This window comes from Fundulus heteroclitus, unplaced genomic scaffold (assembly GCF_011125445.2).
Source record: "Fundulus heteroclitus isolate FHET01 unplaced genomic scaffold, MU-UCD_Fhet_4.1 scaffold_43, whole genome shotgun sequence".
Taxonomy (NCBI): Eukaryota; Metazoa; Chordata; class Actinopteri; order Cyprinodontiformes; family Fundulidae; genus Fundulus; species Fundulus heteroclitus.
Window position 1 is genome coordinate 3060739 of NW_023396846.1, and position 50713 is coordinate 3111451.

At 44.2% G+C, this 50713-nt stretch overlaps 1 protein-coding gene and 3 long non-coding RNA genes across 4 annotated transcripts in view; 2 read left to right on the top strand and 2 right to left on the bottom strand.

The window, feature by feature from the left end:
• Nucleotides 1-604: 604 nt before the first annotated feature.
• On the top strand, nt 605-19911 carry LOC118560416 (NACHT, LRR and PYD domains-containing protein 3-like; the record flags this gene model as incomplete). The annotated part of the gene is made up of 10 exons (XM_036131402.1): nt 605-693; nt 4156-4281; nt 8183-8261; nt 8421-8649; nt 8793-10578; nt 10822-10995; nt 12269-12442; nt 14610-14783; nt 19226-19272; nt 19421-19911. Coding segments are annotated over exons 1-10 (3369 nt in total), but the record flags the coding sequence as incomplete, so codon positions are not given.
• Nucleotides 19912-24786: 4875 nt separating this feature from the next.
• On the bottom strand, nt 24787-26377 carry LOC118560454. The gene is made up of 4 exons (XR_004929343.1): nt 26200-26377; nt 26054-26116; nt 25893-25985; nt 24787-25347 (listed from the first exon to the last, which is right to left on the bottom strand). It is a non-coding gene; the product is annotated as an uncharacterized LOC118560454 (long non-coding RNA).
• Nucleotides 26378-28525: 2148 nt separating this feature from the next.
• LOC118560457 lies at nt 28526-31495 on the bottom strand. The gene is made up of 4 exons (XR_004929352.1): nt 31441-31495; nt 29692-29796; nt 28698-28810; nt 28526-28623 (listed from the first exon to the last, which is right to left on the bottom strand). It is a non-coding gene; the product is annotated as an uncharacterized LOC118560457 (long non-coding RNA).
• A 17925-nt stretch (nt 31496-49420) lies between these two features.
• Nucleotides 49421-50713, top strand: part of LOC118560468 — a 3444-nt gene continuing 2151 nt past the window's right edge. The window contains exon 1 of the long non-coding RNA XR_004929372.1: nt 49421-49746. This is a non-coding gene — a long non-coding RNA (uncharacterized LOC118560468). The remainder of the gene's footprint in view (nt 49747-50713) is intronic.

Here is a 50713-nt window from a genome sequence, read left to right on the forward strand (position 1 = left end):
ACAGGATTATTAGATTATTGATGAACTGGAACCAAACAACATGATGAACAGCTGATGTTTCTTTGTTTTCTTCACTCAACAAACTGCTTCATGCTTTATTTCCTGGAATCAAACTCTTGTCTCCCGTTAAAGTCGGACACAACAGCTTCTTGCTGCTTCCTGTGAGTCCTTTCAAAATAAAATGACATCAGTGTTAAAATGTGTTTGATTCAGTCAGATTATTAAATAGTTCAGCTTTGATGCAGCAGATAATCCACTTGTAGAGTTTGATGATTGTGAAATAAAATAGTTGCTGATGTTCAGTCAGAGTGAATCAGTGTCAGTGGATGAAATGTTGCTCCATGGCTCCATCTAGTGGACTGATAGTAGAAGTACAGCAGCTGATGGCAGCTTCCTCTGCCTCTCACTGCTGTCTGACTGCATTCAACTGACACTGATATGAAGCAGAGAAGAAGAGCCAATCAGAGGAGGAGCAGCTGATCTTTTTCCAGCACTAATGATGTAAAGGATGATCAGAGTTGATGTGCAGATGAATGATTTGTGTTTCCTCTGCAGGTGAAGGTAGAAAGTGTGTGTGAGCTGATGTGGATGTGAATTCAGCAGCATGGATCAGTGTGAGGACAGAGAGGAGGGAGTCCCTCCCTCTAAAACCACTCTGTGTGGGGAAGCTGAGAGCCAGAGCCACGCTCAGAGGTGAGATCAGCATCTCTAAGTGTCCAGAGCCCTTTTCACACAGCGTTCTCACTATATCAGGCCAGAAGAGACCAAGTGGTCCTGAAGCTGCTGCTGTTCCTCTTTGCTGCTTCATCCAGACTGAACAGAGCAGCTCAGCATGGTACCAGTGGGTTCTGACAAACAGCAAGTCAGTGTTGCACAACCAGCTGAGTGACACCAGCCTGTTGCTTAGAGCTCTGGGTTCCAGCAGGACACATCTGGAAAAACTCACCAACTTCCAGAACATTTCCTGGATCTTGATGACCAACATGTGTTCAACATTATTCATCCTAGAAAGAAGGACGGCTGATCAGACATTTATGGAACAATCTTTACATTTATTTTCTGTCTGAATACAACCCAGATTAACAGAACCAGCTGGTCCCTCTATGTAGATATTAAAATACGTTTTGTTTTGACAGGATTCCTAAAACACAGACAGAAACACATCAACCAGAACCAGAACCCAGCTGTGTGTCCTTTAACAGCGACAGATCAATTGATCGTCTCATTCAATTCAAATCTTCAGGACCTCCGTCCTCAGAGAGGTGAGCTGTATCTAACTGCTGTAACTGTGGAAACTGAGTCAGTCTGAAATGTTTTATTCCAACATGTGTTTAACGTGAGCTCAGCTCTTTTTCCCACATTTCTATGTTCATATGTGAAGCGGTGTGTGTTGGATGTTCTCCAGAACCACAGCAGTGAAAGTGGAAAGAATGGATGTTGTTGGAGGCGTCCTGGATGCTGCTACATCATGTTTAACAGCTCTGATCTGTTTGCTTTTGGGCCTCATTGATTAGTCGCCATAATTAAACACTTTTCTCTGCTTAAAGTCAAAGATTTAGTTTGGACTGGAGCTCACTCTGATTGGTTCTGTTCCATGTTAATGAGCTAACTGGACTCTTTAGTCCCTCTCCCATATTCATAGTGATTAAATCAAATCCAGCTGTTCTGTAGAACCCTGTTCTATTCCTATGCACCCGTAAAATTCCTAGAACCTAAAGCTTCTTCATTATGATACAAATATCTTATGATTGTTTTTCTTCATATTGAAGTTAATGGTATTTAAATTATTTTTATGGAGTTTTGAAAAATTAACAGTTTATTTCACTTGGAGTTCAGTAGATTTTCTTGACAATGAACCTTTCCCAGAAAACTTAATTATTGAACTTTTCCCTAAAATAACTGATAAATGATTAATTTAAACATAAAGAAAAATACACACTAATAAGACAATCCACAACATCTTAACTGGCTCCCCCAAAGTTCCAACAATTCCTAACAAAATATACCCAAATTAAATTAGACACTGCTCCTGAACCCTTTGGAGAAGAGGCAAAAGTTTGGTGTCTCTGTAGAGATAACACTTTGTAGTTTTAAACAAAGAAGTCCAGTGTGGTTTTCTGGTAACCAGTTTTTAGTTATTGTAGGTGGAACACACATAAATTGTCCGTTGTTTTGCTCTAGTTTTCTTGTTTCTGGTGAAAATGTACGTCTAACACTTAAAAGCTGGCTTTTACACACAATAATTCACAGAGAGTGCAGTAATCTAATGATCTTTACACATGCTGTTGCTATGGAGCTTTAAATGTCCTGCCCCACAAGTGATACATCCATGATGGTAATTTCACTGGTTATAATCTCCACATGTGGCAATGATCGTCTAAACTGACTGGTCTGAGTAACGTACATCAATCCAGGAGGAAGGAGGGTTTTAGAAATGAGCAGTGGTGACTAACATTAGCTCTGGAGAAACTGTGGATCAACACAGTTAGTCAACAGATGTGTCAATCAAAGGAGGAGGGCCTAGACGACCATCTTGGACCAAGAGTTTTTAAAATAGAAGTCTACGGTAGGAACTGCACGACTTTGAAGTCAAAATTACGTTCTGATGGGGCCCTGGTGACCAGTTTCCAGTTCCCTGCACAGATTTTATGTAAAAATCTCTAAACGGGACATAAATAAAGGAGGCGTGCTGACCAGCACAGCTCCACAGGGTCCAGAGCTTTCAGCATCTCAGGATGATTCAGATTTCTCTTAATTTGCCGTTTGCAGTTTAAAAAATCAACATTGGAATAGAGATGCAAGTAGCTGAAGTGCACAATTTGACATTTACACCAACAGAGGTATGGAAACCATAGCTACCCAATCTAACACGACGGGAGGAGCACATAAACATTTTAAACAAATACTAAAACCCTAATAAATAAAATAAAACAAAGGGCCACGAGTGATTTTATAATTCATGATAGAGTCTGTATGTTTCAAATCATCATATCTTTGGGAAAGAAGCTTTTATTGTGGCGCAATGTTCCACATTTAGTCGCTCCATAGCTTCTCCCAGAAGGAAGAAGTTCAAACAGGTCTCTGGCAGGATGCAAAGGGTCCTTAATGATGATAAAGCCTGAGAGCTGACAGGATGATCCACTCCTGTTACTATGACAACAGGGAGCTTTTTAACTCCTTCACTGACCTCAGAGAAAGTGATGGACTCACCTTCCTCCAAGGACTCAGACTCTTCCTCCTCCATGGAAGACATGGTGACCAGACTGAGGAGATCCTTGGAGCGCTCCTTCCACCACCCAACAAAATCCTAAGTCCAGGTTTGCAGTCCCTCCCAAACCAGACCCAGCTGGGGATGGACTGTCCTGTCCTTTTTGGATCCATCAGTTTACAGAACGTCTTCAAGGCAAACTGAATGTCCACTAGTTTTTCCACAGCCACCAGAATCCTCTCTGGGTAACCCTAGAGGAGCAGAAAGTCCAGCCCCTCTGCAGGAGTTTGTTTTCAGAACCCAAGCTGTCCATGGAGGTGAGTCCAAACATCTAGCTGGTACCAGTTAACCTCCTACACCAGCTCTGGTTCCTGACCCACCAGTGAGATGAACCTCCTGGTCTCTAGATCCAGATTATGATCCCAGGAATTATAACACCCATCTCCTCATCCTTACCTATAACCCAACTCCTATAGAACCCGACCTCCCTGCAGATGGTGACCCACATGGAGGGGGTTCTGTAGCTTCTTGGACCTGGGTCCATCCAAGCTCAAGGAGTCAGGGCTAGACCAATAGATGCACACTTCTTAACCCCTCCTGACCCCCACCCTGCAGGTCTGGCTCCAGGGAGGTGTCAGATCGCTCTTTGTCTGATCCTCTCCTGAGGTCAACATGCCATGGAGACCCGACCAGCCCAGAACACCATGGTACCAGGATCTCAGGAACCAACAGAACAGCTCTTTCTGCTCTGGAAACAAGGCTGGACTTTATTCAGGAGGATCAATGATCAGGAACATGATGGAGGATTGGATCGGTTGTGATGGGAACCATTTAGAAAATCAAGTTTATAAACCATCTGGTTCTGTTGTGTCTCACAGCTCTTTATTTTTTTCAGTCGTATTTAAAAATAAAATAAAACTCTCTTAAACTATTTTTTTTTCTGACAGGATTCCTAAGACACTGACACATAAACATCAACCAGAACCAGAACCCAGCTGTGTGTCCTTTAAGAGCGACAGGTCAAAGGGTCGTTTTATTGACTTCAAATCTTCAGGACCTGAATCCTCAGAGAGGTGAGCTGTATCTAACTGCTGTAACTGTGGAAACTGAGTCAGTCTGAAATGTTTTTATTCCAAAATGTGTTTAACGTGAGCTCAGCTCTTTTTCTATACCATTTTCATACCATTTCTATGTTCATATGCAGGGGCGTAGGAAGGCTTTAAAATGTGTGTGTGGGGGGGGGGGGGGGCAAATAAGATTTTTGGGTCCATAGGCAAGGAAAAGTGAAATGCACCCCTATTTAACATGTTTAATGAGCATGCTGATTAAAGAAGCAATCAGTATATCTACATCTATATCAGCACCGTAGGCCTAAGAGTAATTTTTTCGAGGCACATCATTATCTTCACAACATTTAGGAGGCATTTACCAAACAAAGAACTTCAATAGACCGTCGCTTCATCTTCATTAATTCTATGAAAATTAATTCATATTTAAGAAATTAATAATTCAAATTAATACATGGTCCAATTCTAACTCTACTTCAAGGGGAAGTAACCAAACCTCAACTAGGGTATAACTATGCCCTCTATTGAGCCCTCATGCTTGCTCAGTATGAGGGATTGCAGCAAAGCCATGTACAATGCAGATGACTCTTCCTGTGGCTCTACGCTTCCCCAGGAGTGAATGCTGCTTGTCGGGACTTTGATGCAATCAACTGGTTTCCTTATATAGGACATTTTTGACCAATCTGTATAATCTGACCCAATCTGTATAATATGATTGAACTTGACTTTGTAAAGTGCCTTGAGATGACATGTTTCATGATTTGGCGCTATATAAATAAAATTGAATTGAATTGAAAGGAACTGGGTTCAAAAAGTACATGGACAGGTGGGTTCAATTAATTTTATAAAATAAAATTGTTTTAAATCATAATACTAAAATATATCATAATGCAGAATATACAATATCCATAATTTTGATATATAACTAAATTTTGGATGATAAGGAAAAACAACAGATATTGACAGATTAAATTAGGTATTATATAAAAGACAAAGAAAAATGTTTAAATATACAATTGTTACATACTGTTCAATAAATGATGAGCTTTTTTAATTAAGAGTAATTTTCATTTGAAGGTCCTTTTATGGGGACAGCCATCTTGGTGAAGAACAGTACTGCCTCCTCCTAATTTGTGATGTCACTGTGCGGGATCGGCTGTAGAGCAAGTCCCGATGCCCTATCTGTCCCCTTGTAAATAAATATCTGTTTTCTTGCCAAATAGTTTTTTTAACCTCTTAAACAAAGATAGACATAGTATTAAGCATTTAAATTTAAATTAATACTAATTTTACATTTTAGAGACATAAAAAGACAACAAATAAGCGTCAAAGTACGGTTATCTTTAGAAACAATGTCTTCAAAATGGTGATCTGCACCGCCTAATCTACCTTCAGCAGTTATCATCAGTTATTGCAGCCGTAAACTGCAGAAAATACGGGCAGAGCGGCTCCTTCTGAGTTTACTCTCTGCTCCTAACTAACAAAAAGTCTCGCTCTCATGTCATCTTGAAGACATTCTTCTTCCAAATGTTGGCTACAGACGACATGTTTTCTCTCTGGCCAGAAGCACGATGGCCAATCCTCCCTCTTCATGGTGGTAATGCAGTAAAACAGCCCATGGTGGATGATGAATGGGAAAGGTGAAATAACTAATGTTTTTCCACTTTTACCCGATGTATTGTTACATTCAACTGCCATGCACGTGAGCATTGTTGCTTCAACAATAGCTCTCGTGAATTTCAATGGTGAAGTCCTCTGGAAATCCGAAATAATTGTTGTTGATCACAGCTGTGTACAACAGCTCCTACAGCTGCTAATGCGCTGCGCACTGCCCTCGAATCTCTGCGATTCTATGTCACAGGATGTGATGTCAGGTGGCCATTACTGCCCATGTTTGGGCAGTAATTACCGCCCCCATACACAGTGATCCAGATTATTTTTTTTATTATTGATTAAAGCTAAATTCATTAAATAACCACAAACATATTAGCTATAGGTATAGCTAATGATCCCCTGATTTTTCCTTGTTGACCGGACTTCCCCTTTAAAGTTACTAATATTGATTTCAGAGTAAAATGGTTTTGACATAACAAATTGTGCACTTATTGATAATAAAAATAATATAACTTACTTACTTACTCAAGGTTATCCTAGGTCTTGGTTTAAATCTTGTCTTCTTTGTCTTAATGGTTTTAAAGGAAGTGACTATAGCGCATGAGTCAAGAGGTCATTAAGTGGACAGACTCAAAAAAGTTGGAGACCGAGAAGATGCCCACACATGTTACTTATTAACTAGGTCCCAGTAAACAGTACATAGTCATACAAGATGTAAACAATTAACACATACTAAGAGTACTGAAGCTTAACCGATATTAAACAAAATAATAATAATGAATTTGAACATTAAAAAGATAATGAAAAACCAGTAGACTTCAAGTAATTAAAAATTGAATTAAGAGAAAACAAATTGATTAATAAGAATTGAATTCAATGACAGTAACAGTTAATTAGGTAGCCAAATACTTCTTGTTGATATTGATAGCTTTCTTATTGTTGTATTTATCAAAATAATTAAAAAAAGTTGAAATTAAATTTTATCTCAAAAGTGGGGGGGCAAAACATACCTTTTGCCCCCCCTGTCCAAAAAGTGAGGGGCACTTGCCCCCCTTATTCCTACGCCACTGATATGTGAAGCGGTGTGTGTTGGATGTTCTCCAGAACCACAGCAGTGAAAGTGGAAAGAATGGATGTTGTTGGAGGCGTCCTGGATGCTGCTACATCATGTTTAACAGCTCTGATCTGTTTGCTTTTGGGCCTCATTGATTAGTCGCCATCATTAAACACTTTTCTCTGCTTAAAGTCAAACATTTAGTTTGGACTGGAGCTCACTCTGATTGGTTCTGTTCCATGTTAATGAGCTAACTGGACTGTTTAGTCCCTCTCCCATATTCATAGTGATTGAATCAAATCCAACATGGAACCAACTGGACTTTCTTTCTTTGTTCCTGAACCGTTTTGTCATCGTATCTGAAAGTCTTCCTCAGTTTTAGTGACTGAAGAGTTTCAGTTCTTCTCAGCTGGAGCTGGAACAATCACTGGGATCAGAACCAGAGACTTGGTGTTGTTCCCTCACAGGAGTTTAGAGCTGCAGCTGTTCTTCAGCTCTTAAATATCTCAATGGATTTATTACATTTCAGTTGAGCTTCAAACAAGTTAGCAGAACTGCAGCAACTCATTAAAATGGGTCCAGAAATGCTCTGGTCTAAATGCTTCTCTAGATTTTTCTTCAACAGCTTTATTGTTACTTTCCAATTTAGTGGATCAGCAGGAACATTAAACATCTCTAACTACCTGGATCCTCTGGTTCTCTGCTCACATCCAGATGTCCTTCATGGACCTTTACCTTCTGATTGTCTCTGTGTGGACAGATATAATATGAGCTCACTGGCTTCCAGGGACCTACAGGATCCATTTTAAAATACTCACCATCACATCCAGGACAGAACCTTACATGGACACACAGCCACATATCTCAGACCTCCTCCAGGTCCACACCACCTCAGATCTAGTCATCAGAACCTGCTGGATGTCCCACACACTGTCCTGAAGACCTGTGTGGACAGAACCTTCACCTCCACTGTCTCCAAGCTCTGGGTCACTGTCCCCACCAGCGTCAGATCTGCTGACAGTGTGGACAGTTTGAAGTCCCAGTTCAAGACCCACTTTTTAAAATGTCTACTCGGTCGTTCTGGTCTTCATCCCTTTATTTCTTCTTCCTCTTTTTAACTTATTTGTACCGTGTTCATCAAATGAACACGGTACAAATATTTACATTTTCATGATTTAATCTTTGAAAACTGCTGGATGAATATTTCCTTCCTTCCTAATTGTTCTGGTTCCTCCACAGAGTGGACCAGCAGAACTCAGAGGTTCCCAGAGGTCCGTCTGCCCGGCAGCATCAAACCCACCTGGACTCCATATTTATGGTCTGTACATGTACAACAACTACTTTTTCATCGGTTCTGTTCAGTCGTCTCCATGCTGGACTTTGTGGACCAGTGGACCGTCAGTCTGTCCAACATGGTTCTGATGTTTGGATCCATGATCTCAGTCTGATGTGTCCTTCATATATTATTCTGTTCCAGCTGCTGGAGGACAACATTGTCACTTTTGTGAAGAAGGAGCTGAAGAAGATCCAGAAGGTTCTGAGTCCAGATGACCCAGACTGCTCAGAGAGTCAGAGAGATGATGACGAGGTGTTGGAAGGTAAGGATGAAGAGCAGAGGAAGAGCAGCAGAGAAGCACTGATGAAGATCACTCTGAACTTCCTGAGGAGGATGAAGCAGGAGGAGCTGGCTGACCGTCTGCAGAGCAGTAAGAGGATTTCTACAAAGATTTAACCTGATGGATAAATCACACATTTACTGATGTCTGAAGAGATGGAATCACATTTATTCACATCATCTTCAGAAGATAATTTGGTTTCCTTCCTGATTTCACTTTTTCTGTTAATTTAGAACATCTTGCTGCAGTTCAACATCAACTTAAATCTGGTCTGAAGGAGAAGTTCCAGTGTGTGTTTGAGGGGATCGCTAAAGCAGGAAGTCCAACCCTTCTGAACCAGATCTACACAGAGCTCTACATCACAGAGGGAGGGACTGGAGAGGTCAATGATGAACATGAGGTCAGACAGATTGAAACAGCATCCAGGAAACCACACAGACCAGAAACAACCATCAGACAAGAAGACATCTTTAAAGTCCCACCTGGAAGAGAACAACCAATCAGGACAGTGATGACAAAGGGAGTGGCTGGCATTGGGAAAACAGTCTTAACCCAGAAGTTCACTCTGGACTGGGCTGAAGGCAAAGACCACCAGAACATCCACTTCATATTTCCATTCACCTTCAGAGAGCTGAATGTGCTGAAAGAGAGAAAGTTCAGCTTGGTGGACCTTGTTCATCACTTCTTTACTAAAACCAAAGGAATCTGCAGCTTTGAACACTTCCAGGTTCTGTTCATCTTTGATGGTCTGGATGAGAGTCGACTTCCTCTGGACTTCCAGAACCAGGAGATCCTGACTGATGCTACAGAGTCCACCTCAGTGGATGTTCTGCTGACAAACCTCATCAGGGGGAAACTGCTTCCCTCTGCTCACCTCTGGATAACCACACGACCTGCAGCAGCCAATCAGATCCCTCCTGAGTGTGTTGGCATGGTGACAGAGGTCAGAGGGTTCACTGACCCACAGAAGGAGGAGTACTTCAGAAAGAGATTCAGAGATGAGGAGCAGGCCAGGAGGATCATCTCCCACATGAAGACATCAAGAAGCCTCCACATCATGTGCCACATCCCAGTCTTCTGCTGGATCACTGCTACGGTTCTGGAGGACGTGTTGGAGACCAGAGAGGGAGGAGAGCTGCCCAGCACCCTGACTGACATGTACATCCACTTCCTGGTGGTTCAGACCAAAGTGAAGAAGGTCAAGTATGATGGAGGAGCTGAAACAGATCCACACTGGAGTCCAGAGAGCAGGAAGATGATTGAGTCTCTGGGAAAACTGGCTTTTGATCAGCTGCAGAAAGGAAACCTGATCTTCTATGAATCAGACCTGACAGAGTGTGGCATCGATATCAGAGCAGCCTCAGTGTACTCAGGAGTGTTCACACAGATCTTTAGAGAGGAGAGAGGGCTGTACCAGAACAAGGTGTTCTGCTTCGTCCATCTGAGTCTTCAGGAGTTTTTGGCTGCTCTTTATGTTCATCTGACCTTTATCAACTCTGGTGTCAACCTGATGGAAGAAACACAAACATCTATGTGGTCTTCATTTTTTAAACCTAAACTAAAGTCTCTTCACCAGAGAGCTGTTGATCAGGCCTTGCAGAGTCCAAATGGACACCTGGACTTGTTCCTCCGGTTCCTCCTGGGACTTTCACTGCAGACCAATCAGAGACTCCTACAAGGTCTGCTGACACAGACAGGAAGTAGCTTACAGACCAATCAGGAAACAGTTAAGTACATCAAGAAGAAGATCAGTGAGAATGTGTCTGCAGAGAAAAGCATCAATCTGTTCCACTGTCTGAATGAACTGAAGGATCGTTCTCTAGTGGAGGAGATCCAACAGTCTCTGAGTTCAGGAAGTCTCTCCACAGATGAACTGTCTCCTGCTCAGTGGTCAGCTCTGGGTTTCATCTTAGTGTCATCAGCAGAAGATCTGGATGTGTTTGACCTGAAGAAATTCTCTGCTTCAGAGGAGGTTCTTCTGAGGCTGCTGCCAGTGGTTAAAGCCTCCAACAAAGCTCTGTAAGGACACAGATTGTTGCTGCTTTTATTTCTGATAGTGAGAAATCTGCTAATGAGGTAAATATTGATTCATGTTGCTTCAGTTTATTTATAATGAACCAGTTAACAACTAAAGACAACATAAAGACGTGTAAAATCAGACAGATCCATCAATCTTTAAAGGAGAACATTGGTGACTGTAAAGAAATCAACAATATTTCTGATGAATTGTTTAATAGCAGATTTTTCTCCCTGTCTCCTCAGACTGAGTGGCTGTAACCTCTCAAAGAGAAGCTGTGAAGCTCTGTCCTCAGTTCTCAGCTCCCAGTCCTCCAGTCTCAGAGAACTGGACCTGAGTAACAACAACCTGCAGGATTCAGGAGTGAAGCTTCTCTCTGCTGGACTGGAGAGTCCAAACTGCAGACTGGAAACTCTCAGGTACAAAGTTCTCCATCCTGTTGAAGCCAGATTTTACAATATTTACAGTTTCTGTCCTGAAATATTTACACACATATTATATCTCTAATGTACATAACACTACTGTATATTGTACTGTATATATTTTTGATTATCTGACATTTTGATATTAGTGCACTGGTTGGACACTGGCTTTAATCTCGTTTTACATGTGTGGAACATGATGTACAATGACAATAATAGAGATTTTGATTCTGTTACATTATTCATCTACAGACAACTATATGTTACCTCAATGCAGAGAAGCTGAAAAGAACCCCCTGACCCCCTGCCAGCAATGGGACCCACTGGTTACCCAGCCATTTAACAGTATCCCTGAATTATTTATGTGTTTAAAATAAAATAATTAATACTTACAATTAAAAATTAACAAGAAAATGTAACACAATGCATCATCAATTCTGCTCCCCTTTCCATTTACTAAAATGGACTATTCTGTCTGAGCACATAAAAGATCCCAGAATGCAGTGCGCTTATTGAGCAGCAGGAGAGATGAGAACAGAGAAAGATGAAGCAGAGCTATCAAAGCAGAGCTGGAAGCAGAAAAAGTGAGAGAAAAGAAAAAGCTGTTATTCTACCGAAATGGTCTGAAGCCCTGGATGTTTTCTAAACAGCCCTGGATCTCATGAAATAAGACATTTAGATGATTGTTAAAAACATGCATTAAGCCACAACAGACATCTGGATTAAATATTTAGTGTAAAACAATCCGATTAGATTTTATTGTATTCCATATAGTCACTACCTGCTCCACCATAATCTGACAATTAGTCAAAAGAAAAGACAGAAAAGATTATTTGTGCACTGGCAACACCACGACTGCTCAATTACTCCCACAACCAGGACCCAGTGTTTTTGAAGATGAAGTTGCTTTTTTTGGCTTGACTTTCTTTTTGAGTCAAACCATTTTCCTACAATAAAGCAGAACATGAGTGTTGGATAGTTTTTCCTTCCCATGTCCCAGTTTCCTGGTCATCACGTCCACCAGAGTTGATTCATGACATATTCACACAGTTTCTCTGATTCTCCTCGCTTTTTCTCCATCTCAGCATCCTAAATTCACATAAAGGTGGTTAATTTATGATGAACCAGTTCACAACAAAAGGCAACATAAGAACGTGTAAAATCAGACAGATCCATCAATCTTTCCAAGGAGAACATTGGTGACTGTAAAGAAATCAACAATATTTCTCATGAATTGTTTAATAGCAGATTTTTCTCCCTGTCTCCTCAGACTGAGTGGCTGTAACCTCTCAGAGAGAAGCTGTGAAGCTCTGTCCTCAGTTCTCAGCTCCCAGTCCTCCAGTCTCAGAGAACTGGACCTGAGTAACAACAACCTGCAGGATTCAGGAGTGAAGCTTCTCTCTGCTGGACTGGAGAGTCCAAACTGCAGACTGGAAACTCTCAGGTACAAAGTTCTCCATCCTGTTAAAACCAGATTTCTGTTTATTACCTGCTAAAAACATGATGGAAATGTTAGTTTATTTACATTATTCATGATGCAATTTTGACACTACAATATTTACAGTTTCTGTCCTGAAATATTTACACACACATATATATATCTATATTGTATATATATATCTATATCGTATATTTGCAATGTACATAACACTACTGTATATTGCATATATTTTTGACTATCTAACATTTTGATATGAGTGCACTGGTTGGAGCTGGCTTTAATCTCGTTGTACATGTGTGGAACATGATGTACAATGACAATAATAAACATTCTGATTCTGATATATTCATCTACAGACAACTATACGTTACCTCAATGCAGAGAAGCTGAAAACAACCACCTGGGCCCCCACCAGTAAGGGGACCCACTGGTTACCCAGCCATTTAGCAGTACCCATGAATTATTTATGTGTGTTTGAAATAAAATAATTAAGATTTACAATCAAAGTAACAGAAAAATGTAACATAATGCATCATCAACTTCTGCTCCCCTTTCCATTTACTAAAATGGACTATTCTGTCTCAGCACATAAAAGATTCCAGAATGCAGTGCGCTGATTGAGCAGCAGGAGAAATGAGAACAGAGAAAGATGAAGCAGAGCTATCAAAGCAGAGCTGGAAGCAGAGAAAGCGAGAGAAAAGAAAAAGGTGTTGTTCTACCAAAATGGTCTGAAGCCCTGGATGTTTTCTAAACAGCCCCAGATCTCATTAGACTTAGACAAACTTTATTGTTATTTTGTATGTACAGAGTGTATCCAAAACGAAATTTCATTATATACAGCTTACGACAGTGTAATGAGATTGCAGTTGGAATAAGATAACATTACAGTATAAAGTGCAGCATTGACAAGAATGTAGTAATGCAGGAGAAACAACTGTTTTTTTTTTTTTAAATGTGCAGAATGACGTTCTTCCATGTTTATGGGGCAAAAGTAATGGTGCAAAAAGGCATTAATATGAAAAGTTCAGTGCAGTGCAAAATAATATGGTGCAAAAAAACAGTAAACTTTCAGTTATGTACTATTTAAATGGATTATAAAAAGTTGGACAACGTTTAGATGTGCGGCAAACTAATGAGTTTGTAGAGGGCCGCACTTGGGCTGACGTGGTGACTTCCTCACTGTCCGACGAGTGCTTCAATAAACTCCAAATCACTTCTTGTGGTTGCAATCATCCGTTTATTCCACTTGACAGCTATGCTTCGACTTTACAGATACTGACACATACTGACCAGGCTACACCTATTCGTTGTTGCCATCAATAAGCGACATTATAGCACGGTCAACAGAAATTACGACCTACACCCACGCACCCACTTCCTCATACATACAAAAAAAACAGCGCGTCAGTTTGGCTCCCATTCATACCTTGGTGACAGTCACGCCCCTCCTGACACACCCATCACCCCCACACCAGACCATGAGCTCCCGTCACATCAATAATTACTAATTTCAATCATATGGCTCTTACAACATTGGTAGTGCAAAATAATGATGCAAGTGTGATGCAGAGTCCAGTTTAGAGTTCAACAGTCTGATGGTAACAGGGGAAAAGCTACTCGCATAACCAGGACCCAATGTTTTTGAGGGTGAAGTTGTTTGTTTGGGCTTGACTTTCTTTCTGAGAGAAACCATTTAATTATCTCCCAGTTTTCCACAATACAGCAGAACATGAGTGGTGGATAGTTTGTCCTCTCCATGTCCCAGTTTCCTGGTTATCACGTCTGCCAGAGTTTACTCACCGGGTTTCCACGGGTCATTGAAAAGCATTAAAAGTTATTAAATTATTTTTCTTAAAATTAAGGCCTTAATTGGCATTAAAAGTCATTAAATGTGATTATCTGTGGTTTTAAAAAAAAGCCATATTTTTTTTCTAAAAAAAATACGTACAGAAAAACAGTTTCGTCAAAAACATTATATCAGACACAACTGATTCCGCGTGTTTGCGCAAAACCAAACACGCTGAACTGCTTCCGGTTGATCGTAAAGCCGTATGTTTTTGCAATATACGGCGTTACAATATCCGTTCCTATTTTATATTTATTAAAACCAGCTGAGCAGCAGCTTGTTGAGCACTGCTTGAACATCATGTGTTGAATCGTGTGTCTGCAGCTTGTCAGGCTGTCTGGTCTCAGAGGAAGGCTGTGCTTCTCTGAAATCAGCTCTGAGCTCCAACCCCTCCCATCTGAAAGAGTTGGACCTGAGCTACAATCATCCAGGAGACTCAGGAGTGAATCTGCTGTCAGCTGGACTGCAGGATCCATGCTGGAGACTGGAAGCTCTCAGGTATGAAGGAATAAAGGTATAGAAGTACTTTATGACAATGATTGATCAGACTGATCAATCATTGCAGCCATCTGCAGCCACTGGTACGATCCAGTTCCTATCTAACTCAACTCCTCTCTGTGTCCTTGGATGTGGAAACACAGTAAATCTGTAAGCATGAGAGCTTGTTTATCACGGGTAAGTTATGCAGGTCCATCCAGACCAAATATGTCGGAAAGATTTAAAAATACAAAGATCACTAATCATAATCTGAAGGATCTGTAAAATAAAATAGCTGCTATAGACGAGTGGTGTTCTGAAGGCAGGATTGTGGTGCAGAAATGATGGTGATGGTAAGAGGACTTCCAGCCTGCAGGACTCTGAGCTCCAAAGACAAATGTCAGAATAACATTAGAAAGATGTAAAAAGCTGCTCAGCACTAATTAAATGGGTCCCAGCGCTTTAAAATCAGCAAAACTAGTATAACATTCATTATTAAAAAGACTACAAATGATTTACAACATGCCATTCTAATAAAATATTTAGATATTTATTTTGAAAGCTACCTGCCTCATTTCCTTCCTACTTCTTGGTTGAATGAAAATATCTTTAAATCTAGATCAGCCAAGATTAAGAATCATTTTGGTCGTAACTTTATTCAGTTTTTATTTGATCACATTTGTGGAGCTAAATCTGGAGCTGCAGAGGTTTGGTTCCCTTCTTTCCCTTTGACTCCAGACTAGATGATCCAGGTACGGAGCTGAAAGCAGCAGCTCAGAATGTCACATCATTCATGGTGACTTTTCCTCCAAGATGGCACAAGGTTGTTGTGATGAGAGGTGAAAATGTGTTCAAAAAAGCACAGATTATTAAAATGTGTAAAAGATAAAATAAAACTGTAAATAGTTTTCTGAATAAGTGGAGATGTTTCAGTGACAGGAAGGAAGAAACAGGAGGAGGATGTTCAACATTTAGAAAAGATCATCTAACATGCAGAGAAATAAGTAGAGGAACTGATCTAGAATATGTATTAATAGAGAGAATAATAAATGAGGTTAATTAATTAACTATTATAATCCTTGTAAAAAGTTAGATCTGAATCAGTTAATGCAGATTAAAGGTGAGGATAATCAGTAATATCTGGTGACTTTAATGCACATGGAATATTATGGGGAGGAAACAGAACAGATGGAAATGGAGAAATAGTAGAAGAACATTTAGAGGATAATAATTTATTCTGTTGAATGATGGAAGATGGACCAGAACAGATGTTCATCCAGGAAATGGATCAGTCCTTGATTTAACACTAGTGTCCAGGAATATTTCAGCTGGTTGTGAAATGGGATTTATTAGACGACTCGTCTGCAGGCAGAGATCATTACCCAGTTTTCTGTAATATTCTCCTCACTAAGAACGGCTCACAGGGGAAATTAAAGGGCCGAGGGTCTTTAATGGTGCTGAATAGGAACTCTGAATATATTTGTGAAAGAGAAGTTCACCAGTTCACATGATGAAACACTTTAAACACACTTTAAACTTCATTTTATTGAGTTTTTAATTTTTTTAACAACAAAAAGAGAAAAAGAACAACAACCAGATCATCAAACAGTCTTGGGTCAGACCTGTGTTGTCACAAAGTCTCAGATCCTCCATCTAACAATGATCCAATTATTAATTACTACCTTTAGTTTTATTGCATCAGTAACATTACTGCAGGTTCCCAACGCCTATAGAACACATTCATTTAAAGTCTGGTCAGGTTGGTTCTTCTCTCCATTTGGTACTTGGCCCAAACTTTCAGCACCACCAGTTGTAGGATGGAGGTTCTGCCTTCAACCAATCAGTTGATCTGCATTTCAAGGCTGTAGTGAGCAGCAGATTGAAGAGGTAGAACTTTGTTGGTCCTAAAGCACTCAGGGGTTCACGCTGCGTCTTTATGCTGATCCAGCTGCTGATGTTTCCCTCTTTTCAGCTCCATGAACTTCTAGCCTGTTACAGTTTATAACCATCATCACCTTTCACAGCGACAGGTTTCTCATCTCAGTCTCTGCTCTGACCAGACAAATCTCCTCTATTGCTCTCCTCAGGGCGCTCTGGTGCGTAATTACCAAGCTGAAGGCTCAGTTTGAAGTTGTTCTCTGAGCGTTTTGTTTGTGGTCAGAGCGGACGGAATAATGACTTTCTGCTTCGCTTTTAGCCCACTAATAGTCTTTATTGGGGAATCCTACAGGAAATATAGCACTTTTTATACATGGAAACCCCAGAGTTGATGAGTAAAGGCGCAGCTTTTCAAGCTCTGCGTCTCTCTGGTTCCTAAGTGACTGTAGGAAAAAAACACTTTTTTGGTAACGTCTGGTATCAGCATAATTTATACTAATGATATCAGTTTGAGACGGTGAGGTGGGCAGATTTTACCCCCATTGGTGCTCTGCACGTGAGGAATAAACAGTGAGAAAAATGCATAAATAAATAGTGTAAAGGGCTCCTTTAGAGGGAAGAGGAATAATGGGTCTGAGCTGAAGCCTCTGATGTTACAAGTTCCTTAAAATGACCCTTAAAAGTCCACACCTAAATTACATTTAACGTAATTATGCTCACCTGAATTAAAGAGCAAGGCAGCATTCCATTGAAGCACCGCTGGTTCTGTGTGGTTAAAAACAAAATAGCATGAAACACAGCTACTGACTCTCCTATTGACTTTAATTGGGACATTTTGGTACGAGTGGAAGGACATTAAACGTAGTGATTCACGTTTTGAAGACTGGCCGCTGATAAAAGCACCTGGGTCTGAGGGAAGGGAGGAGAGAGGAGCAGTAAGAGCATTGAGGCACAGAAACACAGCGCATGTAGTTAAAATAATGCAGAATTAATAAAAACAAACTTATAAAGCAGGTGGCCTAGTATTGGAGTCAGAGCCGTGACTGTGGGAGCTGAGTTTTTTCCACAGGAGAGGAGGACTAAACGGAGCAGAACGTTTCTGTGAGGATTATTATTCATCTGGCACAAGGGACCTTTTTAGTTTATTATTTGCTCTTTGAGTGAAGCGACCACTGAGTTTGGTCTCCATATTCACAAGCATGGAAAAAGTCCTGCAACGTAGGGTTAGCTTGGTGTTTGCTGGCTTTAGCTTTAATTAATAAGCATTTAAGCAAATATTATTGAACTGTGATTGTAGATTGACACCCTGAGTGTTTTTATTTTAGTGTTTTATGCAGAGAAGCACTTGTTACTTGTCTTTATTTCATGATAAGGTCCTAAAGTAGATTTATTTTATTTACCTTTTTATCTTCCTAAATAAAAAGGGGGAACATTAACACTTTATTAATCCAGAAAACTAACCAAAGGGCCACACTAGAGGTGCCATATTGCCACATGAATACTGTGAGTATTTCTAAGTCAGCTATAATGTGAAGAACATTCCAGTCAGTGGGAGCAGTGATGCTGTCCTTTGATTGAAGGATGGCTGACATGTCAGCAGAAAGTTTGGTGGTTGAGACACGAAGGACTTCACAGAGATGCTGTCAGTCATTCTGCTTCTCAGTCTGCTTTTGTTCTGATTTAACAGAGAAAATCTTTGTTCACATCTGGATGTTGAGCCCAACAGGCTCATCATTGTTTCTGCGTGGCGTCTCATCAGAGGAAACTTGGCATTATCCAAACTCTGAAAGAATTCAGGGAGGGAGAGAAGCTGATGTTGACTCTGCAGAGAATCATCACATTGCATTTCAATCAGTTCTAACTGCAGACTCTCTTCCACTTCTTCTGCATCCACCAGGAAGGAGATGGAGAACAGCTGGATTTGTTTTTCAATGACAGAAAAGTCTTGGAGACGCTGGTTGAATTCTGTCACCAGAGATGCAATCACAGACACATATTTCTCCTTTTTAGCAGAAAGGTCGGCCTTTGGAAAAGCAGACGTGATTTCAGACAGAGCAGGGAAGTGTGCAGCATTAAAGCCTCGTAGTTGTGTCTCAAAGAGGCGGAGCTTTACCCAGAAGGCTTTCAGGTGTGCGTCCAGGTGTGGCACCAGCTGTTCTTTGCCTTGTAGCTTCTTGTTCAGTGTATTCAGACGATGCATAAGATCAACTAAAGATGCCAGGTCTGCCAGCCACAGAGGGTCACTGAGTTCATGAAGAGGTCGGCCCTTCTCTTTTAAAACCTGCTCCATTTCTGATCTCAGCCAATCAGAGCGCTGCAGCACAGAGCACGAGAATTTCCCACAGCGATACTAAATCCACTGGGGGTTGTAATGTTTCATCATCATCATCATCATCATCATCAGAGCCCAGGTGTCTGTCTGCTCTCAGCTCTTCTTTCTTTCTCTGGATTTTTACAACAAGTGGACGTGTCCAAATGTTGGACTGGTCCTTTCTCAGTGGAGGACAATGTGTGTCTGAGAGACATGTAATGTCCATGTTTGCTGCTGAAAGAGACTGATGGTCTGACCCCCCTCCTCCTTTCAGGGTGGAGCCTGCTGGAGTCCGATGGTTGACACCAGGTCTGAGGAAGTGTAAGTGTGTTTTTCATTTGATTCATGACAACAAAGCAGCTCACATTCAACCATCTTCAAACTGTCCATCACTCATTCAGGAGTCATCATCAAAGTGTCAATAAATGATCAATAACTGCAGCTGGATTGTCTTTGTTCTCTCCATCAGATTCCTGTCAACTCACAATCGACACAAACACAGTGAGCAGAGAACTCAAACTGTCTGAAGACAACAGGAAGGTGACATATGTGATGATGGAGCTTCAGTCATATCCTGATCATCCAGACAGATTTCTTGTTCCTCAGCTGCTGTGTAGAACTGGTCTGACTGGTCGCTGTTACTGGGAGGTCGAGTGGAGAGGAGGAGTTTATATATCAGTGAGTTACAGAAGAATCAGGAGGAATGGAGGCGGTGGAGATTGTTGGTTTGGATTTAATGATCAGTCCTGGAGTCTGAGCTGCTCTGATCGTCATGGTTACTCTGTCTGGCACAATAACAGAGAAACATCTATCTCCTCCTCCTCCGTCTCCAACAGAGTAGCAGTGTATGTGGACTGTCCTGCTGGTATTCTGTCCTTCTACAGAGTCTCCTCTGACTCACTGATCCACCTCCACACCTTCAACACCACATTCACTGAACCTCTGCTTCCTGGCTTTGGGTTCTGGTTCTATGGTTCCTCAGTGTTTCTGTGCTGATTGAGTCTAAAGAGTCTCCTCCTGTCAGAGAAAGCCTCTCCCTGTTGAACAGATAGTTCAGTCTGTTCATGTCTGTCTCTTTCACTCAGAAACACGTTTTCACATTCATGGATTCAATCTGTTTCTTTGTGAAACTCTTCTAAATGATTCCTTGGAAACTTCTTCCTCTTCCAGTCCTTTAAAGATGGAAGCTGGGATTATTCCAGGATCCACATGTTGTTTTTCTGCCTGTTTCCAGTCAAAGCTTCACTCTGAATATCAGCATGTTGACTTTCTCTCTTGGTTTTTTACTTTCATTCATCAGTCAGATTTCATTGAAATGTTGGCCAGTTTTTCTCAATCTCTGGACATTATCTGTTTCTGTCGGCTCCTATTTTTATAAACACTTTTTACATTCACATGTTAAATCTTCCTTTTGTATATTTGCTGCAGTTCTACTTCATGTGTTTTAATGAGCAATAAACAGATTTTCTTCTTCTGTGTTTGATTCATTTGCTGCTCATTCTCTTCTGTTCCTCTGATCAAATTTCATTATTTTAATAAAACTCTGACGCTTGTTTCAATAAAACAGATTTTTTCTATCAGCACTGACTTTCAAAAAGTCCTAATTTCCAGTAAAACATTTCCATCTTCTTTCCAACATGTTTTAAAATAACAGATTTGTTCTTTAGTTGAATAAATCAGCAGCAGAAACTCAAAGCAATGATGAAATGATATTTCTGCTCCATCTTTCCAAACCTTGAAAACATGCTGAGAATGAAAGAAGAGCCGACGCTGACAGTCTGGGACTAAAATCAGCTTCTTTACTTCCAAACTGCTGACTTGGACAGACTGAAGACCAGTTTTTACTTTTCTAGCTAAACTCCTGCGGCACCAAACCAGAAGCTGAACCAACACCAACAACAGAACCACATGGAACATTTCCACATCACAACTTCTTCCTATTCTGGACTTTTAGTTTTACACAGGAAACGTGTGAACGCGCACACAGAGCCGCAGCGTGCACGGCGTCCTGCTGCTCCTCTTAAAGGGACAGTCCCACATTTTCAGCTTCAGGTTCCTGTTCCAACGGTGTCCAGCTCCAGTCCTGGAGGGCCGGTGTCCTGAAACCTTTAGAGGTTCTCTGGTCCATCACGCCTGAATCAAATGGAACAATCAGCTCCTCAGTCTGCAGTCAGGTTCTCCAGAGTCCTGATAATTACCGGATTATTTGACTCAGGCGTGTCGGACCAGGGACACAAATAAAAGTTGCAGGACACCGGTGCTGTGCTAAATTATGTTCCCGTGTGTCGGGAGCGCGCATTGCAGCCAGACAGGCGGGTTTTCACGGCGCTTCTGATCGATTTTTCGTCCACCAGGGGGCGCCACAGGGTTCAGTCCTTGGTTCCTTTTATTGTCTCTCTGGGTCTGAACATGTTGATGCTAATTTGCATCTTTATGCTGATGAGGTTTTTACTGTTGAGCTCTGACAGCAGAAATAAATACTTTGATGACCTTTAACCCCCAGGTGGAGAAACTGGACGTAGCTGAGAATAAAGATATTTGTGTTGTAACAAGTTTTCATTCTTTAATGTAAAATCACCTTAAACATTTTATCTGGACTGGATTACAGAGATGTTTTTCTAAATGAAAGCTTCTTTTTTTTAGCAAAAATCTTCTGAAAATGCTTTTAAAGGCTTTTTGACATTTGGCAGATTTTTATTTCCAGTTGCTTTGACACTTCAGTGCCCGGTTAGGAACATTTCTCTACAATTCAGGTTGCAATTTATGTTACAGTCCTGCAAAGTCAAATAAAAAATCAACTATTTCAATGTTCTGTTGACTGACGGAGGTAAAAAATGCTTTCAAGCGGGCACTGTGCCATCGTTGCTCTGGGATATCAAGGTCTCATTTCTTTATTTCACATTTGGTCTGGACTCTGAAGACATTTAGGAAGCATAGGTAACCGCCTAGTTAAAAGAGATCTCAGATTTTATTTTTAAAAAGACACCTTTGCAACATTGACCTCATATTAAATCAAATTCTTCGTCTTCTCTGCAGCAGTGAGTCTTCAGGACGTTAAATAAATGCTTTTTTCAAGCTTTCAGCACAAAGTCCTTCAATTATAAACCGTTTTCTTGAAAACTGATGAAACTCCAAAAGAACTTTTCTTATTGACAGAAAATATGTTGGTTTCACATCAAAGATTAGCATGAAATAAGAAATGACAGCTATTTGTCCATTGAGGCACAACCAGCTGAAACGAGGACAGCTGAACTGCACTGAAGCTTTGACGGTGGAGTCTTTTCCTCAGCCTGGCTGAAGGGAGGGAAGTGGTTGCATGAAGTCAGACAAGATACAGGACAGGCAAGGACTGCCAACAAGGTTTTAACCTGGGTGTACCGTTTATTCAGATTTGTTTTAAAAGTTGAGATTTGACTCTCACACTGCAGCTTTAAGATGTAAGCTGCTGATGTCTTCATGGTGGACTCAGCTCATCTCCAGGTTCCTCACATCTCTGAGGTTTCCTCCTGGAGGACGGTCCTCACTGGGAGCTCCATCACTGCTGCCTTCAGCACATCAAACCTCACTGCACAGAAAAGCTCCTCATTTTCTCCATTAATGGACTTTGTTGCTTTCAGCTCCATTTTCCTTCAGACCATTAAAACAGTTTTTATTCTGCAGAATGACTGGAAACTGAGACACTTGTTGTCTTTCAGAGCCCGTCTGGGCAGGGACCCTTCAGGAAGCTTTAATTAGACTTATACGGTTACAGTGAACCCTCGTTTCTCACGGGGGTTACGTTCCTAAAAGAACCCGTTACATGAAGTAGTAACCTTCATTTATTTTTAGGGCTGGGCAACAATTAAAATATTTAATCGCGATTAATCGCCCTGATTAATCACGATTAATCGCATTGTATTTACAAACTCCAAGAATGAATTCAAAAGTAGTGTAAAGAGCACTTTTATTTTAATGTTCTGCTGCCATATGAACAAAAGTGTTGTAACATTTGTAGCACTTATCAGTAACACATATTTAGTGTAAAGCTCAACTTAAACATGTAAAACAAAAAATAGCAATAATAATAAATTCAAGCTTATTGCCACTGACAGGGAATTCTCTTTATGGGGAAAAAATCTACCAAAAACAGGCAATTTCTGAGGCAACAGCAGGGAGCAGCATTACCATTTTATGTTCAATACCAAAGTTTAACTTGGCAGTGGTTACAACTAACTTGTTTCTGTCATATTCCATGCTGGAAGAACTTTAAACTGAAATGCTTGCTAACTCGATATGCTTGCGTTGCTTGCGTTTATTTGACGTTGCAAGCGTTTTTTTGTTGTTGCTTTCTCGCGTGCATATCCACCTTATTTTTGACGGAAACATGGAGGCAGCGAGTTGACGTTTGTTTGGGCGAGACTTCCGCCCGCTCACTTCCTGTCAGTGTTTAGCTATCTGAGAAGCGGCTCATGCGGCTACTTCGTCTCAAATTACTCGTCATTATGACTTCGAGGAAGACCGGGATCATTTGTGTGGTTAGAGGTTGTCATAGTAACGGGTGTAAAAGAAAGGTTTACGTGGAGCAGGAGTGTTTTAATCATCGACCGTGTACAAAAGCTGTGGATACGAGGCGCCCTACTTCATTCACCCTCAGCCGAAGAATGAGGAATCCCTTCGCCTGTGGTTAAAAGCTTAAAATATGAAGAAACCACCGAAGCGACCGTATGTTTTTTTCATTTTGTGGACAAAAGACCAACATAAGACCACATGACGCCAGAAAAGTGTCTGGGCTGCAAAGTTCCATAAAAAAACAAAACCAGGAGACGTCAAGAGGAGAGGAGACAGGTAAGCTAATGTTTTGATATCCTCTCATAACATCAGTTAAATCCCAAACATTACAAAATTAACTGACCAGCAATCTAATCACAACGAGCCAACGGCCAGTATGTTTCTGAATCAGATAATTCATCAGCCTACCTTCCATAAGTCGCCGCTGCATGACTGAAGGCTTTCCCTGGAGCCGCAGCATCAGAGCGCTCAGAGGTCTCGTAGAGCCGATTGATGCAGGATGTCCTCTGTCCCAGGATGTCCAGCTGTCCCAGGATGTCCTCTGACCCAGGATGTCCAGCTGTCCCAGGATGTCCAGCTGTCCCAGGATGTCCTCTGACCCAGGATGTCCAGCTGTCCCAGGATGTCCTCTGACCCAGGATGTCCAGCTGTCCCAGGATGTCCAGCTGTCCCAGGATGTCCTCTGTCCCAGGATGTACTCTGACCCAGGATGTCCAGCTGTCCCAGGATGTCCTCTGACCCAGGATGTCCAGCTGTCCCAGGATTTACTCTGACCCAGGATGTCCTCTGACCCAGGATGTCCAGCTGTCCCAGGATGTCCAGCTGTCCCAGGATGTCCAGCTGTCCCAGGATTTACTCTGACCCAGGATGTCCAGCTGTCCCAGGATGTCCTCTGACCCAGGATGTCCAGCTGTCCCAGGATGTCCTCTGACCCAGGATGTCCAGCTGTCCCAGGATTTACTCTGACCCAGGATGTCCTCTGACCCAGGATGTCCAGCTGTCCCAGGATGTCCAGCTGTCCCAGGATGTCCAGCTGTCCCAGGATGTCCAGCTGTCCCAGGATTTACTCTGACCCAGGATGTCCAGCTGTCCCAGGATGTCCTCTGACCCAGGATGTCCAGCTGTCCCAGGATGTCCAGCTGTCCCAGGATGTACTCTGACCCAGGATGTCCTCTGACCCAGGATGTCCAGCTGTCCCAGGATGTCCAGCTGTCCCAGGATGTCCTCTGACCCAGGATGTCCAGCTGTCCCAGGATGTCCTCTGACCCAGGATGTCCTCTGTCCCAGGATGTCCAGCTGTCCCAGGATGTCCTCTGACCCAGGATGTCCAGCTGACCCAGGATGTCCTCTGACCAGGCCGGATACTTCTTCTTGCACCCTTTGCATTCTAGATCCTCTGAGGTCATATCATACCACCATCTATGTCCAGCACCTTGACCACAGTGCTGTACAGGCCAGCTGCTGTCAGCCTGTGACTATTGCAAGCTGGCTGGACACAGATGATGGACAACATCTTCAGAGGCATCCAGAGAAACAAAGGGCGGCAGAAGAAGAGATCAGGAGAGGCAGGAGGCTGGGTGAAGGTGGTCGGAGGCTGGGGAGGAGACCACCAGGAGGTGAGCTGTGGCACCAGCTCTGGCTTCCCTGTTTTAGGGTTAGCCCTGAATAAAGCCTTCAGGATCCAGTCCTGCTGGAAAGATGGAAGATGCTCCTTCCAGTGTCCAGGAAGCTCTGCAGGGGGCTGGAACACGGGGCCAGGAGTCCACAGCGCTGGAGGAGCAGGAGGAGGAGGAGCAGGAGGAGGAGCAGGAGGAGGAGCAGGAGGAGGAGGAGCAGGGCCTCTTGAGGCTGGAGTGGAAAAAGTTCCAATTAGTATGTTGTTAAGCACAGACTGTCGCAGCCTTTCTTTTTCAGCACTACCAGACAGCTACAAAGCTACAACGTTTAGTGCAAAGCATGATGGGTAGGAGAGAGACAACATGATGAGGAGAGGGTGAAGTTATGGAAGGAGTCAGTGAAAAGCATTCTGATTTTCACCCATGCACCATTAGGTCAGATACAAGAAGAAAAGTGAGCTGGGATGAGCCAAGTGTGAAACAAAGCAACAGCAACACTAGGAGCTCCTCTAACTCCAACATTGTGCAGCCACTGGGGGGGGGGGGGGGGGGGGGGGGGGGGACATGTGAGACGACAACAAGGAGCTTTTGTCGCTGATCGGGATAAAATGAAATAAACATACACCTTTAAATACCCTTTTTGCTTTGAAGAGTGAGTGTAGACTCACACTGGGATCAGTGCTAATTCTCTGTGCAATAAAATAAAAGAACATGTTGGGTCATTTAAAAATACTTATAAACACACATTACTTTGTGAAACGTTTGTGATTCACATACCTTGAGGAAGTTTTTCCTCAGCTTGCGAGGCCACAGTCACCGTCTCCTGGTCGTCTTGCTCCTTAAAAAAATCCCCAGCAGCAGCAACAGCGTCTGTAAAATAATAAAGTGAGCACACGTCGCCAACATCCAGTATCTGCATGTGTGATAATGATGCTCACCACAGTTAAAGAGCTGTCTGCGGGCAGCGGATGTAGACGGAGAGGGGACACGTGGCACTGGAGCTGTCAGAAGTGTTTTAAATTTTTTTATTTATATATTTTTTTTAATATGATGTATACAACATGAAAATCACCACAGTACTTACAGGGTTTGGCTGGAGAAACAATTTTTCATGCCAACTGTGAGGGAGACAAATGCTTCCCACGTGCCAGCAGAGCGTTAACGCCGGCAGCCGTCAGGGGCCTGCTCTGAGTGGCAGCAGGTGGAGTGGCAGCAGGTGGAGTGGCAGCAGGTGGAGTGGCAGCAGGAGGAGTGGCAGCAGGTGGAGTGGCAGCAGGTGGAGCAGCAGCAGGAGGAGGAGGAGGAGGAGGAGGAAGGAGGAGGAGGAGGAGGAAGGAGGAGGAGGAGGAGGAAGGAGCTGTCACAGTGGGCAGGTGGGCTACAGCTGAAGCCTGCCTCTTCAGCACATAGTCCTTGAAAAGGGCCATGTTGGTGTTTGGCCTGGCCTTTGCTGTCTTCAGGTAGGTGACCAGAGCCTGGGCCTCCTTGCCTGGCTCCTCATACACCTCCTTCATGGACCTGCCCTTGAAGTCGCCAAACTCCACCATCAAACACCCAGAGTCACCGCTCCTCTGGGCCTCCTGGAGCAAGGCCTGCTTCTTCCCATACACCTCCACAGCCTCCCCTATCTCCCTGATCTGGGAGGTGTACCTGAGAAACAGGTGTTTGCTGGCCGACAGCGGCTCCTCCCTCTCCTCCTCCCCCGTGATGCTGCTGACCAGCTACACCGCGTAACCCAGGGAGTTCTCCAGCAGCCAGCGGAACCTCTGGTTCTGGTGTTTTCCAAACTGGATCTTACAATGAGCCAGAACCAGGAACTGGTCACCAGGATCCCCTCCGTTCTGCCTCACAAAGGCAGCGGCCTCGGCCAGAACCTCCTCCTTACGCCGGGCCCTCCCGGCCACCACCACCGTACTCCTATTTGCCTCCTCAGTCGCCCCATCAGGAGTCGACCCTGAGGAGTTTTACGCAACACGGGATACGCATACATGATCTAAAAGGAGAGCAGCATAAGCACAATGTGACTGGTAGAAATATCATTTGAAATATTGCACGATCATTACTCTGGATCTTTATGTCAATGTTTACAATCAGTATTAAACTTACAACTTACAAATGAGCAGCAGCATTTATTTACCATTTACTGATGCTATAAAGCATCACCAGGTATCAAATATTGTACTATACTGCAAATAAAGTGCATTGTTTTAGGCGGGAATTTAAAAAAAAATTATTTTATAATAAACTTTTTTGCAATAAATGTATTAAAGACAAAAATAAGACTTGTTGGTGTTGTAGTAACATATTATATCAAGTGTAATTCCATTTGTTTTAAAACCGCGCTATTTTAGGCGAGAATTAAGTAAAATTAATTAAATTGGGATAGTAATAATAATTCTATCAAAAATTAATCAACACTTGTTAATATAATCGTGTTACTTGTTCGTATAATGTTGTTGCTATAATACCAAGTGTAATTTCTATTTATTTTCTTGGCGGGAGGTAGACAAAAATCAAAGGAGCCCGCATTTATGATCATTCATAAAGTGATGATCATAACTGTAATCTGAATAGCGCTAAAGCGGGGCGGCCGGCGCGCACAACCTCCGCGAAGCGCGCATTATTACAGCAGCAGCACAGAGCGATCAAGTGTGATCAAGATGCAAACTTGATCACATTTATGTAAAATATTATTATTACTGTATGAAAAAAGCGTGACGGTCGCTGTACAAGCTAGCGACAGACACAACGGCTAAAACCGAGACGGTAACAGAAAGAGTTCGTATCAATCTGCCGTCTTTGCAGCATGCTCAGTATTTGTAATAAACAAAGAGAGAATATTCATATATATTTTAAACTTACCGCTCGCCAAAGTAGTCCAGACAGTTGTCAACGTAAAGATGACTGCGGAGCGTCTTCCTCCGAGCGCTTATGAGGGATCCGGGTGCTGGAAGGCGATTGGTCAAATGTAAGCCCACCAGCGGGGCAGGTGATTGGCCGAGCGCCGGCAGAGGGCGCGCTGCGATTGGCTGGAGTGGGCTTACTTTGCTCGTAGATCGGGAGACAGCAGGACGTAGGAGGAAGGAAGCGGTGGCGCCACACTGACCTCTGCTGGCTGCTTTGAGCTCTGCTCACTCAGCTCCTTGATGACTTTGTCTTTCTCTGCTTGGCTGGACAGCAGCTTCTGCAGCTGCACCTCCAGGGCAGCAACCAGGGCGTCCCTCTCCTTCCTCCAGCTCTCCATGGCCGCCTCCTTCTCCAGCAGCTTGGACTCCTGAGGAGGCAGGAGCAAACGGGTTACTGTTGGGTCCCTCGGCTGTTGGGCCAGCTCCTGGTCTCCTGCTCCTCTTACTAAGAGGCTCTGCTGGCGGCAGTAGCGCTCTCGGTCTTCTGCAAACTTCCTCATTTTCTGGTTCCTCTTGTCTTCTGCCTCTTTGGCTTGACCAATCAGAGACAGCTTCTCCTCCTGCCACCTCCTGCGTTCAGCCTGGCTCTTCTCTGTCAGGATCTGCAGGAAAACATCTTCAGTTTCATGATGTGACTGAACTGATCTGGTCCACATCAGAAAACATCTGGTTCTACCTTTAAGCTCTCCTGAGCTCGTGAAGCTTCATCCTTGGCCAGGTCCAGGTCCTCTGAGGGCCCGCCGGCTCCCTGGTTCTGCTGCAGCACCTTCTCCTTCAGCCTGTTTACCTCTGGAACCACACAGAACCGCTTTAACTCCTCAGACCTCCTGCCGCTCTCACTGACTGTTCTCCAGTTTTCCACAACCTTAAACTATCTTATCGACTTTTCAGCTCCGACCGCGGTAAAATCTCGAGGTCGGGTGTGTTTGCTGACAAACTGTAAATTGTTGGAATTTATGGAGCAGAGGTTTCCTCTGGTTCAAAAGAAAACGTCTTGAATCTGAAGCAGACAACGTTTACAGGCGTGACTCCTGATGCGCTGCTTGGCAGCAGAAACGGTGATGGATGCAGAAAACATTTTAGTCGTGGTTTTACGACGTGCCTCAAAAATCTGGTTAAACTAGTTAAACTGAACTTTAAATCGGACCAGAGCAGCATTTAGGTTAGCATCTTTAAATGATGCTAAAAAATTCAGCATTACAAAAATAAAGAAGATTTATGAGTATTTATAGTCAGAGTCGGCTTTTATGTGTATTTTTATGACTGTCATGTTTGGCTGAATAGCCGATGAAGCTGATGAAGATGAAGGTCTGAGTCCCTCATTGCAGAAAAGGATCAGACCTCCTTGTTGACAGTAGCTACGTTTAAATGGACAAAAGTAATCAGAACAAACAGCCAATCGTAATATTATGATCGGATTTGCCTCAATCAGAATGAAATTGTAATCTGGTGGTTTATTCCAACTGATAATCCGATCAACGTTCACATAAACTTGTCAGGATCAAGTTAGTCTAAAAACGCTTTGTTTAGTATTTTGTGTTGTTCAGCAAAGATTGAAGTTCTTCTTCTGTGTTTTTTTTAGGGAAACCTGATAACTGCGCATGTCAGAATCAAAACAGGATGGATCCACCTCAGAGATCTACCTGCTTTTAAATGTAGACGCTCATTACCTGTCTCACCCCCACCAGGTGTGCTCTGTCACCGCCTCTTCCATATATGGGCAAGAGAACCAGCGCACAGCGCCCTACTTCCTGGACAGCAGCCCCGGCTACAATCTGAAGAGACCAAGAGTGGAGAAAAAAACAGTTAAAGCAGCTGTGCTGTCCTCGCCCTGAGTTTTCCTGATTTAATTATTTATTTCAGCAGCTAGACAGCCAGATAACGACGCTCCAATAACCAAACTTCTTTCTCTCTTTAGTTTATTGAAGAGTGACCTCTGACCTCTGCCATTGCTTTAGCCATCGTAAACTGTAACATACTAGGCTTTGGATTAGCAACAAACATTACAAATCAGTCACTCCTGCTGCAAGCTAAAATAAAAACATTTTCATAACTTTAGTGTACAATCATTTACACCTCAGTTACATAAGGCAAAAAGACAATTATTGTTTTCCCAATTAACCAATACTTACGAACAAATCTCGTCTGAAACACAACGTGAAAGATAGTAATCAGCACACAACTGCTCGGTGCTCACTGAGCTCTATTAAACACTGGATTGATGATTGGCCCTAAAAACTGAAGTCACTGGCCGCCATCTTGCTACTCCCTACTCTCCCAGAATCCCACAGGATTTGGTTGCAACAACAAGCAGTTTGCTGGCTGTGTGAAAACGTTTCACAGGTAATTCTGCAGTCAGTGGATGTACTAACACTATCAAATACTAGGAAATTAGATGCTGAAATATTTTACATGTTATTCATATTAAATATATACATTTATGTATATATAAGTATGTGAATATGTATATATGTATATATATGTAAATATATTTTTTGTATATTGTTATTTATATATTTATAAATGATATATATATATATATATATATATATATATATATATATATATATATATTTAAATAAATAAAATGCAAAATATTTCTCAGTACTTGATAGTTTTAGAACATAACATAAAAGTATATGGCATTCGACATTTTAAAAGTTTTACCCCCCCTAAAGATGAGAGAATCCTCGTTATTCGATGCTGTAGCGCACATATTCCCTAGTTACTGGAGGAAAATAGGGAGTACCAATATGGCGGCTGGTGGCTTCACAGCGACTCGTTCTAACAGCGGCTATTAGCACTCCAGTGTATTATAGAGATCAGTGATCAAAACCGACTCATACAAAAAAAACAACCTGCATAGAGCAGCAGCTTTTACATTAATCTCTTTCTCTTTTTATACATTTACCCAAATCAACTGTTCAGTATTTATCCTCTTTTTAATCTTAAATCAATGAACGTGAACCATTCAAGTTAACAAAGTATCACATAAAGCTATAAAATTAATTTTTAAACAGCCCACACACAAAATGGTGTATATGAATTATTTTAAATCACATTTCAATCATGTTTGTTAATCATTCATTAAATTACTGTCTCTCAATAACTCAGAAGCACACTGTTGCTTGTTTTAGCTCATAAAACCAGCTCGCTTAACTATATAGCATTAGTTGGCATATAGTAATAGTACAAATCACATGCAGCAATAGCTCAATTAACACAGATAAATTACACAAAACACAATTTTTTACACCCTCGATTCACTCATATACCTTCATCTGTCTCCAGCTGGTTTTAAACATCGTCTCCAAGCATAACAATATAACAAAGATACTTTCTCCATGAAATCAGTGAGCAATCAGCCAGAATCAGCAGTAGTTAGCATGCTATGCTAAGCGCTAATCATCATTACTCACCGCAGTTTTCACTCGACAAAACACAACAACACGGTGATGTCCCGCAACCAGAAACCCTCCTGGCAGGTGCAGATAATCTCCTAGGATCAATAACTCAAGATATAACACAGTTTTAATCAGTATTTACTTAGTAACTAGTTATATTGACGCCTCCTGTTCTAACTCTCTCTAAACTGCAGTAACGGCATCAGCGCAAAGAGAAAAAAGACAAAAGAAGAAGCGCGTAGAGCTTGTAGTTGTGAATACGCTCCCTGCTGGCAGAAATATGGAACTACAACAGAAACAAACTATTGAATATTACAAATAATACAAAATTAATATTCTGCCTTTTTTAGATCACAAGGGAAGTGAGGAAAGCTTTTCCAAATATTCCAGCCATCAGCTTTTCTACATTAAAAAGAACATGGAAAAGGAAAGAGTTGCTCTGGGTGAACAAATACTGACGGCATCAGGTAGGACCAGGCAGGGATATTAGGGCTAAATATTGCCATGTAGAGCTAATATATAGAATATGCAACTAGAGTATAATGCAAAGTGGTAAACCTTGTTTCAGTGTCTAAGCTCTGTTTAGGGAGATGCTACAAAATCTGCTGGCCACGCCCACATTAAGACATTTATGTCATGTGGAATATGAAACGCATGGAAGTGATAAAAGCCGACTATTTGATGACATTCATAGTTACATAGAGACAAAGAAAAAGAAACTTCATGTCCTGTTAAATCCCCAAAGAATGTTTTTTAGCCTGTGGAACAAGCAGTGATCAGGTAATGCTTCACAATAACAACACTAAAATGTTTTCACCTCAATTAGATTTTATTTCTATAGCGCCAGTTCACAACACGTCATCTCAAGGCTCTTTACAAAGTCACATTCAATCAGATCCTAAAAAGTAGCTCTCAGTGTTTCCAGTCCAGAGTGCATGTAGGAGGGAAACATTTGGTACTAAAACGCCTCTCACTGCATGGCAGAAATTGTGGCATTAAGCACATCTGTGGTCAGAAGCTTTGGGCATTACGCCATCCAGTTGAGTCCCAACAGAAACAGTTTATGAAATATGGAACCTGGCAACTTCTGCCCTTCATGATACGCCTTCACTCAAGGCTTTGGATGCAAGCATAGAGACATATGCAGCAGCTTCTTCTTATTATTTGATTATTATTCTGCTTCCACACAAACATGAGTGTCAGCCGCATCTTGGCTGAAGGAAGAATGATGAGGGCGGACTGCAACAAGTTTGGAGTTAACACGGTGAAATCTAGCCAGAGTTGAACTAAACTGGAGCATTAGAAGACAAAAGGGCAGCTAGAGAGAGCAACGGCAACGACATAAAGCAACTGGAATCATTCTAGAGCTCCGTATACGCATGAGGTGTTCACTGTCAACATCTGGTTGAAATCACTAAGGTAGTTGAAAAGATGGCCCAGACAAAAAAGAATTTAAAAGGTGCACCAAGAGGTAAAAAGCTATTTATTCAAGGATTCACAGCACACCTTCATAAATATGAAACCATTTACTATTTACATAAACTGCATTTATTTCACATTTCAAACACACATCACTGTCACATTTAACTCTTCCAAAGAATGTCAAGAATCTTCTTCAAAATGAGCAGAGCTTAAAATGTTGGTCTCTATGTAGTAATAAAGATTCTCTGCATGTGTAACAAAGGCAGGTTTTTAGGTTGGCCCTGAAGTGTTAAGCTTTACTGTAAATGTCCCAGCAATAGGTTGGATGATGTGGGCAGAGAAAAACAGCGTAGCTGCATCCCTGTTGCCTTGCTGGCCACATCTAGCTTCAGCACATCATTTGGTTTTCACAAACTCTGTCACACTTCATTGGGATTGTCTGCAAACTGCATTGCTTCATTATAAATATGATCTGGATGTTGACAGATAACAATGTGTCAGGATTTGGGTTTTGTTTCAGCTGTTTGTTAATTTTGATTTATTAGTTAACTCTCTGGTCTTTAAAATCAGTTTTGGGTTTGGGCTCTTTCTTGTTTGGTTTCTATTATAGCTTGTGTGTGTTGTGTTTAGTCTTAGGTTTAGGTTCTGTATTAGTTTTGGTTTATGGAATAGGTTAGATTTTATTGTAGTTTGATTTTATTTATGTTTCCAGTTCAGTTCTGTCTCTTCCCAGCAATCTGTTTATCTGTCACTCCCCAAACACCAGTTACCAGCCAATCAGATCTGCTCACCTGTCAACCTCCAGTCACTAGCCAATCAGTTCAGTTTCCACCTGTCACTTGTAATTAGTCTTCACTCCCGTTCACCTGCTCACTCCACTATATAGTTCTGCCTCGGTCTTCAGTTATCTGCCAGATCATTAACGAGCCACGGTGAGTTTAGTTCCAGCATTCTTTATTCTGATTGACCTGTTGATGATAACCCGAGAGCCTTTTTTGATTCTGAGCCAGCCTGTTCCCTGATCTGTTTTTCCTGCCCTGTCTGACTGATTTACCGGTTTACCGACTAGTTTCTGTCCCATGGTTATCCGAGCTTGCTTTGCCCTGTCTGTACCTCTGCCTATTTTGGACTGCTTTTTGTGTACCGGATTTTGGACTGCCCTTTTGACTATTGAGCCCGCCTGTCCCTGTTTTCATTATTAAAATCCTGTTTTTTGCCTTAACCTCACTTGTTTGGCTTGAATACTGGGTTTGCCTGATTCACGATCATAACAGAATGATCTGGCCCAACTAAAACCTATCGCCCAACAAGTTTTTAGAGGTTTTTTTTTTTCCCCCCTCCACACGCTATGGCTTGGGAGGGTTCCAGATTGGCGTTCTGTCCCCCTGGTATCGGTCCCAGACGCCATCTCTCCAGCAGCCGCAGCAGCAGTAACCCGCTGCCTGCTCCGAGCTTACGATTGGGAGGGCTTTTTGTCACTAATTCAGGTTCTGCTCAGAATAGAGGGGATCACTCACCCAGCGACACCGCTGTCGGCTCTGCCCATGGGTTTTATCCAGACCCAACTTTGTTTATGGAGGTCGAAGCGGAGGTGGTGCGGGATCTTCGCCCGGATCTTTTTCTCTCTCTCCCTCCAGAGGAGGAGATGCAGGGAACGCTGTGGGCTCCGCCGATCCCGGCTCTACCGACAGAATCAAACCTCCAGCAAGTCCTGCCGTCCCGCCGTCGGAGGAGGGGACGGAAACCTGTGGGTCGCTCCTTCACCCGTTCTGTTCGGCCGACAGGCGAGTCAGTACCGCGCCCGTCCGTTGCCACTTCCTGCCCAGTGGATAGGAGTCCGGTGCTCCCCAGAGCTGAGCAGCCCACAGCGCCTCCTGGTGGCGCCCGTGATGCTGAGGATCTGGCTCTGGAGGACCAGTTAAGAGCTTTTGCCCCTATTATTAAAGACCTTAGGGAGGCTCTTTTCTGCCAGTATTCAGAGGAGCTGGAGGCAAAATTAAAGGAGGTCGAGGGGCACTATAGAGCGGCTCTCCAGGGTTTCTATAGTGGACTCAATCCTGTCCCCAAGGGTCCAGCCGACGCCCCGGCACCTGCACCTGTCCCAGAGGACCCGCCTCCTACCTCAGCTCCAGTGCCGGCCTCCGGCAGCTATAAGGCAGCACTGTCTGCGCAGCCGGCCCAAGACGCTGCAACCCCGGAGGGTCCGCAGCCGGCCCAAGACGCTGCAATCCCGGAGGGTCCGCAGCCGGCCCAAGACGCTGCAACCCCGGAGGGTCCGCAGCCGGCCCAAGACGCTGCAACCCCGGAGGGTCCGCAGCCGGCCCAAGACGCTGCAACCCCGGAGGCTCCGCAGCCGGCCCAAGACGCTGCAACCCCGGAGGCTCCGCAGCCGGCCCAAGACGCTGCAACCCCGGAGGCTCCGCAGCCGGCCCAAGACGCTGCAACCCAGGAGGGTCCGCCGCCGGTCTGCGACGTGGGAACCCAGGAGGGTCCGCCGCCAGTCTGCGACGTGGGAACCCAGGAGGGTCCGCCGCCAGTCTGCGACGTGGGAACCCAGGAGGGTCCGCCGCCAGTCTGCGACGTGGGAACCCAGGAGGGTCCGCCGCCAGTCTGCGACGTGGGAACCCAGGAGGGTCCGCCGCCAGTCTGCGACGTGGGAACCCAGGAGGGTCTACCACTGGCCCACGATGAGGGGGTTCAGACGAGCCCTCTTTCAGGCCGCAACTCGGGGGCTCATCGGGACACTGGGCGCCGTGGCCCTCGCCCAGACGACAAGCGGCGCCGTGGCCCTCGCCCAGACGACAAGCGGCGCCGTGGCCCTCGCCCAGACGACAAGCGGCGCCGTGGCCCTCGCCCAGACGACAAGCGGCGCCGTGGCCCTCGCCCAGACGACAAGCGGCGCCGTGGCCCTCGCCCAGACGACAAGCGGCGTCGTGGCCCTCGCCCGAACGACAAGCTCCGTCGGGGGCCTCGCCGAGAAGACAAGCACCCAGAGCCCCATGGAGACTTAGAGGCCCCTGGACCTCTTCTGAAGCTCTTACCCCCTCATCTTTGGCTTGACAGCCAATTTCCCAAGTGGCTGACCAAACTGTCTTTGTCGGAGGTTCTGGAAGGGTTACTGATGAGGTTCTGGGTGTTAAAGGGTCTGGGAGCATCTGTAGCCTGTAGCCAGGTCCCCTCTGAACCTGTAGCCTGTAGCCAGGTCCCGTCTGAACCTGTAGCCAGGTCCCGTCTGAACCTGTAGCCTGTAGCCAGGGGCCGTCTGAACCTGTAGCCTGTAGCCAGGGGCCGTCTGAACCTGTAGCCTGTAGCCAGGGGCCGTCTGAACCTGTAGCCTGTAGCCAGGGGCCGTCTGAACCTGAAGCCTGTAGCCAGGGGCCGTCTGAACCTGAAGCCAGTAGCCAGGGGCCGACTGAACCTGAAGCCAGTAGCCAGGGGCCGACTGAACCTGAAGCCAGTAGCCAGGGGCCGACTGAACCTGAAGCCAGTAGCCAGGGGCCGACTGAACCTGAAGCCAGTAGCCAGGGGCCGACTGAACCTGAAGCCAGTAGCCAGGGGCCGACTGAACCTGAAGCCAGTAGCCAGGGGCCGACTGAACCTGAAGCCTGTAGCCAGGCTCCTCCTGAACTCTGTAGCCAGGCGCCTCCTGAACTCTGTAGCCAGGCGCCTCCTGAACTCTGTAGCCAGGCGCCTCCTGAACTCTGTAGCCAGGCGCCTCCTGAACTCTGTAGCCAGACGCCTCCTGAACTCTTTAGCCAGGCGCCTCCTGAACTCTTTTGCCAGGCGTCTCTTCTAGCTCTTAGTCCGGCGCTGTCTCCAGCCTTTAGTCCGGCGGCAGGTTCTGTTCTCTCTCTCTCCAGACGTCGGTTCCTGAGGGTCCTGTTCTACCGACGGTCTCCGAGGTTGCTGCTCTGCCGGCGGTCTCCGAGAGACCTGCTCCGCCGCCGGCCTATGAGAGACCTGCTCCGCCGCCGGCCTATGAGAGACCTGCTCCGCCACCGGCCGCCGGACATCTTTGCTAACCGGGGCCGTCCTACAGGACACCCGCCGGATTACCTGTCTCACAGGGGTCGTCCGCCGGGACGTCCGCCGGAGAACCTGACACGCCTAGGACGTCCGCCGGAGAACCTGACACGCCTAGGACGTCCGCCGGAGAACCTGACACGCCTAGGACGTCCGCCGGAGAACCTGACACGCCTAGGACGTCCGCCGGAGAACCTGACACGCCGAGGCCGTCCTTCGGGACGTCCGCCGGACAACCTGACACGCCGAGGCCGTCCTTCGGGACGTCCGCCGGACAACCTGACACGCCGAGGCCGTCCTTCGGAACGTCCGCCGGACAACCTGACACGCCGAGGCCGTCCTTCGGGACGTCCGCCGGACAACCTGACACGCCGAGGCCGTCCTCCTCGACGCCCGCCTGAGAACCTGACTCGTCGGGGCCGTCCTGCTGGACGCCCGCCTGAGAACCTGACTCGTCGGGGCCGTCCTCCTGGACGACCGCCTGAGAACCTGACTGGTCGGGGCCGTCCTCCTGGACGCCCGCCTGAGAACTTGACTCGTCTTGTTTTGTTTGAGTTTATATTTGGACATTTATTTGATTCTAGCCCTCCGCCCTGCACCTCCCTCCACCCGCCCGGTCTAGTCCGTTTTTGTTTATCATTTGTCTTGTTTAAGGACGTCTGGTATCCGTCCTTAAGGGAGGGGCTCTGTCAGGATTTGGGTTTTGTTTCAGCTGTTTGTTAATTTTGATTTATTAGTTAACTCTCTGGTCTTTAAAATCAGTTTTGGGTTTGGGCTCTTTCTTGTTTGGTTTCTATTATAGCTTGTGTGTGTTGTGTTTAGTCTTAGGTTTAGGTTCTGTATTAGTTTTGGTTTATGGAATAGGTTAGATTTTATTGTAGTTTGATTTTATTTATGTTTCCAGTTCAGTTCTGTCTCTTCCCAGCAATCTGTTTATCTGTCACTCCCCAAACACCAGTTACCAGCCAATCAGATCTGCTCACCTGTCAACCTCCAGTCACTAGCCAATCAGTTCAGTTTCCACCTGTCACTTGTAATTAGTCTTCACTCCCGTTCACCTGCTCACTCAACTATATAGTTCTGCCTCGGTCTTCAGTTATCTGCCAGATCATTAACGAGCCACGGTGAGTTTAGTTCCAGCATTCTTTATTCTGATTGACCTGTTGATGATAACCCGAGAGCCTTTTTTGATTCTGAGCCAGCCTGTTCCCTGATCTGTTTTTCCTGCCCTGTCTGACTGATTTACCGGTTTACCGACTAGTTTCTGTCCCATGGTTATCCGAGCTTGCTTTGCCCTGTCTGTACCTCTGCCTATTTTGGACTGCTTTTTGTGTACCGGATTTTGGACTGCCCTTTTGACTATTGAGCCCGCCTGTCCCTGTTTTCATTATTAAAATCCTGTTTTTTGCCTTAACCTCACTTGTTTGGCTTGAATACTGGGTTTGCCTGATTCACGATCATAACACAATGATCCTGTAGTTTAACACATAGCAGCAACAGAAAAGGATGGAAGCTTGTTTTCTATGAAGATGTGGTAGTGTGACCTCTGAACATGGAGCTGATCTTAGTGGATGGAACACATGGAACCATAAAGGTGATGTTACCTATTTTCTGCCATTGTAGACTTTGATTCATGGAACAACTGCTCCTTGTGTTCTATGGTAAAAGCAGCCAGAGCCTCCAGTTACAAACTGGCTGAGTAAATGTATTGTTTGGTGCTGATTTTCTGCCGTTTAGTAACTGAATCCTCAGCATGTGGAGCATTTCATGGTGTCATAATGGACGTGTGATCATGCTATATTCAGCTAATCCTCAGCAGGATCTGCAACATGAAAACAGTAGACGGCTTTCAGATTGTCTGCAGGTAACTAAATGCCAGCTTAGTCAGCTACTAAGTCAGATGAAGGCCTGATTGCTCACTCGCATTAGCATTTGTAATTATTTAGTCATTTGTATACCTGTACCTCAGTAACAATGCTTATTCAGAACGTTGTGAATCTGTGAACTGACTTAGTTTTAGAGCATAAAGTAAAAATACAGGTCTAACAGTCACTGAGGGAAAGCAGATCATCAAGGGTTTTAAAATGAAAAAATAATAATATTACCTTTTAATTGGATGTTATTGGATGTACTGTTTTAGTGGAATATGTGAAATGAAGCGATTTGTGTTCACATGTTTTATGTGCCATTGTTATAGATATATCAGTATTTAGAATACACTGTAAAAAGATAATGATGATGTGGTGAGGGAAAATCCCCAGGGATTACTTCAGGAGAGTTCCCTATGAACATATTACTGAGATAACTTCATCAAAGAAGCAGCTGTGACTTTTAAAAGTCATTTCTCTGTGTTCCAAAGGTAGTAAAGTGATTGGCTGTAGAAGTCAGTGTTTGGATGAAGAACATTTACCTCCACAGAAATCTAGAAAACAATACATGTGAAATTCTTTGAGTTCATTTCATTAAGCTTCCCAGTAGCTGAGCTGATGTGGCGGCCATCTTACCTGGGGCTGACTCCCAGATTTTAATCATTTATTGATTTGATAAAAACTCATTTTCTGGAACATAGCTTGACCCGTTCTGTAGTTGTTCAATAACCAAATGTGACGATGAAAAGATAGTATGAAGCCAGCAAAAGCCACCTCCTTGTCCCCTAATGTGTATATTCTGTAAGTTGTTGTGCAGATCCAGGGACACGTGTGGCAGATGGTTCCATGAGCCGTGCCTAGGCTGACAAGAAGATGTCCTGAAAGCTCTGAGGGAATCCAGCTGGAACCGTCTATTGTGTTGTTGGAACTAAAGTTCTGTGGCAGCAAACTATGGAAATGTTCTTCATCATTTCAACATTTTATACTTACCTGTTTCTAGTTCAGCTTTTTCTGGACCTTGTTTTATTTTCTGTGTAATTAGTATGTACATAGTGTGGCAATGTGAACCTCAGCAGTTTTGATCAATAGAATTGTAAAGTCACATGATGATGAGCTTTAAATGTGAAATTCCACATCAAATCTTAATGAAATGTGTTGAGTAACATCTGGAGGTGTTCTCCTGTCAAGCTGAATCTAAATTGTCCACTGAACACGTACTAAAGGTTTACTAGCAACATTGACAGCAAGCTAACATGTGAACTGTGGAGCTGGAATGTTCCAGATGCTGGAAAAGTGCAGAAATCAACGTTCCAACGTTAACTTATTCTGATTAATGCTGGCATATCCATAAATATTTAATAATAATAATCTTTATTCTAACATACATTCCAATGAAATCTGTTCTCTTTATTTAATCCATCCCTTAGGGAGCAGTGAGCAGCTAGCACAGCATCCAGGGAGAAATCTGGGGTTAAGGGTCTTGCTCAGGGACCCAGAGTGGCAGTCTGTGGGAGTTGAACCCAGAACCTCCTGGACACAATGCTCTAACCACTAGGCCACCACTCCCCCATTATAACAAAATATCCTTCAACATTTAACAGAACTACCATCCAGTGACTGAGCTCATCAACTCTGGAGGCAACAACCTTTCCAGGACATCTATTAAACAGACGCTCCACCTCCAGAACCTTTAGAACCTTTAGAACCGAGGCTCAACAACATCCTTTCTCCCACTGCTTTGACCACTAGGTGGCGTCTGTGTCACATCAGTGAGTCTCCTGCAGAAAAGTGCAGTTTGCTCTTTGTCCTTTACAAAATAAAAATAAAGCTTTCCTTTTCACATTGTCCCTGAGTCCTCTTGCATTCAGAGAAATAAAAGACAGATTTGTTTTAAGCATCAGCAACGCTGTTTGAACAATAACAGCTTAAGAAAATATCAGAACACACCAAAAAACAGCTGTTTGGAAAAAGTAAAGCTAATAACTTTTTTCCTATTTTAGGTAGAAAAGGAATAGGGTGTATATCCCTCTAGTTTCTAAACAAAAACAAATGACAGCCTTATTGTAAAACTATCTTCAGCAGCATGTTTAGAAAACACCTTTAAATCTTTTAGTCCTTGGCATAAATGGGTCGCCCGTTTATGGATCCTAACGGGCCGTGGTAGAAGGCCCGGTCCCCTGCCTTCCTTGCCTGAAGAATCTGGGGCCACAGTTTCTCTCTCCAGCCGCTCCTCCTTCATCAGATCTTCTGGAAAACGGACACCAGTGGACTCCCAAAGCGGAGACGTTTTAGTCATTTTCCTTTTGCCGTCTCTATGCTGCCGTTTGGTAAACTGTAGAATAATCTGGCGGGTTGGCTTCTCCTCCTTCTTCCCCAGCCCATGAACCGTATCAACGTATTCATCCATCCTCTCAGCCCATTCTGCAACAATCTTCCCCAGGAGGTGAACCACGTTCTGCTGAATGTTTTCCCCCATCGTCTCCTTCATCCCTCTGATCCTCAGCTTCCATCTTGGTTCATAACCATCCAGTTCTCTCCAGTTAACTGTCGGAGGTTCTGGAAGGGTTACTGATGAGGTTCTGGGTGTTAAAGGGTCTGGGAGCATCTGTAGCCTGTAGCCAGGTCCCCTCTGAACCTGTAGCCTGTAGCCAGGTCCCGTCTGAACCTGTAGCCAGGTCCCGTCTGAACCTGTAGCCTGTAGCCAGGTCCCGTCTGAACCTGTAGCCAGGTCCCGTCTGAACCTGTAGCCTGTAGCCAGGTCCCGTCTGAACCTGTAGCCTGTAGCCAGGGGCCGTCTGAACCTGTAGCCTGTAGCCAGGGGCCGTCTGAACCTGTAGCCTGTAGCCAGGGGCCGTCTGAACCTGAAGCCTGTAGCCAGGGGCCGTCTGAACCTGAAGCCTGTAGCCAGGGGCCGTCTGAACCTGAAGCCAGTAGCCAGGGGCCGACTGAACCTGAAGCCAGTAGCCAGGGGCCGACTGAACCTGAAGCCAGTAGCCAGGGGCCGACTGAACCTGAAGCCAGTAGCCAGGGGCCGACTGAACCTGAAGCCAGTAGCCAGGGGCCGACTGAACCTGAAGCCAGTAGCCAGGGGCCGACTGAACCTGAAGCCTGTAGCCAGGCTCCTCCTGAACTCTGTAGCCAGGCGCCTCCTGAACTCTGTAGCCAGGCGCCTCCTGAACTCTGTAGCCAGACGCCTCCTGAACTCTTTAGCCAGGCGCCTCCTGAACTCTTTTGCCAGGCGTCTCTTCTAGCTCTTAGTCCGGCGCTGTCTCCAGCCTTTAGTCCGGCGGCAGGTTCTGTTCTCTTTCTCTCCAGACGTCGGTTCCTGAGGGTCCTGTTCTACCGACGGTCCCCGAGGTTGCTGCTCTGCCGGCGGTCTCCGAGAGACCTGCTCCGCCGCCGGCCTATGAGAGACCTGCTCCGCCGCCGGCCTATGAGAGACCTGCTCTGCCACCGGCCGCCGGACATCCTTGCTAACCGGGGCCGTCCTACAGGACACCCGCCGGATTACCTGTCTCACAGGGGTCGTCCGCCGGGACGTCCGCCGGAGAACCTGACACGCCTAGGACGTCCGCCGGAGAACCTGACACGCCTAGGACGTCCGCCGGAGAACCTGACACGCCTAGGACGTCCGCCGGAGAACCTGACACGCCGAGGCCGTCCTTCGGGACGTCCGCCGGACAACCTGACACGCCGAGGCCGTCCTTCGGGACGTCCGCCGGACAACCTGACACGCCGAGGCCGTCCTTCGGAACGTCCGCCGGACAACCTGACACGCCGAGGCCGTCCTTCGGGACGTCCGCCGGACAACCTGACACGCCGAGGCCGTCCTCCTCGACGCCCGCCTGAGAACCTGACTCGTCGGGGCCGTCCTGCTGGACGCCCGCCTGAGAACCTGACTCGTCGGGGCCGTCCTCCTGGACGACCGCCTGAGAACCTGACTCGTCGGGGCCGTCCTCCTGGACGCCCGCCTGAGAACTTGACTCGTCTTGTTTTGTTTGAGTTTATATTTGGACATTTATTTGATTCTAGCCCTCCGTCCTGCACCTCCCTCCACCCGCCCGGTCTAGTCCGTTTTTGTTTATCATTTGTCTTGTTTAAGGACGTCTGGTATCCGTCCTTAAGGGAGGGGCTCTGTCAGGATTTGGGTTTTGTTTCAGCTGTTTGTTAATTTTGATTTATTAGTTAACTCTCTGGTCTTTAAAATCAGTTTTGGGTTTGGGCTCTTTCTTGTTTGGTTTCTATTATAGCTTGTGTGTGTTGTGTTTAGTCTTAGGTTTAGGTTCTGTATTAGTTTTGGTTTATGGAATAGGTTAGATTTTATTGTAGTTTGATTTTATTTATGTTTCCAGTTCAGTTCTGTCTCTTCCCAGCAATCTGTTTATCTGTCACTCCCCAAACACCAGTTACCAGCCAATCAGATCTGCTCACCTGTCAACCTCCAGTCACTAGCCAATCAGTTCAGTTTCCACCTGTCACTTGTAATTAGTCTTCACTCCCGTTCACCTGCTCACTCAACTATATAGTTCTGCCTCGGTCTTCAGTTATCTGCCAGATCATTAACGAGCCACGGTGAGTTTAGTTCCAGCATTCTTTATTCTGATTGACCTGTTGATGATAACCCGAGAGCCTTTTTTGATTCTGAGCCAGCCTGTTCCCTGATCTGTTTTTCCTGCCCTGTCTGACTGATTTACCGGTTTACCGACTAGTTTCTGTCCCATGGTTATCCGAGCTTGCTTTGCCCTGTCTGTACCTCTGCCTATTTTGGACTGCTTTTTGTGTACCGGATTTTGGACTGCCCTTTTGACTATTGAGCCCGCCTGTCCCTGTTTTCATTATTAAAATCCTGTTTTTTGCCTTAACCTCACTTGTTTGGCTTGAATACTGGGTTTGCCTGATTCACGATCATAACACAATGATCCTGTAGTTTAACACATAGCAGCAACAGAAAAGGATGGAAGCTTGTTTTCTATGAAGATGTGGTAGTGTGACCTCTGAACATGGAGCTGATCTTAGTGGATGGAACACATGGAACCATAAAGGTGATGTTACCTATTTTCTGCCATTGTAGACTTTGATTCATGGAACAACTGCTCCTTGTGTTCTATGGTAAAAGCAGCCAGAGCCTCCAGTTACAAACTGGCTGAGTAAATGTATTGTTTGGTGCTGATTTTCTGCCGTTTAGTAACTGAATCCTCAGCATGTGGAGCATTTCATGGTGTCATAATGGACGTGTGATCATGCTATATTCAGCTAATCCTCAGCAGGATCTGCAACATGAAAACAGTAGACGGCTTTCAGATTGTCTGCAGGTCACTAAATGCCAGCTTAGTCAGCTACTAAGTCAGATGAAGGCCTGATTGCTCACTCGCATTAGCATTTGTAATTATTTAGTCATTTGTATACCTGTACCTCAGTAACAATGCTTATTCAGAACGTTGTGAATCTGTGAACTGACTTAGTTTTAGAGCATAAAGTAAAAATACAGGTCTAACAGTCACTGAGGGAAAGCAGATCATCAAGGGTTTTAAAATGAAAAAATAATAATATTACCTTTTTAATTGGATGTTATTGGATGTACTGTTTTAGTGGAATATGTGAAATGAAGCGATTTGTGTTCACATGTTTTATGTGCCATTGTTATAGATATATCAGTATTTAGAATACACTGTAAAAAGATAATGATGATAATGATGATGTGGTGAGGGAAAATCCCCAGGGAATACTTCAGGAGAGTTTCCTATGAACATATTACTGAGATAACTTCATCAAAGAAGCAGCTGTGACTTTTAAAAGTCATTTCTCTGTGTTCCAAAGGTAGTAAAGTGATTGGCTGTAGAAGTCAGTGTTTGGATGAAGAACATTTACCTCCACAGAAATCTAGAAAACAATACATGTGAAATTCTTTGAGTTCATTTCATTAAGCTTCCCAGTAGCTGAGCTGATGTGGCGGCCATCTTACCTGGGGCTGACTCCCAGATTTTAATCATTTATTGATTTGATAAAAACTCATTTTCTGGAACATAGCTTGACCCGTTCTGTAGTTGTTCAATAACCAAATGTGACGATGAAAAGATGGCATGAAGCCAGCAAAAGCCACCTCCTTGTCCTCTAATGTGTATATTCTGTAAGTTGTTGTGCAGATCCAGGGACACGTGTGGCAGATGGTTCCATGAGCCGTGCCTAGGCTGACAAGAAGATGTCCTGAAAGCTCTGAGGGAATCCAGCTGGAACCGTCTATTGTGTTGTTGGAACTAAAGTTCTGTGGCAGCAAACTATGGAAATGTTCTTCATCATTTCAACATTTTATACTTACCTGTTTCTAGTTCAGCTTTTTCTGGACCTTGTTTTATTTTCTGTGTAATTAGTATGTACATAGTGTGGCAATGTGAACCTCAGCAGTTTTGATCAATAGAATTGTAAAGTCACATGATGATGAGCTTTAAATGTGAAATTCCACATCAAATCTTAATGAAATGTGTTGAGTAACATCTGGAGGTGTTCTCCTGTCAAGCTGAATCTAAATTGTCCACTGAACACGTACTAAAGGTTTACTAGCAACATTGACAGCAAGCTAACATGTGAACTGTGGAGCTGGAATGTTCCAGATGCTGGAAAAGTGCAGAAATCAACGTTCCAACGTTAACTTATTCTGATTAATGCTGGCATATCCATAAATATTTAATAATAATAATCTTTATTCTAACATACATTCCAATGAAATCTGTTCTCTTTATTTAATCCATCCCTTAGGGAGCAGTGAGCAGCTAGCACAGCATCCAGGGAGAAATCTGGGGTTAAGGGTCTTGCTCAGGGACCCAGAGTGGCAGTCTGTGGGAGTTGAACCCAGAACCTCCTGGACACAATGCTCTAAGCACTAGGCCACCACTCCCCCATTATAACAAAATATCCTTCAACATTTAACAGAACTACCATCCAGTGACTGAGCTCATCAACTCTGGAGGCAACAACCTTTCCAGGACATCTATTAAACAGACGCTCCACCTCCAGAACCTCCAGAACCTCCAGAACCTTTAGAACCTTTAGAACCGAGGCTCAACAACATCCTTTCTCCCACTGCTTTGACCACTAGGTGGCGTCTGTGTCACATCAGTGAGTCTCCTGCAGAAAAGTGCAGTTTGCTCTTTGTCCTTTACAAAATAAAAATAAAGCTTTCCTTTTCACATTGTCCCTGAGTCCTCTTGCATTCAGAGAAATAAAAGACAGATTTGTTTTAAGCATCAGCAACGCTGTTTGAACAATAACAGCTTAAGAAAATATCAGAACACACCAAAAAACAGCTGTTTGGAAAAAGTAAAGCTAATAACTTTTTTCCTATTTTAGGTAGAAAAGGAATAGGGTGTATATCCCTCTAGTTTCTAAACAAAAACAAATGACAGCCTTATTGTAAAACTATCTTCAGCAGCATGTTTAGAAAACACCTTTAAATCTTTTAGTCCTTGGCATAAATGGGTCGCCCGTTTATGGATCCTAACGGGCCGTGGTAGAAGGCCCGGTCCCCTGCCTTCCTCGCCTGAAGAATCTGGGGCCACAGTTTCTCTCTCCAGCCGCTCCTCCTTCATCAGATCTTCTGGAAAACGGACACCAGTGGACTCCCAAAGCGGAGACGTTTTAGTCATTTTCCTTTTGCCGTCTCTATGCTGCCGTTTGGTAAACTGTAGAATAATCTAGCGGGTTGGCTTCTCCTCCTTCTTCCCCAGCCCATGAACCGTATCAACGTATTCATCCATCCTCTCAGCCCATTCTGCAACAATCTTCCCCAGGAGGTGAACCACGTTCTGCTGAATGTTTTCCCCCATCGTCTCCTTCATCCCTCTGATCCTCAGCTTCCATCTTGGTTCATAACCATCCAGTTCTCTCCAGTTAACTTGGAGCTCATTGACTTCCTTTGGTAGAACTGACACCTCCGACTCCATAACAGCCATCTTCTCCTTACAATCTTTCACTTCAGCAGCATTAAACTCTAGAGCCTTGGCCAGACTACTGATCATGACCGTGTTTTGGCTCAGCTTTGTCTTCATGTCGGCCATCTTTTCATCCTGAGGGTCAAATCTCAGGTGGAAAGCTTGAATGGCTTCCAGTAGATTCTCCATTGTTGTGTTTTGTGTCGTTATTTTGTGAGCATGAGCTCCTTGGAAGGAGTTTGAATCAATTGTGCCGTATGGTGGAGAACACGATTCCCTCCTCCGCCTCTTCCAGTCTCCATGTCTGATGCATAGTCATGGTCCTTGTAGCTGAGCTTTTCTCTTTCTTTGTGTCTTCTTCTGGGCTTTGGCTCTTTTCTTGCTTTCTTTGTACCTAAGTCATGATCAGGTTAGTAAAACTTAGGTTTAGCAGAGGTGAAGAAAGTCAGACGACATTAACTAGAGGCACATTCCACAGCAGCTCTAACAAACCCTTCTGTCCAGGCGGCCATCTTGTCTCTGTCTCTGTTAGCAGACTTTCAGACTTCCAGCAGCTCATTATCTGGGTCAGGTGTTCAGCTGCAGGGAGGAGACGGGAGTGTCTGGACGCTGCTGCAGGAAGAACTGAGACAGTTTGGCCAGATGTCAACGGCTCAGTTTATATAGATTCTTTAAATCTGGATCTTTAAATAGTTCATTTTTGATTGATTATATCAAGACATCAATTATTTCTTCTTTCTTTCACAATTTCTTCTCAGCTTTTGTGTTTTTTTGGCAGAATTGGGACATTTAGTCAAAACCAGTTCTAGTTGGAGACTCCTTTGGTTCTAAACTTGTTCTGGGAGCACAGACTGCCTCTCTAATCTTTTTGGGTTCTTGCTGACCTGAAGAACAGTTCTGGACCTCATGGAGGAGTCCACTCCGTGTCTCCAGAACCGCTTCTCCTCCACTGACTGGGATGGTTTTAAACATCTCACTGTGGATCTTGGTGAAGGGACAGAAACCGGATCTGCAGACGTCTGGTTCTGTGAGGAGATGGTCTTCCTCCAGGAATCCATCCTCACTTCTCCAAATAATGAAGTTTGGCTCACCAAACGGGTCAGAACCACAATGACCAGAGAAATCTCTGTTTCATCCAGGAGGACATGACGCTCTACAGGGAACTGTGGAAATGGGCCAAAAGGAGCTTCACCTTCCAAAGTCCAGATATGAGGACAAAGCTGAGTGTTTGCTGAACACCAACAGGTCCGGTTCTGGATGGGATGGTGAGAAGAACATGATGGAGATGCAGCCAAAGAACCAGAACCACTCCTTGAATGGGAGAATCAATCTGGACCTTTCTAACGCCTTCAATGTTCAATGAATCATTTTAATGTTCATTATTCTGATGAGGAGATGTTTGTTTTCCTAAACTTTGATTTGGACCCTGAACAGAACCGGTCCATTAATAAGTGTATAGAGTTGGAACCTTTCCAAGGAGTCAAAGAAAGGAAAAGTCCTGGTCCAGATGGGACCCGAGGAAATGTGTGGAAAATGGTTCTTTGTAGCTAGCAGACATTTTTAGTTGGACCTTTCAGTCGGCTTTGCAGCAGAACCTGGTCCAGTTCAGAAGAAGAAGAAATCTTTATTTGAAGTTACAATTTTACATTACAGTGAAATCTGTCTTCTGCATTTAACCATCCCTTAGGGAGCAGCGGGCAGCTTCTCCAGAACCCAGGGAACAATCGGGGGTTAAGGGTATTGCTCAGGTTTGCTCCAGGTTCTAGCAGCCTTATCAGAACCAAGAGTTCTGCTCTAACTACTGGGCCACCACTCCCCCTCAGTAATTGTTCCCTGAGCTAAGATCTAAAGCTCAGAGACACTCGCTGTCTTCAGTCCAGAACCTCTCACCTCTCTGGTTCTGAAGGCATTAGAAAAGCTGCTGAAGGAGGACCTGATGGAACCGGGTCAGGACAGTTTGGACCTCCTGCAGTTTGCTTCCAGGACGGGTTGAGGACTGGATGGTGAGACAGGGACACTTTGAAAGCTGCTCTGAAACATCTGGAGGAAGCAGAGGACCTTGTTGGTTCCCTTTTTATGGACTTCTCTTCTGCTTTTAATCCCATCCAGCTCCACATTTTAGCAGACAGCTTCCAGAACCTCTAGAACTTGGACTCTGTTCTGATCTGGTGGCTGATGGACTTTTTAACTCTGAGACTTTTTAACAGTGGTTTCTCCTCTGTTCTTTGTTTTCTACACTAATGATGGTCAAAGCCATGGCAGAGGCTGCTACATTATTGGACCTGCAGGAGGTTCTGTCCTTGTGTCCGTTCCCAGCAGTGATCCATCAGAACCGGGTCTCCTGGTGGAGGAAGGTGTCAGATGGAGCAGTTCCTCCTTTTTAAACATCAATGTGGTGAAAACTAAAGAGCTGTGAGTGATGTGAGGAAGAAGCCGACTGTCCTCCTCTGTTTTCAGGAAGAATGCGTCTGTTGAAGGAGTGAAGCTGGAGAAACACCTCTGGACCCAGACGGACAGAACCTCTGAAGCCCACATTGGTGCTGTGTGCAGAAAGCAGCGTGCACACAAAGCATCAAGCAGAAGCTGCAGCACTCTGACTGGGAGCTGCCTTGTTTTAATGTGGACCTGATCTGAATGAATCTGCTGGAAGGTTTTCTCTGAGCTGCCGGCACGGCTCACTTCCTGTTAAACACCAGAACCAGCTGCAGGCTGAAGATGTGCAGCTAAACTACTGGAACATTCAGGACGCAGCTACACACTGCCACCATGGAGAAGCAGCCGCTTCCAGCAGCTCTCAGCGTTCTGCAGGAGAACCAGCAGATGAAGCTGGTGTTTAGTGACTGTTGTTTTCTGTCCTGATGTCTTCCTGGCAGCTGCAAACCAAACTGCTCCTTGAAGAGAAGAAAGAAACTTTGAACCTTGAAGCTTCCAGGAACTCCACTGCTGCTCCTGCTGCTGCCCCGCCCTCCTACCTGTCCCACCTCCATCACAGCTGAAGCTCCGCCTCCTTCCAGGTAGCAGCTCACCTGTGTCTCAGTGGTTCACATCTTGTTCTTCAGCACTTTGGAGCGTCTGAACAAACTGTAAGTTTGCTTTGTTTCCTACCAGAACTTTGTCTTGAGGAACTTTCCTCTTTGTTTCTGCTCTCTGATGTCTGGAGAACATGTTCACTTCTGATTTCAGCACAAAGTTTCATCTCTGCTGTCTGAAGACTAATCTACAGGATTATTAGATTATTGATGAACTGGAACCAAACAACATGATGAACAGCTGATGTTCAGATGTGATGTTTAGATGAGCAGAACTCTGTCGACCCAATCAGAGCTTCACGGCTCCAGATGATCCGTCTAAAATCTAAATATCTGGGAGCTTAAAAACAGGAACGTCCTTCATGTTGAGTTAAAACCACCTTTTAACCTCCAAACAGAAACTCTGAACTCTGAGAAAAACATGTGATCTAAAGGTTCTGCTGCTGTTCTGCTAAAGTTACAAAGGTCCACTTGAAACCTGAACCGTCTCTTTAGAGGTTCTGCAGCTCCTTAAACTTTGTGGATCGTCTTAAAATGTGTTTCTGTCCCTTTAAGAACGATGGTTGGTTTGATAAATTCAGAGTGACTGAAGCAGAACTTCTGAGGTTCTGGTTCTGATATTTCTCCAGCCTGTTGTTTATGGCAGCTGTAAAATATCTGCTGTTCAGAGAGCAGATTGAAGAACAGCTGAAGACCTGAAGGTGGGTCCAATCAGACCAGGAAATGTTAACAGCTTTAAAGTTTTCATCATCAATATTTTAGATTTGAATTCATTAAAGTCAGATGATCCAAAAGTTTAACACTGATCTAATAAATCTATGAATAAAACAATATTTGCAGTAATCAGACTTAAAGGTTGATTTGCTGCTAAAAGTGATCAGTCTGTTGTTCCACAGTGTTTGACCCATGAGGGACAATTATTAGTTAGTATTTTATTTCCTAAATGAAGAGTCTGAGGAGTTTAAGAACTTGTTGGGAACATTGTTTTCCTTAAATTCATGTTTCAAACTAAAGTTTCATT